Source organism: Phoca vitulina, unplaced genomic scaffold (assembly GCF_004348235.1).
Source record: "Phoca vitulina isolate PV1807 unplaced genomic scaffold, GSC_HSeal_1.0 scaffold32, whole genome shotgun sequence".
In the NCBI taxonomy this organism is placed as follows: Eukaryota; Metazoa; Chordata; class Mammalia; order Carnivora; family Phocidae; genus Phoca; species Phoca vitulina.
The window spans coordinates 7,699,590-7,770,365 of record NW_022589735.1 but is presented as its reverse complement, the minus strand read 5'-3'; the positions used below and the strand labels follow the sequence as shown (position 1 = coordinate 7,770,365).

The window sequence follows — 70,776 nt, the reverse complement described above, 5'->3', positions numbered from 1 at the left end:
AGCTCGCCTTCTTTTTGCTGAGGCCACGGAGAGGGTGAAAAAGTGGGGAAGCGGAGGGCTTCTGTTGTATCCTGTCTGGGAATGAGACCAGAGAGGCATGGAGCAGCTGGTGGGGCTGGAACACACAGCCTTGCCCTAGGCAGGTGGCAGATCTAGAGTTCTGTCTCCTTGCCCACAACGGCCACCATTCTGGTGCAGGGGCAAGTGCGGCAGTGGGGTCCTCTGCCATGCAGAGTGCCAGGCCTGGTCCTGGGTGGCTCTGGGCACAGAGTGCAGCCCCTCTTGGTCCTGGTCCCACTCATGGTAGACACAGTAAGCAGACCTATCTGACCGTCCTAATTCCTGTCACAGACCTGAAGGCAGGAGCTGGCCCGGTGCCCCAGAGGACAGCAAGGCTCAGACACAAAGGATCCACACTGACCCTGAGGCCCAGGTATGTATGGACACCACCGGGCCTGGCCTGATTCCGAGCAAGCCCAGGGCAGAGGGGCCAGGCCTGGTTCATGGGTTTAATTGCACTAGATGTCTTGCTGTCTGGCTTTTGGATGCCCAGGCCAGAGACTGAAGCAGCAGACTTCTCTGGTCCATGTCCATGCCCCATCCTGAGCTCCCCAGGTGATGAGCATCTGCTGGGGGCTCTGTCTGTACTCTAGGCAGTCCTAGATTCTGAGATAAAGGTACTTAGAGTGGGCAGGAACGGGGCTAGGCCTTGGCTCAGGTCTACCACCCGCCTGGCTAGGTTTCACTCTGGTGCCTAGTGATGCCAGACCAAGAGGAAGTCACCAGGCTTGGGGGCTGGCTGGGGGGAAACTGTAGGCTGTGGAGTGACCTCAGACTGTTTGGGTACTCTCTTCCTCACCTTAGCCATGGACACCCACCTGGCTAAAGCCAAACTTGGGCCTCAAGGCTGACCTTAGAATATAAGGCACTTCCTTGCTCTATCTAAGGCTGAAGTTTTCTCCTGGCCATCCTGTCATTGCACCCAGCAGACCTCAGGCCACAGTCACCTTGCCATGTATGACAGCAGTCACAACTATGATACTGTCCTCAAATGCGGGAGGGGGGCGGGAAGAAGCTGCTCTAGGGCCTCGTTTTGCCATGGACGTGAGGGGTAGCCAAGTGGGCAGGGCTGAAGTATCCAGAGCCATCTCAACATCTCTGGGCTAGAGAATTTGGACAAGGTGGAGATTGGACTGGTCTATGATGGAGCCAGAGCTGTGGGACTCAGCATGTGGGGCCATGGCCTTCTAGGCCTGCTTGTGTCTACTCTCTCACCATGGAGGCTTCACCGTATAGAAGGCCATCTCTCTCACCATTTATCCCAGTCCTCTTGTTCTGATATTTGTTCCCTACCTTGCTTTTGCTGGAATCTCGGAGGCCAGATGCTTACTACATGCCAGGGAGTGCCTGTTGTGAAAAGGAAGAGGCACTTAGCAACTCTGGAATGGCAGAAGCCAGGGGCCAAAGGAGTCCAGAGTAGGCACATGATTCACCTAAAGGTTCAGAGAGGGCTTCCTGGAGGAGGGAGAATCCAAGCCAAGACCTGCAGGACTAGGAAGAATAAGGCCAGCAAAGAGGCGTGGAGAAGGGAAGTGTGCAAGAAATCACATGCAAAGGCTCAGAAGTGAGATTGTGCATCATAGGTTCAGAAAAAAGAAAGCTCTGAGGGTGGGAGGGCAGAAGCAAGGGATGAGGTGATGGGGCAGAACCACAGACAGTCTCTTGGTTTCCACTGTCCAGGACCTCAGCTGTTCCTGCAGAGATTTGTGGCCACACTTGTGTCTCCAGACCTTGCCCTGGTCCAAGGGGCCAGGGGTGAGCAGGGGTTGACAAATCAGCCAGGCGGCAGGCAGCAGCCTTGTGCAGGCCCCAGCACCTATGTGAGGCCAGATGTCCCATGTGAGAGCAGGATGGACAGGGCACGAGCGCAGGAGTTTTGGAATTTGAATCTCAGCTCTATTCTGTCCTTCAGGAGAGGCTCAGGGCCAGGGCGCCTGGGGGCGGGGGGGCTGGAGAGCAGCGGCCCCTGCCCCCAACACCTTCCCTTACTGACCTCCTCAACAGCCAGGCTGCCAGTGGCTCAGGCTGGAGTCAGAGGGATTTTCTCTAAGCTGAGGGGGCTGCCCCTCAGCTGCCATCCCCCTCTTGTACTTAAAAGTCATGAACTCCATGGGTGGCGACAGAAACACCCCCACCCAGCCCCCGCAGGGCTGTGTCCTCAGGAACACAGACACAGGGCCCATTGTCCCCACTGTGCTCCCACCCTCCGCCTGCAGCGGCGAGTGGGTGGGCCCAGCCAGAGACATCAGAGGAGGAGAAAACCACAGTTGGCCCTAAGACCAGCACAAGGTACCCTGACATGCACCCCCGATGCAAATAGGTTCTGCAGGTCATGTAGGGTCATAGGAGACCCTTCTTCCCTCGGGCCTTACTCAGGTGGGAACACAAGAGGCATCTGGTCCAGCCCGGGGCAGAGGAAGGATGACGGTAACGGAAGGTTTCTTGGAGAGGATGGCATTTAAGCTGAGAATCAGGCGATGGGTTAAGGCAAACCAGGTAGAGCAGGCAGCCCTCGCACACTCAGCCTGTCCCCTCCAGACCTGCAGGGAGCTGGGGTTTGGCCTCCCGGAGGTACCACCCGCTCCTCTGGACTTAGTGCCCACCTCCATCCAAGCTGAGTGCCCAAGATGCTTTTTTTTTTTTTTTTAAGATTTTATTTATTCATTTGAGAGAGAGAGCGCGCGCAAGCGGGGAGGAGAGGGAGAAGCAGGCTCCCCGAGAGCAGGGAGCCCGATGCGGGGCTCGATCCCAGAACCCTGGGATCATGACCTGAGCCGAAGGCAGATACTTAACCAGCTAAGCCACCCAGGCGCCCCGAGTGTCCCAGATTCTGACCACAGTCACGTGGGAGCTGATGAACAAGCAGGCAGTTACCCCATTCTGCTGATTATCCCACTGAGGCTTCAACAACCAAATCAACAGCTGCAGATACTCAGAGAGGGGGGAGCACGTGACACCAGGTGCACTACCACACAGAGCGGGGGACATCCAGGACTAGGAATAGGAACTCAGGAATGCCCATGACAGCCCTTCATCCAACAAGCATCTCCTGTGGGCCAGGCACTATGCTAAGTGCTTTACACGCAACTGTCTCATTTTATCCCCACAAGGAACTTAGGATGTAGAGACCATTACAATCCCCATTCAACAGATGAAAAAACAGATTCAGGGAGGTGGTAGAGGTGGGACTCACCCGAGACTGAGGTCACCATGTGTATCCTAACCACTGAGTTCAGACCGAGAGAGGCGGCTGCATGGGTGGCCGTGGGAGGGGCAGTGGCTTTGATGACCCTGCTGGGTGAGTGAGGGCCTCATTCGCCAGGACCTTCTGACTCCCCTTCCTGTCCCAGCCTCCTCCGTACCAGGCCCAGCCCTGCCCCCACAGCCCATGGCCCATCTGGTCCCCATTACAGGCCAGGCCAGCCTTGCCTGCCTGTCTGCCCTGCAGACACATGTGCAAAAGTGATCGGGTTTCTCAGAGGCTTTTGTTCGGCCCAGTGGGGAAGAGGGCTTTCCTACTGCTATTGCCTCATTGATAGGGGCCCACCTGGGCAGCGGGAGACCCTCCCCTTTGTCTGTTGAGGTGGGGGAAATGGGGGCACCACCCCCACTCAGTGGCTGGTCCACCCTTTCCTCAAGCTCCCACCCAGCTCAGAGGCTGCAGAAAAAGCAGCGGCAGTCAGGACAAAGCTCTGCAGCCTCTGCTGTGCCCCAGTGCTGGAGGCTGCCTGAGTCCGATACAGGCTCTTTCCCTTTAGAGTAGATATCTTGTCCCCACCACCTAGTCTCCTCGTCCCCAGTGTAGAGCAGAGGGGAAATTTGCATGTCACCTCCCAGGCTGAGGCTGAGACCCACCTTCCTGTCCTGGACTCTTGTGCCTTATCCTAAAGTCAGGCTGCTCTGGCCACCAACCTCATCCCAGCCATGGAGGCTACTATTACAGTGGTCCCCAGGGTGACCAGCACTGGCTCTGAGTATATGAGACTGTGTATGTATGATTAGGTATATGTCAGTGGACTGGCTAGACCTTGTGTGTTGTCTTTGTGCATGTGTTTGTCTGTGAAAGTTCTTGTGAGAGTGTGCATGCCTGTGTGTGCCTGCAAGCTAGGGGCAGCATAGCCTTGGACTCTGCAGAGACAAAGATCCCCAGTCCCCATTCAGGTCCATACCCATGGAGATACCGCCCTTTTCTCCTGAGCTGAGGACACATGGTCAAGGCATTTCCCCAAATGTTTCAGCCAAGGGCACCAGGCTGGCCATGGAGTGGTAGGGTCGGGATCTTTAAGGCCTGGCCCAGCCGCTGCCCCTCATCTGCTTTGCCTGTAGAAGGGCCACGATATCGCCCTGCAGAGCATGAAATGGAGGCAAAGGTACAGGCCTGAAAGGGGCTGACCTCCCAATGACGCCTTTGAACCTCAGTCTGCCCCCCACCCCCATTGTGTGCTTTGGGCACAGTGATTAATGACTCTTCCTGGCTGCAGGACAGGGCTTTCTTTTTCATGTTCCCAGCTATGGGCCCCTACAATACCCAGCACAGTTCTGGCAGGTGAGAAGGCCTGGCACCAGGACCATCTCTGCAAGGAAGCCACACACTCTGCTCCAGTCACGCTGGCCTTAAAAGGCTACTTGGAATGGTCGTGCCCCAACACCATCCGTCACAGGCGCTGGTGGTCAGAACCACCACATGGCTCATGTGCCAAGGTTGAGTCTCAGGCACTTAGGTTTTTGTGTCTGACTTTCCACGGGCATTTCTCATTTCTTCTGGGGTTGAACCAGGCCCAAGTTTCAGCCCTTCCCTGGCTGGGCACCACAGCCCGGAGATGCCAGAGCAGGGGTAACCAGCCAACATCCAAGAAGGCCTGGCACACGGGGCAAGGATGGAATGTATAAGGAATGGCCAGAAGCCCTACCCCAGATGGTTTCTCAGTGCCTCAGGCCCCTCTCTCTCATAGGATGGCAGTCCAGCGACCAGCAGGAGGCCCTCAGCCACCGGGATTGGGCTAGAAGATGGCAGGCCAGGCCTGGGACCTCCTTATGGGCAGCCATCTCACCTCCCATTCCATCACAATGGCAGCAGCAATGAGGCTACCTTACTGACCCAAATGAGCACCCTGCATGTGTCTCCACTTCACAGGTAGTACCGAGAAGTGGCCTTTGAAGCCACACCCAGATCCCATCTTAATCCCAGATCTCTCAGATATCCCTGGGTCACATCTTGACCCCTGACACTTGATCTTTGGGTCTCAGCTGGTTTCATTCTGAAAACCTCACCAGACCCCTGTGCTGGCAGGGGGAAGGCTGGTACCACAACCGTGTCCCTTGGTGCATCTCTTTTGCCCAGCGCGGACACAGCCAGAGGCCTCCCACGGAGCCGTGACTGCGGCGTGGACCTGGGCTCAGAGGTGTACAGGATGCTGCGGGAGCCGGCCGAGCCCTCGGCTTCGGAGCCCAAGCAGTCAGGCTCCTTCCGCTACTTGCAGGGCATGCTAGAGGCCGGGGAGGGCGGTAAGACTCCCGCCACCTTGCCCCACCTGCCTAACCACTCCCTCGGGTGCCCTGGAGAGCCCCCCCCCCCCCCCCCCCCCTTGCCCCCCCCCCCCCCCCACGTCCTGCCTCCCAGCCATCTACCCCTGCCGCGTCTCCTCCGAGCGTTCCCACACCCCTCGCGGCGCCTCAGTGTCCCGATTCCCACTCCACCCCTGTCGCGGCCCCTCCCCCTCCAAACCTCGTCCCCAGTCGCAGTGCTGGTGGTCCTGGAAGCCGGGTCCATCCCACACCGCGCAGAAGTGAAGTTCCCTTTTCTGACCTCCGCACCGGGCTCATGCCGCTTGCGCTCCGGCTTTCAGGGGAGCGGCCTGGCTCCAGCGGCCCCCGCAACCTCAAGCCCACGGCCAGCAAGCTGGGCGCTCCGCTGAGTGGCCTGCAAGGACTGCCCGAGTGCACGCGCTGCGGCCACGGCATAGTGTGAGTACCCTCCCCTGCTTCCCCGACCCCGACCCCGGCCTTCCCCCGGCCCCGCCCGAGGCCCTGGATGGGAGCGTGCTCGCGAATCCGTCAGTCGCCGGAAGCAGTCCTCTCCTGGTCTCCCCATCAGGGGCACCATCGTCAAGGCGCGGGACAAGCTCTACCACCCTGAGTGCTTCATGTGCAGCGACTGCGGCCTGAACCTTAAGCAGCGCGGTTACTTCTTTCTGGACGAGCGGCTCTACTGCGAGAGCCACGCCAAGGCGCGCGTCAAGCCACCCGAGGGCTACGACGTGGTGGCGGTGTACCCCAATGCCAAGGTGGAACTCGTCTGAGCTGCTTCCGGAACCTCCCGTCCCCGCTTCTGCTTTTAATGCCCCGGCGCGGCCCATGTAAATATGTGTTTGCCCCCTGCCTCTCTAATAAATTCCCTCTGCTCGGCCTTGAACATGTCAGTGCCTCTGTTCGGGTGCCAAGCCTGTCCTAGGCACCGGGTGCACTGGTGAGCAACACAGGTGCTGTGCTGTCCTCAAGGAGGCCACAGCCTAGATGGACGGCAGATATAAACCACAAGGGGCAGTTATAGTAATAGGGAGGTGAGGTCTGGGGTGCCAGAAGTGATGTCACGCCAAGGGGTCGGACCTCGGTGGAGTCAGGGAAGGAGCCGAGAACTAAGGGGTGAGGAGGGAATTGCTCTTCAGGGTGAGGAACTGTGTGTGCACAGATATGACTAAGGTGAGCACAGACAGGAGAGGTCCCGCCTGGCCACCAGCAGAGCGAGGGCAGCCCCTAGCAGCTGCAGGAAGGATTGCGCAGCGTGGGAAGATCACCGGGACTGCCGTGGGGGGCGTTATCTGCCTCCTGGCCTTCTCGGCGGTGGAGTTCTCACGGGTTTCTCCCTCTCTCCTCTCCCGCCCCCTGCCCACTTAAAGTATTCTCGCCCCGAACCCTTTTTCTTTCCCCTTCCCCTTTCTCCCCAGCAGGGGGCGCGCTTAGAGAGTGTCGGGGAGGGGCAGTGGGAGATAAGAGAAGGCGAGGCGGGGAGGGGGGAGGGGAGAAAGGAAGAGGGCCCGGGGCCGCACCCTTTGCTTAGCTCCTATCGCCAAAGCCAAGGGTAAACACAACCCCTTCTCCGAGGCCTGGCGGTTACAGGGTGGTGGGGTGACCTGGAGCCTTTCACGGCTCGGTTGCACAAGCCTGCACAGACTCGCACTTATTAAAAATATAAATGGTATCAGAGTTGGTGAATTATAGCTGTTCACACGCAACAAACTGTCCCGGACTCCGGGTCACACGGCTCTGCGCTCTCCACAGCGCGCTGCGGGCCGGAAGCAGCCTCATTTACTCAGTCCCGGTTTATTTAGGGAGCCCCGACTAAAGAACGTTTGTGCTATTTTCAATTTTGTACTATCGCAAACCGCAAAAGACTTATCAGTTCACGCTCTTACCATCAGCACACGACAGTACCCTTTTCCTTCATGCTCTTGCCAACACAGGATATTATCTTTTTTTTTTTTTTTTTTTTTGGCAATCCGATAAGTAAAATAAGATATGTACTTGCTTTAACTTGCATTCCTCTGATTACCGGTGATGTGCATTCATTCGACTAATATTTCTTGTGTTTGCTCTTGGGCGCTGATTGAACAGTGGGGAACAGGACAGTCTTCTCCCTCCAAGAGTTCTTCTGGCGTGAATTGCCCTAAACCCTTCACTCATTTTCCAAGGCTTATTTAACTTCTTAGTGTTAGGACCTTCTCGTATTTTTTAAGAGTCTCTGTTACTGGACTCGATTCCACTGACATGATCGCATTGATTTAATTACTACTGTTGTAGAGTTTAATATGCCAACTTCTCCTTCTTGTTCTTCATTTACTAACTTGTCAAGGCTGTTCTTGTACATTTCCAACTGTCAAGATTTAGACTCAGTCATGTCAAGCTCTGGAAAAACAAACAAACAAACAAACCTTTTTGAACTGTGACCCTGTCTCTACACACTCCCTTGGTAAGAACTGCCCTGTCCTGAAGAATAATGTGATCCGTGCTTACTCTGCATTTTTTCAGGGGTTGTGTACATAATCTCGTAAATTTTTATTTCTGCTTGCTTCTCGTAGACATCGTGTTCCTGCTTTAAGTCGTTCTGAGAGGCGCCTTCCAAAGGCTCCTCCCGCCGCCTCCTCCCCTCCCTGAGGGCGCCCAGGCCCGGGCGGCGGGCAGGTGTCCCCTGAGAAGTGAGGCGAGGAGAGAGAGGGCTGGAATCCTGGGCCCGGGTCCTGCGGACGACCTCGGGCCCCGCCGCGCGCGTGTCTCCTTCTGCTCCGCGAGGGGTCAGACGGCGAGCAGGGAGGCCGAGTCTGGAGCGGACCGGGTGTCCGGGCTGCGGTGCCGCGCGCGCGCGTGCACACACACACGCACACACGGACACACGCACGCACGCACGCACGCACCCTCTCACTCTCGCCCCCTAAAGCCGCTCGGGAGTCGGGTGGGGCCGGTGGAGGCCCCTGCCCTTTCCTTCCCACCCCGCCTCGCCCCGCGGACCAGGTCCGGGCCCCACCCCGTCCTAGGCGGGCGCAGAAGGGATGACGGGCAGCCGGGGAAGCCATTAGGCGCAGGAGTAGGCGGAAAAATAAATACCCGAGCCATGGGGACGGGGCCCCCACCGCTCGGCCAGGCTCAAACTCGCAGACTCGGCTCCCCACTCCCACCCGCCGCTGTAGATCCACCAGCTACCTGTGCTAGCCTTAATCCCGGGATGCGCAGCGAGTGACTGCGTCACAGGTTTCTGTGACCCAGGGTCCCAGTTCTGAGACAGGACGGCCGACTCTCAGGAGGAGACACAGGTCCAGGATCCCCAATTCTGAGTGCCCCAGCCCACCGGGCCCGGACCCAGCGCTTATTACTGATCCCAAACCTGCCCCTCTCTCAGGTCCTTACCTCAGAGGCCTTCAAACCAGAGATTTGGCTATCATCTGTACCCTCACCCCAACCATCACATCCTACCCACCACTGTGTCTGGGGTTCTGCCTCCCAACCATTTCTGGGGTCTATTTCAGGGCAGCTGGAGCATTCTCCCACTCCCTTGTTTCATGGATCCCTTCATGGCCCCCAGAGCCCTCAGGATGGAGTCCCTGATCTATCAATTGTAGGCCTAGCATTTCAAGCCTCTCTGACTCATGTTGCTGACTGCTTGGTCTCACTTCCTCTGCTACACCATACCATCCCGTCTTTACATACCTCTCAGATCTTCTCTCAAACTCAAAATGCCTTTATTCTTTCTTGTCTATCCAGCAAACTCCTACTCACTCTTCAAGGCCCAACTCCACTGCCCCCATCTTCCCCTCCCTTAGAACAAAGCTTTGGCCCACACATCCCCAGGCAGAGTAATTCCCATCCACATGCCTTCTACCCCACCCCTTCCATTCCTACCCCATGCTTCTGGGCACAACCTATTATCTCCTTTGTCAGAGCCTGGCCCAGACCTATGTCTGTCCTACCCAGACCCTAGGCCACTAGGGGCAGCACCACGCACCCCTTCCCCTACACACACACACACACACACACACACACACACACACACACTAGGCCTCCCTGTCTCCCACCGTCTTCCTCCTCACCTTGCTGTACTGGTTTTTGCTGGCGTACTTCCTAAGCCCGCTGGGGAGGTAAGGCCCGGAGGGCAACTATATCCCTCATATATCCTCAGCCTACCTCCGGCATCCTCAACGCCAACTCATTCATTCAACTAATTATTTGCTAAGAATCTACTATGTTCCGGGAACATAGGGAATTGAAAAGGGAATTGAGAAAGATCTCACTTAAGGTACATTTAAGCAAAGACCTGAGCTGATAAGGGAGCATCTGTGTGGGTATCTAGGGAAATTGCATTGCAGGCAGTGGGAGCAGGAAATACAAAGGTGCTGTGTAGGGCACGGGGAGGAGGCGTGTGCTTGCCATGTTCTAAGAACAGTGAAGAAATGGCTGGAGTAGTGTAAGTGAAATGCTTAGGAGCAATAGATAAGGCCAGAGAGATGTGGGGGCAGTCAAGCTGACTCTGTTGGCCCTGTAAGCCACAGGAAGGACTTTGGCTCTTACTCTGAGGTGAGAAGCCAGAGGAGCGGCCTGACCTGGACTTTTATGTTTTAACCAGGATCATTCCGGCTGCTCTATGAAGGCAAGACTGTAAGGGGCAAAGGTGGAAGCAGGGAGACCAGTTAGTAGGCATGACTGCATTCATCCCTAATTAATCCCTAACTAGCCCATTTCCCTCTGCCTCCATAGCTCCAGCCCCGATCCAGGCCCCCACATTCTCTTGCCTGGGTGCTGTAATAGCCTCCTGCTTGACCTTTCTATCTTCTCTCTGGCCCCTCAATCCTTTCTCCACACAACAGCCAAGGGAGCTTTTTAAAATGCCATTCTGATTATGTCACTCCTGTCTATTAAAGCTTCCATAGCTCTCCATTGGTCTTAGGACAAAGCCTAAACTCCCAATCCCAGCCCACAAGCAGCCCCTGCTGATCCCTGCTGACAGCCCTGCCTCATGCCTTGACTGCAGTCGTGCTGACCTGTAAGTTTAATTCATCAAGCTCTCCTCCAGACTCCTGCAGCCTTCCTGGACCCTCCAAGGAGCTTGAAATGAAAATGGAGTTCTTCTTTTTAGTTCTCTGTGTCACAAGCTTTGTCTGCCCCACCTTTGTCCTTGAGATTCAAAGAAAAGGGTGAGGGCAGGAGGTCACTTCATGCCAGCCCTCCCTTCCAGGCCAAGGACCGAGCCACTCCAGAGGGCACAATAGTCTGGCGCTAAGCTCATAGCCAATGAACAACTGAGTTGGGGGATGTTGTGACCTGTACTGTGATGCCCAGATGACTAGGCTGTGAGCCCAGGGTCCCTCTGCCCACCTGGGGAGCGCCTTGCCACCTCCTTGGCCTCTGGCTCTCCCTGCCTAGCTTACCTGCACTCCAGCTCCATCTTGGACTGCTCTCTCTTATCCAGGGTAACAGCTTCTTGCCATTGGGCCCCAGCCAGCCCCTGACTTGTCTTCACAACTCCAGATAATTTCCTCATTTATCATTTTCCCACATAACATTCAGTATTTTTCCATACAATATTCCTCAGCACCCCAGACTGGAAGTAGAAGTCTAAAAAGGATTGAGGGTAATAAAGGGGTCTCTCTAACAAGCAAGGGCTGTCCTCCCATGCCACCTCTACCACAAGTGGGAAACTCTATTTGAGTCCCCACAGAAATCAAATTTCTTCTTTGCTCCTATCTAACAAATGATTTGCAACCACTTGTGGTTGAAGGCAGAGGCCAGAAATCCCAGGAGAGCCTGCCAGAAGCCTCACCTGTTCCTGCGGGGTCTGGGCCAGCTTTAGCCACGCAGGCTCAGAAACCTGACTGACCAGCCCTGTGAGGGGGGTCTGTCTCCCCAGTTGGAGCTGGTAGCCAAGCCCAGAGGCTGACGCACTGCTCCCCACACACATCTTCACCAAGAAAGGCAGCAGTAGAACAACACTCAGCTGCTGTCCAGGGCATTCTTGGCCTAAGGGCACGTTTTCATGGGCAGCTAGAGCACAGCCACAGACTTAGAGAAAGAAATGTGTGCTGGATAATAACTCTCACAAGAGCTGATGTGTCCCAGGCCTTCATCCCCGAGTCCTTGGTGAACTGATACTACTCTTTAATCCTCACTCACATCAACCCAAAAGGAAATTATTATCCACATTTCACGGATGAGCTCAGAAATGTTGAGAAACTTGCCAGTGTCACATTCTGGCTAGCTCATCTTGATGACAAGGGCACCTAGGGCAACCACAAGTATGCGTCTTCCCTGGAGAACATTGCCTGCCCTACTGATGATCTGGTGACTCCGACTAGGTCACTTCTGAAGGGTGCTAATCTGTCTCTGCTTGGCAAGGTCTCCAGAAGAGGCCGGAGTGCAGGCGTCGGACTCATCCTCTCCTCACACAGGGCTGAGCTTCCAACCCTCCATGGGGCATGGGATGGTAGAAGCTGGGCTGAACCAAGGTGACCCCTGAAGCTTTGGGTCTGCGTGTAGACGAGGCTGGTGTCCACAACATCTCATCATAAATTGTGGCATGCAGGAACCCACCCCCAGGCCTCTTTCTGGGGTCAGGTCACGATTCCTGCTAAACAGCTGTTGGCTGCTCACCAGCTTCTCAATGGTTCCTGGCGCTACTGAGATAGAGCTGGGAATGGCCCCCTCCAGCTTCCAGGGCCCTTGCTCTGACCACTGGAGCCTCCCTCATCACCCACAGAGAGGTTCCTGGGTGGGAGCAGTCTCTTGCCCCTCAGCCCCTCAGGCCGTGCTTTCTCATCCCATGTTCCTGCCCCTCTCCTGCCTGTCCCTGAGGCACCCGCTACCTCAAGACTCCAGCCCAACTCTTCCCGTCCTCTCCAGAAGCTCATTCTCTAGAATGGCTTGGGTTGTTTGGGCCATGTAATAGCTAGACCCCTTCCAAATTGCCCCTGCCATCCTTTTGTAGTCCCACCTCATCCACTGCATTTGGTCTGGGAGGACAGAGAACAAAGGACACCCTAGCCCAGGCAAGGTGGAGTTCTTTCTCTAGGCTCGATCTGAAAGCGACTGTCCTGCTTGGACTCCACTTAGGTTTGTTTACTTCCCAGCACCCAGAGCCGCCGCCATGGCAGATTTCTGCTTATCCCTACAAGCTGTCCAGCTTTCCCATCAATTCTCTGAGTCTGCTTGTGGCCAGGCACCCTGACTGGCTCCACTCCCTGCCGTCATGAACACTTCCAAATCTGTATCTCCAGCCCAGACCTCTGACTGATTGTGCATGTCTACCTGGGTGTCCCAAAGACACCTCAAACTCAAAGCATCCCACACCCAGCTCACCATCTTCTCTCAAACCTACTTTTACTCCTATGCTTCCATCTTAGACAAAGACAACACCCGAATCAGACATCTTCCCTGCCTCCTCTCCCTCCCTTTTGCCCACATCCAGCGGGTCATCAACACCTGTCCTGCCACCTCCTTAAGAGTTCCAGAATCCATCTCTTGCTTGGCCACCACCACCATCGCCCTCTCTGACACCTACAACAGTCTCCCTGGTGTCCCTGCTTCTGCCCTAGCTCCCTTCCCTGCATTCTCAATTTGGCCACCAGAGGGAACTTTCTAAAACACAAGTCTCAATAGGTTTTGCTGGGACTCTCCTTGGCCTCAAAATTAAATCTAACACCAAGTAACAAGAATGTTTAAGGTGAAGCACAGGATAGCCTCTGCCAACATTTCCAGCCTCATCCCTCTGCCTTCCTCCACTCCTGGTTTAGTGCTCACATGGGCAAGTGAGCTGGATCGGATTGTTCGGGGGCCCAGAGGTGGCCCACGGAGCCACATTTGTTGCCTGCAGACCCTCTTGGCCGGAATGAGCAGAAGAGGGAGTTCACCTTATTAGCGAGGCTGCCAGGGGCCCACCTCCCTCATGCTCCTGAGAAGCACCCAGTGGAAGGCCGCACAGGCTGCGTCCTCCCCGGTCATATACAACTAGGATGACTGAATATGGCACCTCCTCCTCGCTGCTTCAGACCCTCCAGGCCTCCTGCTTACTGCAGCCACTGTGTCCGACCTGGCCCAATCTCAGTGTGTGGCTCACTTCCCACTTGCTGCTCCTGGACGTCTCTGACACTGAGGCCTGGAACGCATACAGAAACCGGCTCAACACTCACACATGTGCCATCTGAAAGTGTGGGGGAGTTAACACCCAAAGCGGCACCCCTGAGCCAATGAGGGATAGAAACCTATGGATAAATAGGCCTGCCTACTTGCAAACCCAAGACGGACACTTCTGAGACACCATCCTCCAGTCTCCCACAACCGTGAACAACCCTAAGCTGTGCCCTTGGAGGAGCTTTTCTTCTCTGTTTCACTCTCTGCAGTCCCTTACTCCTGTTCCCTTAGGTCCATTCCCAGGTGGAAGGCAGACTTAGAAGGGAGGGATTCTGCAGTTGGAACACTCTCCTTTCAAACAGGGTTAAGGAGCCCATTACTGTTAGTAAGTAGGCCAGTAATGATGCCTGGCACCGGGTGATGAAACTCCCATCCATGCAAGATGAGAAAGAGACACAAGTAGAAAGTGGAACATTGGCTTGCGTCAGTGTTTTTGAACCAGGGGTGATATAAACCCCCCGCCTCAGTGGACATTTACTGATGCCTAGAGATATTTTTTTAAAAGGTTTTATTTATTTATTTGAGAGAGAGAGACAGAGACAGATCGAGAGAGAGCACAAGCAGAGAGAGGGGCAGAGGGAGAAGGAGAAGCAGACTCCCCGATAAGCAGGGAACCCAATGAGGGGCTCCATCCAAGGAGATCATGACCTGAGCCAAAGGCAGACGTTTCGCCAACTGAGCCACCCAGGTGCCCCCAAATAGCTGCTTTTTAAAAGACAAATAGCTCTCTGCTATAGAAAACATGACCTTGCTCTGGAACTCTAGAGATCTGTACTGAAATTCTTTTATTACAGCTTATCAGAGACTACCCAGCATTCTTATCACCACGAAGACCTCTAGCACCATTGATTTTGCTGGGTCATATGGACCAAGGGGCAGGGAACCTTGTACTATAGCTGGACTCACTGTAGAGCTCTCTCTGGCTCTGGGCTTCACTCACAACTGGGAGCCTTCCAAGGCACCCAGTAAATGGGTCAGAGTAGTATTCTCATGAAGCACTGTCGTTATTACTGGTCGAGGGTACAGGGTGTAGCAACTTGACCTTACCTTACAGGGGATCACCAGGCATGCTCCGTACTACCGGTTCTCTAATAACTTTACCAATTTGCTTCAAAATAATATAGGATGGATGAAGCAAGTGAGGATATAGATGAAATAAGATCGGCCATGATGGTGGGTCTAAGGGTACATTTTCTAGTTTGTCCATTTTTATATACATTTAACTCATTCCAGAACAAAAAGGTAAAGGAAAATGTCACCAGTGTGGAAGGCCCCGAATCTTCGTACCTTTTATTCCCCATATTCTGGCATGTGTGTGTCTTACTAGGGCATCTAGAGTACTTGTCTATTCTTGCTCATTAAGTCATATTAGCATTATGTCACCAATACAGTGGCTATCATGATGTTTTAGGGAATGTCAAGGTAGCCAAAGTCACTAAGTACTATATTGTGACAGAGAATAGAAGAATTGACATAACCCAGGGGCAAGATAGTGAATATGGGGTCGCCTGGGTGGCTCAGTCAGTTAAGCATCTGCCTTCGGCTCAGGTCATGATCCCAGGGTCCTGGGATCGAGCCCCGCATTGAGGGGGAGTCTGCTTCTTCCTCTGCCTCTGCTACTCCCCCTGCTTGTGCTCTCTCCCTCTCTCTCTCAAATAAATAAATAAAATCTTAAAAAAAAGAAAGTGAATATGTACTGCTATTCATCCCACAGAAAAGCAAATAGCTTTTGATTCTCTTTACTGAAGGATTTTGAAGAGAAAATCCACAAGATTGCTGCTAATTTTGTAATTCCTCCCAGGATGTGGTATTACTTCTGATTTAATAAATTGGTCAAAAATGTGGGCATGTTAGAGGCTTCTATTTGTCCCTACCTACCATAATGGCTCTTATTTAATAGGGCAGAGAGTAAATATTAGGGTCTGGCTGACTGCTAAGCCTAGCTATCCCAGCTGTGCACTTAGGGACCGGGAATACACTTAGGGACCACTACAGTATGGATCTTTACATCCATTAGACCTGTTTGAATAAGAACTCCATTTACCACCTGGCTTTCATGAGCCTCCAATCTAACTGGGGGACCATGATGGTGTTTCCCAACCCCTGGGATCAAGGCTAGCTCATACTCTGAATCCAACAGCCCTTGAAAGGTCTAGGACTTTCCCTTTTCTCAGGCCAGAGTTGCTCTGGTAAAAGATCATTGCTATGGACTGAACTGTGTCTCCCCTAAATTCATACTGAAAGCCCTAACCCTCAACCATATTTGAAGATGGGGCCTTTGGGGACTAATTATGTTTAGATGAGATCATGAGAGTGGGGCCCTTATGATGGGATTAGTGCCTTTAGAAAAATACACACCAGGGAGCTCGTAAGAAGGTGGCCATCTACAAGCCAGGAAGAAGACTCTCATGAGAAACTGAATCTGCCAGCACCTTGATCTTGGACTTTCCAGCCTCCAGAACCATGGGCAATAAATTTCTGTTGTTTAAGTCTACCAGTCTGTGGTATTTTGTTATGGCAGCTTGAGCAGACTAAGATAGCCACAGATCCCTTGTGGGAAGAGATTAGAGAAATAATTATCATATATACTTTTGGCAGTGTAGGCGGTTTTTTCCTTAAAGAGACTTGGCCTCCTTATCAATCAATAGGCTCTGAGCCTGTGAACTGGCCTAGATCTGTGAAATTAATGAGAAAATATTATTTCCCATTGTGGCAGCGTCCATCAGCCTTCTGCTTACTAGCTCTTATTTTGGAGGTGAGGTTGTTATACAAGTCAAGTAATACCTGGTCATCTGCCCATTTACTTAACTCCTAGGAACACCATGGTCGATTAGCCATCACCACATGGCTGCAACCAGCATAAGCATGCTGGTTGCTACTTGAGTCTTGTCATGACCTCCAGCCTGCCTCTGTTGATTGTGTCACCATCCAGCCTCTGCTATTCTAGAATCTTATCCTCACTGACACTAGGAATCCTCACCTGTGCATTTTGTATTGCCATAGAGAAGGGAGTGTCCTCAGGACTTGCCTTGGGAATGCAATCTGGTGATAGGTTCTCTGGTCTCGCATGATAAATACAATCTAACACTCTCACCCTCCCTGAGCCTTCTGACTCCTTTCGTACTCTGTCAAGGAAGTTCTGGCATCTCCAGCTTATATCAATAGGCCATAACTGTGTCCAAGTTTCAAAGAGCCATCTCAGAAGCAAATGGATATGTTTTTCTGTATCCTTGCTTCGATGTTAAACCCAGCATTACAACAGAGTGCTCCAAGGTTAATAAAGTCCCACATGTTACCCCTGTTCCCACCAAAACATAGGGCCTGTTTTTTTGTTTTGTTTTTTTTTTTCCCCCTAATGAGTATGCCATTTCCTTGTGGATCAGGGTCTGTACTTCCCCACCTAGGCTGTGCTGAGACTTCCCCCTAGTTGTTGGTCTGGAGGCAGTGGTGGGGGGTGGGCAGGGGAGGATCTTGAGGAAGATAAGCATCATCTTAGGAGCCCCTTGCCTCTAGAGGAGTCTTGAGGAGGGATTCCTATCAAGGAGAGGTTGCTCTCATTCAGGAAGGAGAAGAGAGCTGCTGCTGCTGCACTGGAAGGTTTAGGGAATCCAGGAATTCAAAATTCTCACATTAATTTACCAAACGTTTCTGTTCCATCTTTCAGGATTCTATGCATTTCCTTTTAGGGCTATGACTTTGTCATAGAACACCTATCAGAGCCGTGCATGCAGCGGCGCCTGGGTGGCTCAGTTGGTTAAGCAACCAACTCTTGATTTCTGCTCAGGTCGTGATCTCAGGGTCATGAGATCCAGCGAACCCCACACTGGGCTCCTCACCTGGTGTGGAGCCTGCTTAAGATTCTCCCTCTCCCTTTCCTCTGCCCCTCCCGCCCTCCTGGCTCATGAGCAGGTACACGCTGTCATGCTCTCAAGCTCTCCCTCTTAAAAAAAAAAAAGCTGTGCATGCAGCCTTTTTATGAAGCTGTCCTACTCTTTCAATTAAATCAGTTAAATCCTGGGTTTGATTTCCAGCACCATCTTCCCTGAGGCTGCAGGAAATGAGGGTCTCTTTAAGAGCTGCCATGGAGGTTTCCTGGCTTATAGAGTGTGCCTTGAGTTTATAGATGGCTGACCCAGGCCTATCATTTTCTTTGTTTTTTTTTTTAAAGCTTTTATTTATTTATTTATTTATTTATTTATTTATTTAAGAGAGAGAGAGAGAGAAAATGCATGTGAGAGAGAGAGAGGGAGAGCAGGGGAAGGGGCAGAGAGAGAGGGAGAGAAAGAATCCCGAGGTCGTGATCCCACGACCCTGAGATTATGACCTGAGCTGAAGCCAAGAGTGGGTCACTTAACCAACTGAGCCACCCGGGCACCCTGGGCCTATCATTTTCTTTTTTCAAGGCTCTAAAGCACTTAGCAAAAGCCTTTCAACTCCATGATCCTTATAATCACTATACATTCTATGTGCCATAATTGGGGTTTCTCGACTTTGGCACTATTTTGGGCCAGATAATTGTTGTTTGTTTTGAGGGACTGTCCTATGCATTTTAGGATGTTTAGCAGCATCTCTTGCCTCTACCTACTGGATGCCAGTAACACTTTTCCTTAGTTGTGATAAAAAAAAAAAGAAAAAAAGTATCTCTAGGGGCACCTCGGTGGCTCAGTCGGTTAAACGTCTGCCTTCAGCTCAGGTCATGATTTCAGGGTCCTGAAAATCCATAGGTCCATATAAAAATCCATGATCAACAATACCAGAATTTTAAGTAAAGATAGGATCAATATTATTCAGTTTTTCCTTTGGCTTTAGGATCCAATATATTTCAGCATAGCATAATCACTGACCCAGGTGCCAATAACCTGCTCAGTTACACAGTCTTTGCTGCCCTTACCTTCTCCCCTGTTCATTCTTCCTAGCCTCTCACTCCTTTTCCTGGGATCACTACTCAAAATTAGCTATCTCCACATAAGTTTTTCTCTCAGGCTTTGCTTTTCTATTGGTGGAAAAGGGAAAGATGAAAGTCAAGCTAAGTAAGACAATGACTACATAAAATATTGTTTAAAGGATACTTTTTTGGTAAGATTTATTTTTTTATTGGGGGGGTTGGGGGGTGGGGAAGAGGCAGAGGGAGAGAAAATTCCAAAGCAAACTCCCCACTGAATGTGAAGCCCACGGGGGTGGGGGTGTCCTAGTGCGATCCCACCACCCTGAGATCATGACCTGAGCTGAAATCAAGAGTTGTCTACCCAACCAACTGTGGCACCCAGGCGCCCCAAGGATACTTTTGAAAGTAAAGAGATGTGCTATTAATAATTTCACAGGACTAACAGGCATAAATCAGACCTGTCCTGGCACAGAAGGACATATGGTCTTATCACAGAAAAGGAAAGAGGTTCCAAGGGAGTGAGAAGCCAGCTTAAGAGGAGGGGTCAGACTGCAAACTACGAAAGAAAACCGAGGCAGAAATGTCCCTCAGCCTCTTAGCAGGGGCCTGGAGAAGCAGACACGCTTGTACACAATCTCCTGTCAATCTCCTGTACACAAACACCTGTCAATCTCATCTGATTGCCTCATGAACTCCAGCACTCAGACCGCAGTCTCCAGCTAGCTCACGCAACAGCAGAGGGCCCTACGCCTGGGCACTGAGCAGTCTGTGGTCCCTGCTCTGGTTTCCCTGCCAGATCGGGCCGAACTAGACCTTCTCCTCCTCCCTCCCCCAGTTCCCAGAGTGGGGGTGGTGCCTTTTGCAACCCAGAGGCCTTCCAGTCCAAGAAGGCTGTGGTGGTCAGTCCCAGTAAAGAACCCTGGGGCATGAGGAGAATGAAGGGATCCAAATCAGACCCTGGAAGTGGTGACAGGAGCGCCTCCATGACTGCGCTCTCACAAAGGGCCAGGCTCCGTGTGGAAGTCTTCTGTAGAGGCCCCAGCGGGATCCTGGGACGACCCGATAGCCCCTGCCCCCCACCTCCCTTCGTCAGAGCCTATCACTGACGCAGCGTGACCTTGTTCATCCCTTCCCGACTCTCGGCCCGGTTCCCCCTCTTCTAAAGGTGAGGCTCCGGGCTGCCCCGAAGACGCTTTCCCGAGCGGCGCCGGCTGGTGACCGAGTCCAGCCCTCCTGGGACGGGTGGGGAGTGAGCGCCCTGGCGCCCGGTGCCAGCCACTTGCGCCCGCGTGCGTGCCAGCGCAGACGTCGCACTCCCGTCACCCCTGCGCCCGCAGAGGCTTCCCCAGAGCACCGACTCCACGGACTCGCACGCCGGCGCTCCGCCCGAGGCCGCCTGTACTCAGACTCGGGATTGGGAGGGCCAGGGAGAGACCCCCGTCCCGGGCGAGGCCTGGGGCGGCGCTCTCCCCTGTGGGACACCACACCGCGGCTTCCGGCTGGGAGCCCAGCATCTGGAGTCGCGGGCGACGCGGCGTGCGCGGGAGCGGAGCTTTCTCTCCCGCGGGCGGGCGACACCCGGAGCCGGGTAAGGCTCTGCCGCGGGGTCGCGGGGGCAGGGAGGCGGAGCACGAGGAGGAGCCGGCCGGGAGCCCCACCCCGGCCGCGCGGCCGCCCTCCCCGCCCCAGCCGGGCTAGGGGTGCGGTCCCGAGTGCCTACTGTGGCTTCTTCCCCCTTTGCGACCCGCTCCCGGGAGCGTTCCAACGCCCACAGCCTGCTTCCCGGGAACGCTTACCCGACCGTGCGCCCCAATTTCCCGCAGGTTGCCTGGCCGCCGAGAACGTTCTGACGCCTTCGGGGAACGCCCTCGACCACGCGACTCTGGCCTGGGACCGCTCTCAGCCCCCGGTGTTGCAGCCGCGGAGCCGCGGTGAGTAGCATGCGGGACTACGACGAGGTGACCACGTTCCTGGGCGAGTGGGGGCCCTTCCAGCGCCTCATCTTCTTCCTGCTCAGCGCCAGCATCATCCCCAACGGCTTCAATGGAATGTCAGTCGTGTTCCTGGCCGCCACCCCGGAGCACCGCTGCCGGGTGCCGGACACGGCGAACCTGAGCGGCGCGTGGCGCAACCACAGTATCCCGCTGCGGCTGCAGGACGGCCGCGAGGTGCCTCACAGCTGCCGGCGCTACCGGCTCGCGGCGATCGCCAACTTCTCGGCGCTCGGGCTGGAGCCGGGGCGCGATGTGGACCTGGAGCAGCTGGAGCAGGAGGGCTGCGTGGACGGCTGGGAGTTCAGCCGGGACATCTACCTGTCCACCATCGTGACCGAGGTGGGTGTGGGAATGACCCTCCATCTGCTTCAGACCCCTCGAGACGCCCTGGCAGTCCCTGGGTGAGCGTCCCGCGCCCCGCGTCAAACCCGGGTGGCCAGCAGCTTGGGTTGTGCGTCTAACACGTGTGGGCCACCCAAGAGAGCAGGACTTCTGGGAGGCCTATTCGTGATGGGTTCTGCCTAGTATCGAGGGCATGGAGCAGGGACTGTCAACAACTGTCTTTTCCTTTAGGAGTTTCACAACACATGAAATTGTTTCCCAAGAGGCCCGTCCCAGGCTGCTCAGAGGAACAGTCTGAGTCAAGTTCCTGCTACCCGCCGGAGGAGGGGTGTGGGATCTCTGCTGAGCCCAAGTGCAGACACAGGGAAGAGCCTTGCTGCCCCGTGGGCCGTAGGCAGGTCTGACCTGTTCCCTGGCCACAGACTTCTGAAGCAGCAGGGGGTCTACTGCTCTGCCATCCACCTTTTCCTGAGGCTTGAGGTTCTGTCTTGAGGCTCCAATTTCCCTGAAAAGGAGCAGAAGGCCTCCTGATGCTGACTGGGTGCAGGGGACCATAGAAGCCATAGCCCTGGCCCCAATGTACTGATGAAGAGACCAACTCACACAGACCCCTTTGAGCATAGGATCCAGTGGTGGACAGGGGTTCCAGCTTATGCCATTAGCCCCTCAGGATCCTAAGTGGTTCGGTGGCAGATTTTCTAAGTTTCAGGAGTCAGGCTACACACATACTTTGTCCCCTATACTTCTTGCTTTGCATCTGGTAAGGGCCATGAGATGTTAGGTCCATCTGAGGAGGGTATACCTAGACTAGTTTTCTGCTGTACATCAGGCAGGTAGGATCTCCCGGCTTCTGGCCCATCCCCCACTCTATCTTCGTCCCAAGAAAAACCTGAGTGTGACCCCTGCTAGTCCTTAATTCTCTTCCCTCAGCGTAATGTGGCAATCATCAAAACCACGAGTGGCCTTGTGCTGGACACTAGGCTGTAGACATCTGAGGTTTGGGGCCTGCTCTCAAAGCTCAGATGCCCATGGGGCACACTGCCATGTTACAGAGAGGGCTAACATCAGCCCTGGTTACTAGTAGAGTTCTGGAGCCTGAATTCAAATTCTGGCTGGCTTGCTGTGTGACCTGGGACAATATATTACCCTCTCTGTAGGGATAACAGGGTGAGGAAATACTCCAAGAAGAGGTGATAAAATTTGACCTGAGTCTGGAAATATGAGTAGACCTTGTCCAAGCAAAGAATATGGCAGATTCTGTGGATGGAAATCCCATAGATCCAGGTAGCTGGTGTTCAGGGAATGGCAGGTGTGGCTAGAAATGCCTACAAAGATAATTTCACAGTGGGCATTGTAGGAATGTTGAGGAATTGACTTCATTCTGAGGACAGCGAGGAAATAAGGAAATAATAAAGGTTATAAGCAAGGGGTAACATGGCCATATTTGGCGGAGGCTTACTCTAGCTGCTGTGAAAAGCAAGACCAGTGAGGAATCCGCAGGAGTTTCCTTGGCAAGAGCCTGGTGGCCAGCTAGGGGTGGTGACTACATAGTCTATAGAACCTGTGAAGAGTGGGCTCAGCCTGTGGACCACCTCTGGATCCCCCCAGCTTTGGCACCACACCTTCCTTGGGCACTGAGTTGACTGTAATTCTCTGGCATTGATCCCTTAGCTGGGGCTCCTGGTGTGTGCCCATCCCTTGCCCATAGCCTGTTCCTGGGGCATCTAATAGTGGGGATCAGCTCCCTCCAACTCAGTTCCTGGAAGTATCATCAGAGCTTGAACTGGAGCTGGCCCCAGTAGGCACAGTACCCCCCAACAACTGGTCTGACATGTCTCTTTTCCCTTCCTTGCTGGTGTCATTCACCTCAGGGTGAAGAGTGGGTAGCTGTTGGCCTCCAAGGCCATAGCTCCCCCTGTTGTGCCCTGCTCATAGCATCCTGTGGGCACCTCTGGGGACTCACATCATCACATGCTCACACTCATGCAAAAGGGTTTGCTTTTTTCAGCAGCCTTTCCCTTCCTTGCTTCTTTTTTGGGTTGTGGAGTAAAGTAAGACAAATGGGTGCTGGTGTTGGGAGGAAGGAGGAGAGAAGCACAAGGGTGAGTAGGGGGAGGCGGCTCTCCCCAAAGAGATGGGGGCCCAAGGAGAAGTTCTGGAGTCAGCCTGGAGGGCGAGTTCTGACCCCACCCCCAGCCACTTGGCTCACTTCAGCAGGTTACATCACTGCTCAAAGCCTCAGTTTCCTTAACTGTAAGAGGGGATACAAGTGTATGAAAACAGGCTCAACATTACTAATCATTAAGAAAATGTAAATCAAAACCACAATGAGATATCACCTCATATCCATTAGGATGACTGCTATAAGAAAAATACAGAAAATAACAAGTGTTGGCAAGGAGGTGGAGAAATGGGAATCCCTCTGTGCACTGTTGGTAGGAATGTAAAAAGGTGTAGCCAGTATGAAAAACAGTATGGCAGTTCCTTAAAAAATTAAAAGTAGAATTGCCATTGAATCCAGCAATATCACTTATGGGCATAGATACACAAGAATTGAAAGCAGGGTCTCAAAGAAATATTTGTACACTTATGTTCATAGCAACATCATACACAACAGCCTAAAGGTAAAAGCATCCCAAATGTCCATCAATGGATTAATGGATAAAGAAAGTGTGACATATAGATACAATGGAATATTATTCAGCCTTAAAAAGGAAGGAAATTCTGACGCATGCTACAATACAGATGAACTTTGAGGACATTATGCTAAGTGAAATAAGCCAGTCACAAAAAGACAAAAAAACGTGTGATTTTGCTTGTACGAGATATGAAGAGTACTCAAACTCATAGAAACAGAAAGAAGTAGTAGGGGCTAGGGCAGAGGGGGAATGGGGAGTTATTGGTAAACGGGTATAGAGCTTCTCTGAGTTGTTGGGAGGACTCATGGGCATCATCGGCTGGTGGGTGAGGAGAGGTAGGGCAGGACCTCATCACCTCTGGCTATACACATGGGCATCATGGGAGCCGTGCCAAGGTCCAAGTTACAGCCAGTATAATGGGTGATGAGACTTGCTGGAGGCTGAATTCCTTTTCCCCGGGGAAGTTCCAGGACCCACAGAATAAGACATAGGTCCAACCCCACACTGATTTGGCCAGTGCCCATGGGAGAAATGGTCCCAGTTCAACCATAAGGTCAAGCCCAAGGGCCCTGAACAGGTTCTCTGCGTCCCACCTGGCATGATACAGGTAGAGGGACTGTTATCAAATTGTTTCTGCCTTACACCTCTGTGCAGGATCTCCCAGTGGGCATACTCTCTGGGACAGCTGAACCAACACCTGACCCCCACAAGGATGGCAAGTTCAGCCAGGAACCCAAGGATGGCATGTCCTGCTATGGAAATGCCTTTCATAGAATGCTGGGAGGCAGGAGTCTGGTGTTTGAGCTGGGACTTGCTTGAGTACATCTATCTGTCTGTGTATATGTGCTTAAGGTAGTTTCCTTCCTCAGGGGTTGTTTGTGAAGTCCCATTTACTATTCTTGTGTACTCATTAAGAATTACATTTTTAAAAACTTCATTTTGAATTAATTTTTGACTTAGAGAAAAGTGGTGAAATAGTACAGAGAATTCACATATACCTTTCAACCAGCTTCCCTTAGTGTTAATAATTTACATAACTATAATTCATGTATCAAAACCAGGAAATTAATGTTGGTTGCACTACAATTAACTAAACTACAGACAGTATTTGAATTTCGCTGGTTTTTCTAGCAATATTCTTTTCCTGTGTTTGGATCCAATCCAGAAGCCTACATTGTATTTAGTTGGCATGTCTCCTTAGTCTCCTCCAATCTGTGACAGTGCCCCAGTCTTGCCTTATCCTTCATGACCTTGACGCTTTTTATGAGTCTATCAGTTATTTGTTTTTTGTTTTTAAAGATTTTATTTATTTATTTGACAGAGAGAGACACAGCAAGAGAGGGAATACAAGCAGGGGGAGTGGGAGAGGGAGAAGCAGGCCTCCCGCAGAGCAGGGAGCCCGATGCAGGGCTCGATCCCAGGACCCTGGGATCATGACCTGAGCCGAAGGCAGACGCTTAATGACTGAGCCACCCAGGTGCCCCAAGTCTATCAGTTATTTGGATGAATGTCCCTTGGTATGGATTTGTGTGATTTCTCTCATGATAAGATTGAGTTCGTGTACTTTTTGGTCAGAATATCATAGAAGCAATATGTCCTCGGAATATCATACCAGTGGGTATATGATGTCAATACAGCTTCTTCTTGTTGTTGTTTTTTAAGATTTTATTTATTTATTTGACAGAGGGAGACACAGTGAGAGAGGGAACACAAGCAGGGGGAGTGGGAGAGGGAGAAGCAGGCTCCTTGCTGAGCAGGGAGCCCGATGTGGGGCTCGATCCCAGGACCCTGGACTCATGACCTGAGCCAAAGGCAGACACTTAACCCACAGAGCCACCCAGGCATCCCTAGATACTGCTTGTTAATGGCAATGTTAACCTTGATCAGTTGGTTAAGTTGGTGTCAGCTGGGTTTCTCCACCCTGGAGTCACTATTTTCCCCATTAATAATTGATAAATATCTTGGGGGAGAGACTTTGAGACTCTACAGATATCCTGTTTATCCTCAAACATTTACCCACTGATTTTGGCATCCATCTGAGGACCTTCGTAGAAACAACTATTACTGTGGTGTTTGCCTAGTGGTGATCTTGTGTCTCCCACATTCCTTCTACATTACTTCCAATTTATTAATTGGAATTCTTCTCTGCATAAGAGCTTCTCCCTCATTCCCATGTATTTATTTATGCAACTATTACTTTATTTAAGTACTTTATATTATACTAGCAATATTTATGCAATATATTACTTTATATGCATACTTACTTGATTCCACGAGTTACCATCTAATACTATCCTTATTTATTTTGTTGCTCCAGCTGGTTCAGTTTGACCCAAGTTATTTTTCACTTCAAGGATAGAGACGGTAAAAATCCAGGAAAAGGTCCTTCAATTTTCCCTTGCAGGGTGGAGTGCCAGACACCTCTTAGCTATGTTACCTGCAGCCTGCCAGCACAGGAATGGGAACAGGGACTGGTGAGATCTGGCCCCACGGATTGGGACTGAAAATTCTGTTGAGGAAAGAAGGGACCCCAAGCATCCCCAGGCATATCTGTCTGATATGGAGTCCTTGTTGCTGAGACCTACTGTAGTGGCGAGACCAGTCTTAAGGAGCATGGCTTTCCATACAGCCCTTTGGCGCCATAGACCCCAAAGAGAAAGAGACTACATGCGAGAAAACGCAAAGGCCTCCTGCCCTAAGGCTGAAGGAACAGAGAGGGCAGCAAACGTCCTGCCTAGATTTATCAGAAGGGCTGCAGGGCAAGCAGTAGGGGTGAGCCTAGCTCATGGCCAGGATGTAAGCATGGGCTCTCCTTCCCCTCAAACATGCCCACTTTTCTCCTGGAACATCATTAGGTAGACTTGACCCCCTTTAGTCCATAGGCTGGGCAAACGAGGCGGTCACTTCTGAGCTGAGTACCGCTTCTCCTAGGCCCCATGCTCCAGAGACCCTGTGAGAGCCTTTTTGTTAAGGACCAGCTTTCTGTGGCAGGCTCCCAGTGGCCCGAGGCAGGCATGTTGCTTCATCGTATGGGCTTCTGTCCTCTCCTGCAGTTGGCTGCATTCTTTAGAAACCCATGGGTGGAGCTGCTGGTGGGTATGCCCTTGAACATGATACAGCCTCCAGCAAAGGGTCTGAACCTCTAGAGGCCCTAGCCTTGTGCCATCTTTCCTGGGACCTGGGGTCAGGGCATGGACAGAGCAGGACACACTGATTCTCCACCCATAGCCCAAAGGTATGAGGTAGGAACATGGGGGCCTCCTCCTCTGTTATCAGGGCACCTATGGGAGGCATTGGGAGTAGGAAAGGAGGGATGATGAGACAGACTAAAGCTGGTATCTAGTTGGTCACCACATGGACTGCATATGGCAGCTCCCAGAGATGTGACTCCTCTGAGGCCTGGGTGGGCTCTGGAAAGGTAAAAACTTTGAGCAATAGGCAGGCTTAGGCTGTGTTCTTTCTATCAGGCCTACAAGCTACCAGGGAACACTGCTGGCTAGCATGGGGACTGGCAACTCAGCTGTCAGGACAGCCTGAATATTAACCAAGTTCATGTTCAGACTAGCTCTCTGTCAGATTCCAAAGGGGAGAAGGTGTCAGACCTCCGCCTCCAGCCAACACCAGTGAGATTTTCAGAAAGGTCTTTCCAGTAAACAAATAAAGAAAACTCAAGGGTTTTCCCTAGCTCTGGTTTGAATGCACTTCCCTGTTTGTTTATCATCTGCATTGCCCCAAACTGTTTGCCTGTTCCCTCTCAGCTGTGTTCCTCGGACAAAGGCAACCAGGATCTGGGTGTGCTTTTGTCTGGAGGCTGCTTCACCCACATCTCCTGCCAAGTTTCTGGATAAACAGCCTTTGTCCACCCCTCCTGGTGGGCAGCAGAACCCTCACACAGAGTCCAAGAGGTAGGATGGCATATTGACAAAAACAAAGTTTTGGCAGGGTGGGTCAGAGGAGCTGCAGGTGCCTCAGGCCTATGCATGGACAGTAATTTACGGCTGGCTAAATTCAGTTTATGTTCAAGGCTAATGTAGGGCTGCCGTGTTATCTGAGACCCTGGTCTAGTTTTAAGCATGCCTCTGGAGCCCAAAAGAAAAGCAAGGATCCCCATTTGGAGTATAGTGACGGTGAAGAGAGAATGGAGGCTCTTGGGAAAGGCTAGGTTGAGCCACACACCCTGGCAATGGGCACAGATCGCCCAAGCCTGCCGGCTTTTGCTGCGTATTTGTAGGACTGGAGGGCAGATTCACAGCGGCACTTTCCAGAGCTTCCCCTCCATGTTGAGGGGGCTGACATAGACCCCATGCCATTTACTTATGTTCCCAGAGTGGAGCTAGTAGACCTGTGGTGGATCCAGTGCTGGGATGCAAGGGGGAGAGCCCGGTCTCTGAGTAGCCCCTTCTCCTTCCCTCAGGTCCCTCCAGTCCCATCCTCACCATCCCACTCAAACCCCTTGGGTCTTTTGCTTTGGTTCAGCCTCCAGTGACCACAGAGCTCTCCACCGAGGCCTCCCCACCTATGGTTGCTTTCTCTTTACCTCCAATCTGAGAAGAAAGGATACTGAAAACATTTTAAGGTTTAGCCCCCCTCGATCCTGTGAGCTCTGAGCTGTAGAGGCTTGATTCCTGGTGAGTATATCCAAGAGATTGAGGAGTCCCATCCTCTACTCGGCCCCTACTCATACAGTGGCAGCTCGACCCCAGATGCCACAGGCTGAGAATACTGGGGCTCTGGTTCTGGTTGTCCCCGATTGTTTGTAAGGTAGATGTTCCATCCAGGAGAGGCAAGCCGAAAAGACAGAGGTTACCACCCTCACCCAGTATCCAATTCATAAAGCAGGGTGTCACTCTGAGGGCTGCTTTACCTGCCACCAGCTCTGGGGCAAGGGCTCAGAGATTTTTGTCCAGGGGGACGGGAAGTCCATAAAAACAGAGAGCTCTGAAGCTGTCCCCACAGGAAATAACTTCATTTGAAAGAAGTTGAAGAAGAAAAACACTAATCTGTACGACTCAGAAACTCAATGAATTTCAAGTAGAAGAAACAAAAAGAGTTCCACACACAGACACATTATGGTAAAACTGCTGAGAGCCAGAGACAAAAGGAAAGTTTTGAAAGCAGCAAAAAAATATGACTTGTCACGTACAAGGGAACTCTAATAAGTTTTACATCTGACTTCTCATTGGAAACAATGGAGGCCAGAAGGCAGTGGAATAACGTATTCAAAATGCTGAAAGATAAAAAGATGTCAACCCAGAATCTTATTTCTAGCAAAATTATCTTTCAAAAATGAAGTAAAGACATTCCCAGATACAAAAACAAACAAACAAAAAATGTGGGGAGAAATTTGGGTAGCCCTGCTGCCTTACAAGAAATACTTAAAGAAGTTCTTCAGGAGTTAAATTTTTTTTTTTAATGCATGACTTAAGCTCTGAAAACTAGAAAACATCTTTGAAAGAAATTAAAGGAGACCTAAACAAGTGGAAAGACATGTCATGTTCTGTTCATGAAGCAGAAGGCATAATATTGTTAAGATGACAGCACTCCTCAAATTGATCTGTAGATTCAACACAAAAGGAGTTCAGCAGCATTAGTCATTAGGGAAATGAAAATTGAAACCACCATGAGACACTCCTTAACACCCACTGGGATGGTTAAAATTAAAATGACATACAATAACAACTATGGGTAGGAATATGGGAAATTGAAACACTCACTCGGTACTGCGGGGATTACAAAACTGTGCAGCCACTTTAGAAAACAGGGCATTTCTCGAAACTTAGCAGTTCCACTCCTGTGGATATACCAAAGAAAAATGAAAACATACATCCATGCAAAATCTTGTACACAAAAGTTCATAGCATCATTATGCATAAGAGCTGAAAAGTAGAAACAACCCCATTGTCTAGCAACTGATGACTGGCTAAGTACGATGTGGTCTACCCATACAATGATATATTATTCAACCGTAAAAATCAGGGAAGTAGTGATACATGCTAAAACTAGATGAATGAACCTTGGAAACATTATGCTAAGTGAAAGAAGCCAATCACAACATACTACATATTGTATATGTTCCCTTCTATTAAATGTCCAGAATAGGCAAATCCTTAGAGACGGCAAATATATTAGTGGTTGCCAGGGGCTGGGGGAAAAGAGTGGGAAGGAACTGCTCATAGGTATGGGGTTTATTTCAGAGGTGCTGAAAATGTTCTAAAATTAGATAGTGCTGATGGTTGCACAACTCTTTGAATATACTGAAAACTACTGAATTGTACACATTACAAGAGTGAATTTTAAGGCATGTAAATTGTATTTCAACGAAGCTATTATAAACAAAAAGAATAAAAATGCCAGCTTCCCCCTCCCCACTCATCCCCCTGCCTGCCCTACCACCACAGTGGCCAGGCAATGTCTTGCTTGGTCACAACAAAGTTACGAAAAAGAAATTGGGGTGGATGTGTGTTCTATTATTAACTACTCCCTAGTGTTCCCCTGGAAAGAAAAAAAAGTGTAAGAGACACAACAGAAACTTATTTTTCATTCTTAAATAGACTATCGCTAACTTTTCCTTCACAGTCATCTCTGAGATTGATATTTATTTATAAAAGGAGTTTACACTTTGTGTCAAAAGCTTTTTCCGTTTTTTTGTCTTTGACCAGGAAGTTCTTATTTCTAAGAATTGCTGTTGCCTGGTCAGGTTTAAGTGTAACCTGCTTCCCTTACTTATTCATGCTGTTTGTTCTAAGTCATGGTTTTGCTATGAGGACAAAGGCATGAACTCCTTGGAAAGGGGACTACCATTTCATGAGGCCTGAAATGTGTTAGACGCTGTGTCAAACACTCCACTTATATTTCCTGTCCTGTGCTCACAACCCCAGGAGGGGCTTTTTTTTAAAAGATTTTATTTATTTATTTGACAGAGAGAGAGAGCGCACAAGCAGGGGGAGCGGCAGGCAGAGGGAGAGGGAGAAGCAGGCTCCCCGTGGAGCAGGAAGCCCAAAGCGGGGCTCAATCCCAGGACCCCAGGATCATGACCTGAGCCACCAAGCCACCCAGGCACCCCACCCAGGAGGGGGTCTTATTGTCCCATCTTTGAAGATGAAAAAGGAGGCCGATTCGGGTGGATGAGTGCCTAAAGTCACACGGCCAGAAAGTGGCAGAGCCCAAAAGAACCTCTGTTCTTTATTCAACAACAGGCTGCCTTCTGGAGGTCTCAGTTCTACGGAGATCACAGGGATGATCTTATCGTTATGGTCCTTCGATGGCTTTGGTAAAGGCTAAAACTGCTAGACTGGCTACTTGGAGAGTTCAAGGTTGAGGGTGATTTTCAAAGGACAGTATGTGATACCTCGCATTTCCCAAACTCATTTTCCATTACACCTAATCGTTCAGCATTCAGCGCTCCTGCATGAACAATTTGTGAAAAATCTACCACGTGCCTAGCCTTGTGCAAGCATTAGTTATCTAAAATGAGTTCAGGTTTTAGAATTCTGTCCATGTGGAGGAGGATGAGGAGGGGGTGCCTCTTTTCCTCTCTAGCCAGAGAGCAAGGGCACAGTGGCCTAGAACAGAGCCCGCCCCGCCCAGGACAGCTGGGCTCATGCATGCACATATGCACACCTGATCTGTCCTGTAAAGTATGCTTGACCTTGAGCTTCGTAGAGGTAGCAACCATGTCTGTTTTGTGCCCCACACAGAGTCTGGCCCAGAGCAGGTGCTCAATGACGGTTGAATAAATAAGCATTCCTTTTACCAATCCACTAGAACTTGGGCTGGTTGCTTCATTTCCTCATTTGTAAAATAGGGATAAAGAGAGTACCCATTTCACGTGGCAACCTTGAGATCCCATGAGATAATACAAGGCACACAGTGAGCCCCCAACATTCTGTAGTTATCATTTCTGTTATTACTGCTAAGTGGCATGAGATGCATTCTCTTCTGTGCTGAGGGTGACCTCCCCATCTTCTATTACCTTGTGACCTGGGTTTTTGTTTCTTAAAGCAAAGCCGAAGGCCAGATGGCCCTTGTGCAATTTTTGTTGCACAAAGAGCTCACTCTGCTGTGTTATGGAATGTTGGTCTAAGACCCTGAGGATAAGACAGACACAGTAACCCTGGGAAGGCATATCCAGTGCTCCCACCCTGCACAGCTTGGGGCCAGTTAGTTCCCACAATCCACTCTCCCAGTGTGTGTGTCGGGGGCGGGGAGGATGAGGTTTCAGAAATGTTAGCACTTGACCTGAAAACACAGCTGCAGAGCAATACCAGCCAGCTCCTCACCAGACTGCCCACCACAAGCCTCTGAGCAGGCCACATGCACGGATGTTTGTGTGTACATGTGTGTATGCGTATGTGCAGAGACCCAAGGGACACTTCTGTCTTATAGAAAAGACTGTCTTCTACCGGGTCTACAATGTCATTGTGAGCCACAGGGAGTTCTCTGGGCTCTGGCTAGTGGGGCCCCAAGACACACCCCTCACATCCTAAGGGGCAGGTCACAGGTGGGGCCTGGCCTTCACTAGAATAACCCCATGGAGGAAAGGGCCCTTCTTCAGGCTGGCAGCTGATTTATCAGACTCCAGTCCCATGAATTACAGCTGGAATTTTGTCTGCCAATCCTGTGTCCTATTCCTAGGTCCTTTGCAGCTTTCCAACAAGATTCTTTGCGCACAGTAATTCCTCAAGAGAGGGCCCAACCTTTGGAACCAACCATGGGTAGCCATGACGTCAGCTGCCTTCCGTTGTTGGGTATGAGCAGGATTTCCAAAACCGGACAGCACCCTACATGGGCCTGGGATAGGTGACTTCACATGGCTATCTCCTGTGCCACATGATGCTGATAGGGGCCTTCTGGGGCCCACTTCAGGGAGGAAGAGGGACATAGAGCCATGGGTGCATAGGCTCCAGCAGGGGAGCGATGGGGAGCTGGCCCACACCTCATCCTTCCCAGCATCCCGCTTCAGAACTTGCCCTGCTCCATTCTCCAAAGACACCATGCTCGAGCCACTACAGGGCCATCTTTATGGGAATGCAAACTGTGCAGTCACACAGGCCCTCACACTTGGGTTGTAATGCTCTGCTATTGATGTCCTGAAATTCTTCATAATTTTTGAACGAGGGGTCTTGCATTTTCACATTGCACTGGGCCTGCAAATTAAGTAGCCAGTCCTGCTCACTACCCTTGCCATGTAATCCCTGCCTCCACATCTGACAGTCTTCCTCTATACTTTCTGTCTTTAAGTCTTATTTATCCTACCCTAAGGCAAAATCCTGACAGAAAAAATACTCAAAAAACCACAAAGGAAAACACATTCTCTTTGAAAGAGCTTTTCTGCTTGACTGCAGATAGAATGGTGATAGTGGATAACGGACACATGGATACCCCTACCACGTGTGAGATTTTCTCAGCTCTGTCCAGTGCTAAAGGCTGTGGAAAAGGTTTCTCACCCCTAGTCCTAGCATCTTCCTTGTAGCAGATGGTATTTAATAAGCTCATTTGTCTGACTTTTAGAGTTCTTGCCCAAAGCATAACATGGGTAAAGATTGAGTTCTGAGGCCTGAGTTGGTACCTAGCAAGGCTATGTACTTGCTATGACTTCAGACAAACACTAGTCTCAGAGCCTCAGTTTACTCTTTTTTTTTTTAAGATTTATTTATTTATTTGAGAGAGAACGTGAGCGCGGGGGGAGGGGCAGAGGGAGAGGGAGAGGGAGAGAGAATCCCAAGCAGGCTCCATGCCCAGCACAGAGCCCAACGCAGGGCTCCAGTCCCACAACCCTGAGATCATGACCTGAGCCAAAACCAAGAGTCCAATGCTCAATCAACTGAGCCGCCCAAGTGCCTGAGCCTCAGTTTACTCATACAAAACAGGCAAAACAACATGTTATGAGGCTTTGGAGTCTCAGTTGCTAATCTCTGTGTGCTGGGGCAGATTCCAAGCTCTTTTCTGACACTTTGGCCAGTGATTTTTGGAAGTGGGCGTGGCCATTAGTTCAGGTGCATGTCGTTCTGACCCATGCGCGGCAGGGCACGTGAATCCCGGCATACAGTTTTGGAGGGTTTGTGCCCTTTCCCCCGAAGGCCATTCAGGAACCCCAGTTGAAGCAACCGTACTCCGGGCATGGTCTCAGATGCATCCTGATTGTGTCTGAGGAGCAGAGAGCCGAGTTCCTGGCCGGCTTCGTTTTTCCCCCGCAGAGCTGTGCTTCAGCATTCTGCCTGTAGGCAGCATTGTGGGCGTCAGGAGAGACGGCCTCATGAATCTTGTTACTGTCTTTCAGACGGGGGTGTTCTCAAGGACATTATCCTCAACATCACGGCATGACCCCTTTGTGGAAGGAAGTATGCAGGAGAGACTTCTCTCAGGTCCGAGTACTTAGAAAAACTAGCTTCTGCAGAACAGTTTAACACTTTGCATGAAACAGGGATGGTGCGAGCTGAGCCGCTGGAAACCTGGGAGCCTGGCAAGCAGGCAGGCCCCTGGGCAGGACGACTGGTTGTCAGTCTTACCCTTGGCTCGCTTATTTTGCAATCCCTCCTCCCCAGTGCTGTTTGCCCTCATTCCTTAGCGTTTTGTTTTATACTCTTCTCTGGTCTGTGTCCTTACAAACACCTCTCTCTGTGAGAGAGTGAGGTGTGATATGAACATGCGAATTCATTTTTAAATCTATTTCAGGGAAGTTGTGAGGATTAAGGACTGAATTGCTTCATAAATGTTACAGAAGCAGCACCACCGCTCAGTGCAGGTGGGACTGGGCAGAAGGCGGGAGCTTTTTCCTCTAGACTGGATCATCTCGCTACACACAGCAATCTCCTGATCCGCAGCCCCCAGAATACTTATTGGTACCTGTATATATATATATATATATTACATACATATATATATATATAATACATACCTGCATATATTATATATATATATAATGAAAGCTCACTGAACACACTTTGAAATTTTTGCAACCTCCCTTGAGATTTTGCTGACTTGACTTAATTGAAGAGCTGAGAACTGAAGTTCTTGCTGAAGCTCGCATTTTATGGATCCACCAGCAGGGACTTGTTAGGGCCACCACAACCCACAGGCCTTGGGAGACAGGAGGAACCACCCTTCTAGGAAGGCTGGGTGGGAAGGAGTGTGGAGGGAGATAAAGAGCGCTGGAGAGGTCTAGATAGCCCACCCCCGCCACACAGTGGGCCCTGTATTCAGGTCCCAGGCTTGGCCTACGGTGTGAATAGAGCAGGGAGAAGAGGTTTTTCTGGAGGCGTCTGCTCAGAAGATATCATCACAGACCACTTGCACTTTTCACCAAGGCAGAGGAAACTTCTACACTTGGACCAAGTGACCAGGCCTCCTGCCCTGCCCCTGGGGAGTTTCAAACACCTTCCCTCCATGCTCGGGTGCCTTCTGAAGCAGAAATACTACCTTGGCTCATACTGCTTCACAGCTGAGGGGTCACCAGTCACAGCCATGGCCCCAGCTAGCTTCTCGATATGTGACGCAAGCAGAGAGCTGAGGTATTACTCTCTCTTTCCCTCAGAAGAGGAGGGTGGGTCTCAGGGAGGACAGTGACTTGCCCGAGTAAGTGGCAGAGTGAGGAGCCAACGCCAGGGCTGTGAGGTCTATGCTCTTAGCACCAAGTCAACAGCCTGTCACAGGAAGGAGAGAGCCTGTTCCAGCTGCCATGCAAATACTCCCTCAGCGCTGGCCTGGGGCTGGGCCTGCTGGAGGGCTGGGCTCACACTTCATGTTGTCTTCTCTGGCAGTGGAATCTAGTGTGTGAGGATGATTGGAAGACGCCCCTCACCTCCTCCCTGTTCTTCGTGGGCGTGCTCCTCGGCTCCTTCGTGTCTGGGCAGCTATCTGACAGGTAAGGAGGCTGGGAGGGAGAAGAGGTGCAACAGGGCCCCCTGTCAATTCACTGCCTATCTTGGGGTTGGACTGAATTGAAGGTATTTCTACCCAGAGAAAGAGAGGCCCCTCATACCAACAAGTCAGTGAAAGGAGGAGCCATGATGTCTCATGGTTTCTGTTCCCTCGACCCCTTGCTGGAACCCTCTTTTGTTCCGTTATCCCAGCCTTGCACTGTCAGGGCTTAGGCGGAGGGTCAGGGGGCAGGCTATGGCCCCACTGGAAACTGGTCCTTATAGCACCAAATCTCTCAAAAAAACATCACCACTGCCTCCCCATCCTACCCCCTAACTCTTAGATGACAGGGGATCTGTCCACAAACAGCCATCAGACAGAGTAAGGGCCAGACAGCGAGCGCCCACGTCGCGGCTGGGGGTCAGGCCCCTGGCCGGGCACCAGGGCCACAGAGCTGACCCACGTTGGTTGTGGGCCTCCTAGAATGCAGAGTCTCTAGAGGAGACAGCACCACAGCTCCAGGAGAAGTGCCCTTCTGGCCCCCGAATGTTCTAAGGGGACCAGAGCAGAAAGGTGGGAGTGCTAAATAGCAGTGTTAGGAAGGCTTCCCAGAGGAGTGCCTGTCCCTCCTCCCGTTACAAAGTCCCAAGGGACCGCAAGCCCAACAGCCTGAGACCTGATTTTGGAAAATGAGGTAGGAGACTGTTCTGCTCACCCCTGTGCTCCATTCTACCCACTGGTCACTATCAGAAAGTGAAATGAAGTCTTAGGCCAACTGCCATGTCATGGGTACTACGTAGAGCTACACTTCCTATAGAGGACTCGCTTGCAATTTTGGTTGCATGTTAGACTCACCTGGGAAAACTGTATAAATCCCATTACCCAAACTGCATCCGAGAAAATGAGAATCTCAGGAGGTGGGGTGCTGGCCCCAGCATTTTTTGGCACCAGGGGATTTTAAGCGCAGCTAAGGTTGAATACCACTGCCACAGAGGGGATCTTCATTCTGGATTGACAGAATTCCCATATTGCTGATATTAGATGTCTGTGCAATCTGTACTTACCCATTTTCCAGAAATGTGGTGGCACCTTCTACCTGTGGCTTGTTCTAAGGAGCAGGTTTCTATGGGGACCTTGCATGAGCTGCTTTGTGCTTTCGAGATATGGGTCCTCTACAGAAGTTTTAGAATCTCAAAAGGCACCCCCTGGGCCGATGGACGTCTGAGACATCACTAAGGAAGAGCTCAGGAGGATGAGACAGGGAGAAAAGTCTGTCACAGCCCTGAAAACAGAATAAAACAAAGAAAGTCTGCAGTGATGCATGACTCAGGGCTTGCCACGTGCCCTGAGTTACAGCTGCTGTGGCCTGCGCGTGCCATGTGTTGTGCTATATTCTACAGGTTTGGCAGGAAGAGCATCCTCTTCGCAACCATGGCTGTGCAGACTGGCTTCAGCTTCCTGCAGATTTTCTCCATCAACTGGGAGATGTTTACTGTATTATTTGTCATCGTCGGCATGGGCCAGATCTCCAACTATGTGGTGGCCTTCATTCTAGGTAGGAATGGTCTCTGACCCTCAGAGCTTCTCCTTCCAACCCTCTGAGAGGCCCAGAAAGAGGGGGCCCCTGAAGAGGGCCTAGGGAGTGCTCTTCACACGGAAGGAAACACCACAACCCTCAGGCTGTGCTTCTAAAACAGGGTCAGCCTCAGATATACCTGTGTGGGGGAGGGGACTGTGATCTCTGGTTCTTTGATTTGCTCACAGGGAGCCCATTCTGTGCTGGGCTCGGAAGTGTGGTGGTGAAGAGAAGCTGGAGCTGATCGGAACCACCCACACGATAACTGAGACACATTTCAGGATCCCAGGGCTTGGGAAAGGCACAAAGTTGGGGTGTCAGGGAAGGAACCACCTAGATAGCTCTTTGATCTGAGTTGTGAAAGGCTGGGACATCGGCCTGGGCCTGGACAGGTGTTCCTGACAGCCGTGCATGGCCCATGGAGGGATTCAGGGCAGCTGGTGTGGCCGGTACACAGGTGGAGGAGGCAGGTGCTGACAGGAGTTCAGTGCCGGGTCCACCATCACCGGGCAGGGCCGGCCTCACCCTGAGTCACAGTGCACCCCAGAGCCTATCAGCTGTGTGCAGGACAACGTGCTCTGTTGGTAGGGGTTCCTGTCTCCTAGCTGCAGCCTTGCTTCTGGAGGATCAGGCAGCATGAAGGGGACGCACAAGTTAAAGGTCATGAGGAGGCCCCCAGGGCCCTCACCAGCGCTTCCTGGGAGGAAGTGAGGTGAGCTCCAAGCAGGGGTCACCCACGGGAGCAAGCGTCCCCAGCATGCTCTCTGACCAGCTTGGGGGGTGGGGGGAATGAGGCAGCAGACACCAGTTCCCATAATCTCTCGTGTGATGGTATATCCCTGTTGGCTCAGTGCTGGCCTAGTCTGTCCCTATTGTCACAGTGTAATTATTAATAGTGTCCTTTTATTGTCAGTCTAACAATTCTTCCTGTCTCAGAAGCCTAAATCTGTTAAGATGGATTCTGATTGCTTTTAGAATTTGGAATGACTCACTAGCTTTGGAGATGCTGTGTTCTCTTAGCTGAGGAGGTCTACACTCTCTGTGAGGTTGCCAACATGGGATTGCTCACATTCCACTCCTTTAATCATTTGTGAAGAGCTCCTTGCCACAGCCAAGGTGTCTGCAGGGGGTGGGGGGAGGGGAGAGCATGCTGAAGCCACAGGGGCGCGGCAGTTAGCACCCTCTTTAGCTGGCCCCAACAGGAAGGTGGCCTCTCTCCTCCCTGCAGGGAAGGAGGGGAGCCAGATGTTCTTAAAGAAGGTCCTTTGTGTATACGACACAGAGCTTCAGGCCAGTGGTGTGAGAAACTAGGGATTAGAAGAATTTAGGATGGAAACTGCAAACTCCTCATGCCTGATGGCCCCAAGGACACAGGGCTCTTGACTAGAGCCTATTTGTTCTCATGGGCAAAATCTCCCAGAATCCATCTTCCTAGTGGTAATCCTCCCTAAACCCCAAAAGTCTAATCTGTGGCTCTGCTTGGGACAGACACATACCAACATACAGACACATAGAGACTGAACTGTTTTGAGGAGGCCTGTTCAGGATTCTGCCTGAGGCTGGCAGACCCCTTTAAGGAGGACCTCAAGGACCATCTGAAATGGAAGGGCAGAAAATCATAGAGAAGCCCCATCATTAGGATTGGAAGCCAGAAGGGGTTTGTGCCAGGCATGGCATCCCCCAGGTTCTACTGAATGGCCAGGATTGAGCCTTTACTTTCCAGGGGCACAGGATACTTCCGGGGCCTTGGAACCTCCCGTCTGGGAGAGCCCACCCCAGGCCTCCTGCAGGGAGGTCCTGCCCCGCTGGCGCTGACACTACAACCTGCCCCCCCCCCCCCACTGCTCCTCATGCCAAGAAGAATGATAGGGCCAAGGGGAAAGTAAGATCTTGTAAGATCCGTCAGAGCCCAGATTTACAAGCCAGCCATCAGTGAGCTGGATGCTGGGTGCATCAGCCAGGGTCCCGGAGCCTCCCTGGCTGTCGTTTCACTCCACTGTGCTCTAGGAAACTGCTGACTTTTATGTCCTTGTATGAGACTCTGTGTTGGGTTCTCAGGTTTGGACATTTAAGAATGTCACTGAAAACCTATCCGCCCCCCGCCCCGAGCGGCGGACTCTGGAGTCACGGCCGGGGACGGGGCCGCAACGTGCGAGCGCTGGGCGGGCGCGGCGCGGGGCGGGGCGGGCGCAGCGCGGCGCGGGGCGGGGCGGGGCCGCAACATGCGAGCGCTGGGCGGGGCGGGGCGGGGCGGGGCGGGGCCGCAACGTGCGAGCGCCGAGCTGGGCTGGGCGGGGCGGGGCGGGGCGGGGCCGCAACGTGCGAATGCTGCCCGGTTTCTCCGCAGCGCCGTAGCGCTCTCTGGCGTCCCAGGGCTAAAATAGTGAATTCTGGTTTCTGAGTAAAATAAACGAAAGCTTGGGGTCTAGGCCTTCTCTTTTGCCCTCTGGCTCTAGAGAAGGGTTGGCAAGACTCTGTGATAATAATCTCATTTTAAGGGACTTCTCATTAATTCGGGAAGCTGAATTACTCCCATTCTCAAAACGACACAGAAACGGATCCTTTCCTTGTTCTCCTTTTTAAAAATTGTAAAGCTTGCCATAGGCATAGGAGATAGAAAAAGGGAGCGAAGCAACAGTGCTAACCAAAGGAACATAAAGTGGATTCACCTGGTAGTGAGGACCCTGCCAAAAAGATGCTGGTTTAGGAGGAAATGACCACTCAGGACCAATGACACTGACCCTGTCTGTACTCCAGCTCCCCCTCACCATCTCCTACTGTTTCCCAGGAATAGTGCCTCCAAGCTGTCCACCGCCTTCTGGTAAGATGCCAGGGACTCCTTCTTTATCCCTCGTAACTACCTGGTCAAATTTATTTTGCACTGTTAACTGCCTTCTTGTCTTGACCCATCCACTAATTCAGTATTTTCCTAGTACTCCTAACATCAACCTCCTGTGCAGTATTTGTGCCAACATGCTGACCTGTTTAAAACTTCTGCTTCCTCTGGTGTCTAGATGTGTGCTTTCTTTCCAGAAGTATGCAACTGATGGCATCCTCCTTTATAATTCTGGCTACCAGAAGAAGACTCAGGCAAAATTGAAATTTAACTCTGTCAATCGTGCATTCTTTATCAGCCACATATTTTTAAAGTGTTTTTAAATTGAGATACAATTGGGACGCCTGGGTAGCTCAGTTGGTTAAGCGTCTGCCTTCGGCTCAGGTCATGATCCCAGGGTCCTGGGATCGAGTCCCGCATCGGGCTCCCTGCTCTGCAGGGAGCCTGCTTCTCCCTCTGCCTCTGTCTCTCTCTCTCTGTCTCTCATGAATAAATAAATAAATAAATCTTTTTAAAAAAATTGAGATACAATTTGCATACCATACTATACACTCTTTTAAAATGTGTAGTTTAGTGGTTATTAGTATATTTGCAAAGTTGTACAAACATCAACCCTTTGTAACTGCAGAACATTTCCATCACCTCCCCGAAAACCTGGTACCCGTTAGCAGTGCCTCTCCGTTTTCTTCTTTTCCTAACCCCTGGGAACCACTAATCTACTTTCTGTCTGTATGGTTTTATCTATTCTGGACATTTCAGATAAGTGGAAACATACAAGCTGTGGCCTTGTGACTGACTTCCTTCACTTGATGTTTTCAAGGTTGGTCCATGCTACAGTGTGAATCACTATTCCACTGAATGGATTTACTACATCTTCCTCATCCATACATCCGTTGATGGACATCTGGGTTGTGCCCACTTTCGGGCTATCAAAAATAATGCTACTATCAGCATTTGAGGACAGGTGTTTTGTGGATATGTGTTTTCAGGTCTCTTGGATATGTACCTAGGAGTGGAATTGCCGGGTCATATGGTAATTTTATATTTAACCATTTAAGGAACTGCCATACTGTTTTTCAAGGGGATCAGTTGCATATTTTTTGTTCTTTCCTCCAAGGCAGAACTTTTGCCTTTCTTTGTATTTTACTTTAATGTTACCGTTATCTTATTGTGTTCAAATTATAAGGTACCTCAAAGACTTCAAGGGATGAGATGGAATATAAATACATTAAGAGAATGCAGACATTTACTGGCACCCCATGTTTGCACTGTACTGTGTGAAGAAAGACATTTTGGGATATATGTAGAGATAGCGAGGGTTACTTTTAACTAGAATGATCTCTTTAGGTTCATGAGAGGAGAGAGGAAGGCCTGAGTAGGGGAATATCTGTTAATTTGGAGAGAGTTCTGAGTATTTCCAGGGAGCAAAGAGAGGTTCTACTGTCTTCCATTGGGTCTTTTGGTCAAAGGCACTGTACTTTCTTCATTCCTCTGACATTCAGCACATTTCAACTGTTTGACCAGGATAAGAGAATTAGCTCTTCCTGAGCACCTACCACATGCCAGATGCTCTACTAGGCTCTTTCCATATGGTATCTCAGTCCTCATAATAAAGACCTCCATGAAGTAGGACTTACCAAATGAGTGTCGAGGAGCCCAGGCTCTCTGCAGACGCCTCTTTGCACATGGCCTCACTACTCACAACCCAGGGGGCCCTGGGTCCTATCCCATAGCCTGGCAACTGTACCATCTTCTTATTTCTTGAGCTGGGGTCTGCTGGGGTCTGCTGCAGGCTTCTGTTGGTCATTCATGGAGGAGCAGATCCTGCCTTCAATGTGGAATGGATTCAGTGGGTCCTGGGATGATGACCAGAGAAGGGCGTTGATCATTGTGGAAGTGAGCCTAGCCCTCTCTGAGTCACTCCCTCTTGGAGAGAGTACTTGGATTGGGGTGGTAGTGACAGGCAATGAACAAACACTGTTGATCAGGACATTCCGTCTGGCTTAGATGACAGAGTTCACTCCCAAGAGACACTCTGCGGCCCAACCAGACCAAGACCAACTAGGAGCAAAACCCTAGAGGGTAAACTAGCCCAGGACAGGCATCCCCAGTCAGCAGAGCCAGAATTCACTGCTGTCATCTGTTCGGCAGCGGCATACCATGGAAGGTTTGCAGGAATCAGGACTCCTCTTCTAGTGCTCCTCAGAGATGGCTGGTCGGCTATCAGCTGGTTCAAATACCAGCCCAGGAAGGGAACAGGGAAATCCTCACTTCTTGAAAGGAGGGCATGTCCTGACCCATCTCCCATCAGTGTCTCCCTTAGGAATCTCAGTTGAAGAACTGCTTATAAGGCCCAGGTTTTGTCTCCAGGTGATTTTTTTTCTGATGGTATCCATAGTTCAAACAGATCAGGCTTAAATCCTTGCTGCCCCACCTACTACCTATGTGTGAATTGAGGCAATTTGCTTCACTCTTTAAGTCTCAGCTGATTACGCGTGAAACAGAAGTAATATTCATTCTTTTTTTTGTTTTTTAAGATTCATTTATTTATTTTAGAGAGAGAGAGAGAGAGCAAGGGGGAGAGCAGAGGGAGAGAGAGAAACTCAAGCAGACTCCCCAATGAGCACAGAGCCCAACGTGGGGCTCCATCTCACGACACTGAGATCATGACCTGAGCCGAAAACCAAGAGTAAGACGCTTAGCCAATTGTGCCACCCAGGTGCCCCGGAAGTAATACTAGTTCTTGCATAATTACTGTGAAGCTTCCAAGAGATCATGTATGTAAATACTTAGTCTAGGACCTGGCTCGAAGTGCCCGCTCAAAAACGAATGTTAGCTAGGAAGACGATGATAATGATGTGCCAGGAGGGGTGGCTGTCTAAAAGTCAGAGGGCAGGAAGTCGTGCTAACAAGGAACTCTTCAGGGTTGTGCCATCCATGTTGCTCCCCGGAAAGGCAGAGGGATAGATTTAAAACTCTCTGTCCCCCATGGGTACTGTGCAAAGTCAGAACAACTCTGTTCTGGCCTGAGACCCGAGCTTAGAGACAGAGGTTATCCAGGAATCCAGTGGTGTCTCTTCTCTCTCTTCTCTTATCAGGGTCACGGAAGCATGGGGGAGCCCCCTTGGCCTCACGATTCTACAAGATTCTCACTTAGTCCTGTGCACTTGCTCTTTTCTGCAACCAAATCCTCTGCTGCTTCACTTCTGAAACTCTGCTTAGGAACAAAGTGCCCCCTATTTATTCCCACATCATGATAATGACAGCCAAAGTGTTTAGAAACGTGGCATGGTGAGTCTGCCTATGGAGTGGTAGGAGGGTCATTACTGAGGTAAGAAAAGATTTGGAACTAACACTCGTGATCCTCAAAGAAGTCAGGCCCTGTGTTTGGAAATTAGTGGAGAGGCTGAAAAGTGCCCTAGGTGGTTAGGCCTATTGCCCACAGTCTGAAATGAGAGAAGCACACATCATTATTGGCCATTTCTATCAGTCTGGTTTTTAGAAATGGCTGTTCAAGAGGAAACCACTGAGGCACAACTCTCAGTTATGTTGAGTGAGGAAGAAATGGGCTGGGGATAAGGAACAAGTAGGCAGTGAGAATGGGAAACTAGCCAAATATAACTGACCCATGAACAATGGGGGGTTGGGGCACTGACCACCCTTCACCCACACAGTCGTAATCCACATACAACTTTTGACTCCCCCAGAACTTAACTACTAATATAACCTACTGTTGATCAGAAGCCTTACTGATAATGATGTGGGAAACAAAGGCAGAAAAAAATTATTAAATTCCCTTACTACCTACAGCCCACTGACAAGTCCTTGGAACAGGCAGAGTGACATTCCTCTAGGGACTCAACTGCCTCCATGTTAGTACTTTGCTAAGGGCAAAAGACAATCCTAGCCCGACCACCCCCACCCCTAGCCGCCCCCTCCCCCCCGCCAGGATCCTGTAAGTCTACTTTAACATATAAAAATTCCTTTAGAAATTTCCTTTATCTCTAAACCCCCCAAGATATGTGTTGGTAATCATCCCTCAAGCAGATGGCCCACAGGGTCTCATGACTAAGGTTTTATTAGACGGTAATAAATGACCCTTTCCCAATAATAGCTAGCCCCCTCAAGGTCCAGGAAACCTTGCTTCCCACTTCCTTAGAGATTTACACTATCCCTAACCCCCTCGCAACTTGAAAGTATATAATGGGCCGCTCCTCATGAACCTGGTGCGGCTCTTTCTGCCCGTGGGTCCTGTCCAAGTGCTTGAATAAAATCACCTTTTTGCACCAAAGACCTCTCAAGAATTCTTTCTTGGCCATCAGCTTCGAACCCTAACGTTCTTTCATACATCAACAACATACACAGTAGATGAACACATATTTTGTATGTTATATGTATTCTATACTGTATTTTTAAAATAAAGTAAGCTAGAGAAAAGAAAATGTTATTATGAAAACCATAAGGGAGAGAAACACATTTACAGTACCGTACTGTATTTATTGAAAAAAAATCCTTGCAGATGTGGACCCTGTAGTTATCATACTGCTCCTCTGGAATTAGCTCTTAATTCCTTAGCCTGTGCTCAGGGCATACAAATACAACTGAGAAAATATCTCCTGAAAGACAAGCCTGAATGGTCCTTTGAATGCTCTGTTTTGTGTTTCCTGGGCTACTCTTCTGTAGCGGTGGGCAGATCCCAAACAAAAAGCAGAGCTGTTGCCATTGGCCAGATCTCTGCCTCAGGGGCAGAGGACCAAGAGCGGATTCTGGAAAGGGCCTGGAGCTCTGTGCCAACAGAGGAGCTTGTTCTTGGACGCCCCCATTGCAACCGGGAGCTCTAAGAGGCAGGCATATCTCTAGAAGACTTGGGGCACTGAGCAGAGCAAGAGCCAACAGCCACCTGTGTGTCCTCTCCCAAAACAGGGCCCAACACCAGGCAGTCTTGGGCCTTTGCGGTGTTCTGGGAAAGCTCTGTGAAGTTCCCTGAGTGTGTGGCCAACTCGAGAGCTGCCACCTGCTGGGCCAGCCAAATGGCTCCTTCTTTCTTCCCTTGGTCTGAATAGACTGTGTCTGCCTGGGGCTGATCCCTGAGTACAATGTGGCTGCAGGGAATTCAGCTCTGGGTGTCTGGGTGGGGGTGGGGTGGGGTAGGGGGCTGCTCTGTGTACCTCCGGAGTCAGCTGGATCCTATTTATCAGCTCTCAGGGCTCAAGGGTGGCTAATGGTGTCCTAATACGATTCTGTTAACTCTGAATTGTCCACTGTTTCCTGAGACCCCGTGTCTGTTTGTTTATAGTGGGGAAATGTGGGAAAGGCTACATGCATCGTGACCCCACAGAGCCCTTCAGAAGAGCCTCCACTGTCTCCCGGGAAACCCTGTCTGCTCCTCACCTTGGGCGCTTATTTTGGAAACGGGGCATTCTCAGAAGAGATGACCTCTCGGGGCTGGGCATGAGACAGCCATAAAAAGATAAATCTGTGGCTCCTTTAAAATCTCATGAAAACTCATCCTTCTCTAAGGCGACAAGTCTTGGGTCGCTTCCCACTTTCCTTCACGCTGATCACGCCTCCTCTGGGCCATAAGGCAAACGCCTTTTCCCTTTTCCCGGTAATTGTAGCTCGAACTCCAACTGCCAGGTAATGATGTAAAACGGCAAATATTAAAGTGAGTTAAAATGCTAATACTCCTCCCTTGTTTTGAACAGGAACAGAAATTCTTGGCAAGTCAGTTCGTATTCTATTCTCCACGTTAGGAGTGTGCACATTTTTTGCAGTTGGCTACATGCTGCTGCCGCTGTTTGCTTACTTCATCCGAGACTGGCGGATGCTGCTGCTGGCGCTCACGGCGCCCGGGGTGCTGTGCGTCCCGCTGTGGTGGTGAGTGTGGTTCGGTCCCAGACAGCCCCCCGCCGCGGCCCGGCATGCCTGGTGCTGACCCTCGCGCGGGCTGCGTGGTCCCCGTGGAGCTGGCCTTCGAAGCCCGGGGCGTGTTGGCCTCGCTGCGGGTGGGCCTGTGTACCCCGGTCTGATTCTCCACGGTCCCACAGAGCCCCGCTCTCAGGAAACCCAGCCCTTCTGAGCCCTCCCCGCCCCCGTCCGCTGTCGGTTGTTGATCTTGTTTTTGGACATGGTACCCATGGGTTGTGCTGTTTCCAATTCTGCCCCACCCTGCTCTGTTGACACCTTTCTCTCTCCAGGAAATCTCTTTCTCCTTCTGGATTCAATTCATGTAATTTCCTCAAGCTTCCCTATCACGGGGTGATTAACATCTAGGATGTGCCTGTTTATCTGCTCTGTCTTTTTTTTTTTTTTTAAGACTTTATTTATTTCTCAGAGAGAGAGAGAGAGAGAGCACAAGCAGGGGGAGCGGCAGGCAGAGGGAGAGGGAGAAGCAGGCTCCCCGCTGAGCAGGGAGCCCGATGCGGGGCTCGATCCCAGGACCCTGGGACCATGACCTGAGCCCAAGGCAGACACTTCATGACTGAGCCACCCAGGCACCCCGAGTGACCCAGATTCTGACCATAACTTAACTGAGCCACCCAGGCATCCCTCTGCTTTGTCTTGAAGGGCGAGAGAATTCTTTTCATTTAATGAGTTGTTAGAGAAATGTTCTCTCCTTCCTCGATCCTGCCACCCAATTTTGACAAATCAGTGTGGGATTAACCAAGTTTGGAGATACTGGCCCCAGTTTCACCCAATATGATTATGTGGGAAATTTCAGGTGAGAGAAGAGATTAGAATAATGGAATAAGGTCCCAGCTGCACCTTCTTTTTGGGGATTCCCCATTTCTTTTGTTTTGGGTTTTTTTTCTCCCTTATTTAAGCAAGAAGAAAGGGGATTTCTTCTATTGGTGGGTCTCTCTCTCTCTCTCTTTTTCTCTCTCTCATTAAGTCTTCTTGATTTGGTTTCATGATATCAATATCAAATCTCCCAACAGTATAGGTTTTACCAAACTGCTTGATCTCTACCTGCTTACACACAATGAAAGTTTCTTTGACCATTGTTTAAAAACTCATGGTTTAGACTAGTCCTCGTGGTTCCCTGTCCTTTGCACACAGCCTAGGAATTTGCCAGAAGGTCCTTTATCTTGCTGCAACTGTTAGGCAGCCTTAGAGGCCGACAGGTAGCACATTTTGTCCTTGTTGGACCAGTTAGCTTGGGTTGGACCACTCCCAGTTACTGTCTTTTTATCACATCTAAGACTGCTATCGTTTTTCAGTGTAAATTCTTGGCATGGATGTGCCTGAGAGGAGAAAGCAATTTTTCCCTCAGTTGCCTGGAATTTGAGAGACAGTGTGTTAAAGGTTAGATAACTATTCTGATTTGGAGATCTCCTCTGCAACCCAGTCTGAGGGTCAGGAAAACTTATGGTAAATAAGGACAGGCCACTAACTACAGAGCTCTGTCTCCAAGGAAGCACCCCAGATTTACAAGAGCAGGGCAATTTTCTGGAATGAGAGCCATCATGATCATCATCATAATCACCAACATCAGCTTTGTCACATCTTCTGACCCTCTTTCCACAATTCCCTTGCTGACTGAATTTATTGTGAAAGATGTTCGTGACCAGAGGTTCTCTCAAGACACAAGACAAGACTATTCAAAGGTTATTTTCTGCCTCCTCAGATGAATGATGTTAATTAATAATCTGTGATCCCTGGCTCTAGCTGCCATTTTGGACTAAGAGACCAGTACTTCTAAAATATGTTATAAGGAACCTTATTACTGTGTGATTCTATCAGACGGAGGGAAAGAGACAAGGAGAATAAAAATAAAAGGGCCCTGACTGACTATGAGATTAGTAGGGATTTTAATTTCTAGGGCTTGGACCTTTGCTTCAGGTCCCAATATTGCAGCAAGGAACAACCCTGATAGGTCAGCCCCTGTGGTTTCCAGTAGAGACAGTCCATCCCATGAGGAGCTGCCTTACCCTTGCCCTAAGGAGAGTTCTTCCTTCTGTTGCCCCCGAGCTGGCTCGTGAGCGCTCCGGGCTGTGGGCACGCTGTACCAGGGACAGGACTGCCCCAGACAGAGGACAGCCCCGGAACCAGCACACAAAGCCGTGTGCTCGTCCTAAAAGTTTAACGACAGTCTTACCATTTTCCTATAAAACAAAATCGCTTTCTTACGAACACCTCATTCTTGAGGGTGGGACTTCCTGAAGCCATGCTCGTCAGTCTAGGTGGGCTGGGGTCATGCAGGGTTGGCTTGGGGCTGCTGGGCTCCCTGCTGCCTCCTCAGTGTGTGATAGAGACTCTCCAGCAATGCCCTTCCCCCTGTTCTATTTGAATTCGATCTACAAAGAGGCTATAGTGTACAACCTCGTTTGGTGCTCCCCTAGCTTCTGCAGCGATCAGCTAGACTTGATACTCCGTGCAGCACAAAAGCCATGGCCGAAGGAGAGATCGCAGCACCCTGAGCATCGCGGGCGGCAACTGGGAGTAAACCAGAGCCCTGCAGGTGGTTTGGGGATTTTTTTTATATCTCAACTTCCCTTATAAGGTTTGGCAAGAACGGACCACAAGTATGAATGGGGTAACTGTGTAGGGGGTGGGGAGGGAGCCCATAGACGCAACATGGGGGAAGCTTTGCAATATCTAGCCGACTAGACATTAAGGTCCACGAGGGCCCTTAAAGCCTGTGGGAAGAAAGGTTGGGTATTTCTAAGAACAACCTTGTGGGGCAAAGGCATCGCCCAGAATTAGAAGGGGGTATACATGTACATAGGCATGAAGCATACAGTGGCTGGGAAGTAGGAGCCCTAATTCTGCACTTTCGCAGTAGCCTCTAGGCACACGCACATACTTAAATAAATGAAACGTTCATTTGCTCGTTCACGCCAGTTACACGGGCTCAATAGCCACACGCCGTTATCGACTACGATACGGCTACAGAGCAGTGCAGAAAGCTTTCTGGACCAGTGCAGCTCTACTTAGTGAAGGTCAGTGACCCGACATCATCAGAGTTACCACAGGGACCAGCTAACGGCATCTTCCAAGATGACAGAAACTGGGTTCACATTTCAACCCATGTGCTAGTCGGCTGGGGAAGGGAGCTGAGGCTTGACCATTTGATAAGTTGTGTTTTGCTCTGAGGTTAATTGCTGTTGAGGCTTTGGAGGGGCCCATTTAATGATAGGAGGCCTCTGTATCTGCTACATGTAGTGTATTTTCTAGGATCACTGAGCACTGACCGATAGGTAAGGAAAGAAAGAGCTGGCAGAAGAATGGCTAAGAGATACCGAGAAATAAAAAGTAGGAAAGAATAGAAAAATATAAATAAATGTAAGTATGAGAAAAAGAAATAAGAATAGAAAAAATAAACAAATTAGGAAAGAATAGAAGTGAACTGTATGTAATAAAAAAAATTAAGTTTCTAGACATTAAAAAAAAAAAAAAGACAACGTTGTCTCCCAAAGCCTCGTTTGGTTACTCACTGCCCTGGGAATCTGAGAGCCACAGGAACAGCCCACAGTGGGGTGTCCATGTATCCACCTTCTCCTCTGACCACAAGAAAAGCCCAAAGAGCACGGATGTCTTGGCCACCTTTACCTGGTAAACTTCTGACCATCGTCAGCTGGGACACTAGGAATTCTCTAAGGGATGGATGCACTGAAAAGATACTAGATTGTGTTTCTTTAAGAGCCACAATGGTTATTAAGTTTGAAATGACTTTCTCCCACTGCCTGGCTTATAGTACCCCTTATGGTCTGGTCCTGCCTTCAAGTACAACTGATGATCAATCAGCCCTGTGATTTAATCAGAACTTTGAAACTTGGAGGTGCTTTTATTTATTCCTATTATCAATGGAAATTTTATGAGGCCTCCTTCCTGATTTTTTTTAAATAGACAAATTATAATCTTACAAAATAAAAATTATTTGGGGGCAACTTACGGTGAATAGTATTAAACCTCACTATTGTGAAAAATTATAAACCATGAAAAATTTATTCCAGGTTTATTCCCGAATCTCCCCGGTGGTTAATATCCCAGAGAAGATTTAGAGAGGCTGAAGGTATCATCCAAAAAGCTGCAAAAATGAACAACGTAGCTGCCCCGATGGTGATTTTTGATCCTGTGGAGGTAAGCATTTGCAGATGTGTCCTCTTAAGGTCAGCTATTCATTCTTGACTTAATTTAATCCAACGTGTGCCCACTATGTACCAGGCTCTGTGTGAGTCCTTGAGACACCGTGATGATTAAGTGCTGAGGTGAAATCCACCTCAGAGGGCTGCGTCGGAATTAGGTGCAATCATATGTGTAAACTGCTTAGCCTATAGCAAGTGTTGATTAAATACTAGTCCCCCTTGCCTTCGGCAAGTTTTATCTGCAACTCTTTATTGGTATTTCACCATACCACTGGTGCAGTTACATACCAGTGATCTTTGAAGGTCCAGATGAAGTGGAAAAAATGTGGTTGGGCGTATTCCATCCATGGATTTCCCCCACTGTACTCTGAATCAGGCCACAACTGCTGAGGAAGCTGTGTATGCCTCTAGTCTTGCTGTGTCGTGTCTACAACCTAAAGGCGTGAAGGCACAGGCTCGAGGGGTCACCCCTGAAGGCAGGAGGCCACAAGGGAAAGATGATATTCTGTGGAAGCAGCCCTACTTCCTGACAGTCAGTGAGGACCTCAGTGTCCCCGTCCATGCCCTGTGCTGGGTCCTAGAGAAGATAAGAAAAGTTAGATACAGTTCCTATGCTTAGGGAGCATAGCGTGTAGCTAAGAGGGTCAAGAGGATTAGATGTAACATAAATGATGCCAGGAGGGAGGAAGTGCTAAGTATCCAAGGTGTGGATGCTGTGTACCAGCAGAGAAAGGGAACGGATGGACTCTGGGCTGAAGAGGCAGGTCCAAACCAGGGGGTGGGGGCTTAGATGAATGGAGAGGATGGGGGCAGGGCATTCCTGGCTAGGAGAAGGGTAAGGGACTGCTCAGGATAGCCCAAGAAGATGGGGACAGCTGCAGAGACAGTATGCCTGCCCCGCACTCAAGTCTGCACAGACTCAAGTCTGGCTCCCCCAGAAAGCAGGACTCTGCGGAGGGTGGTGGGCATTCCTCGGCTCCATCCCCGGCCTTTGGGACCTCTGACAGAAGCAGATTTCCTGGCAATAGCCGAAGGATTAATTACAGGGCCGTGAACCCAAGTTCTCAGAGGGCTGCCAGGGCAAATATCTCTTAATCCTTTGCTCTTCAGATCAAGAATTCCATTCCCAGCCTTAGATAATTTATTGGACATCAGGAGTGTCCAGTGGACTCTTCTGCATCTCAGGGTGGTGCTGCTTGTTGATTGATGTTTATTGCGTCTGTGATCTGATTCCTGTCTTTCAGGAACTTACAGTTTAGTAGTGGAGATCAGACCTACATGGTTGAAAGCAGTCATAAAACATAGAAGACATAGTTATCGGCAAATAAGAGTAAAGTTCAGTGTCAAAACACATGCTTCTGAAAGCACCTCGTTTCTTCCTACCATCAGGTACATGGAGCCTGAACTGGACGAGCCCGCTGAAGGAAAGGGAGCTTGTGCTCATCTCTGATGCTCACCTCCTGGCAAGGCGGGGTGGGGAGGGGGGTCCTCTTCAGGACAATCCACAGAGCCCTGTGCTAGCACACACAGCCTGCTCAGAACGACAATGGAGAGTCTACCAGATGTCAGGCACAGTGTTGAGCTTATTTGATGTTCACACAAGCCATAGGTACTCTAGGCCCTTTTTTTTCAGGAGAGGAAATCGAAGTACAGAGAAGTTAAGGAATTTGCCCACAATCCCATAGCTAGAAATCTCACTAGGTCTCTCTGGTGCCAAAGTACATGTGCTTAACAGCATGTGATTTCTTATCTCATGTTAGAGGCAGTGGGCAGAAAAAAATATAGAGTAGTGTCATCTTGGAAAGCTGTCTTGGGCTTCTCTGGCTTTCCTTCTGAAGCACCTTTAGCCTGCTCATGGCGTCTGGTCCAAAGGTATTTTGGTGACTCCATACATCCACAAGTACTGGATACAAGACTATTCTTATCCTGAGTTTTCTAAAACTGGCTGTTATCAAAATCACCCAAGGGGGAAATAAATCACCCAAGTAACTTTAAAAATATGAAGTTGTAGGCTTCAGGGCCCCAGGAAAGATTCAAATTCAGCCGGCCCCAGGTGGGACCTGGCAAGCTGCATTTTCATAAGGGCCCCGTGGAAGCACCAAGTGATGCACAGGTCCTATCCGTGCACGGCACCACTTCCAGAACCCTCCATGAAGACTTCTAGTTCCCACTAGTTTATTCAGGGGCTTTACTTTGGTTGTGATAATAGGGTTATGCTGCCAGGGGCATGTTCTGGGGCTGTACACTCCAAATCATGTAGAAGAAGAAAGGTAATGTGTCTGTGAGCAGCAAGAGGGAGTGTCTGGTTATCCTTAGAAAGAAGGAGGCTCATATCTGGGGGGCACCTGCTACAAAGGCAGGTCCATCAGTCTCATTCCTTCACAGTAGACACTCCTTCCTAAGCCTCTTAGTGCACACACACCATATCCCAGAGAGATTCCACACCTCAGAGCCTTGTAATTTTTTTTTTACAAGTTCCAATAAGCTTGGTTATCTAGATTCCTACCACATGGCAAGTTAAATTTAGTAAATTAAAAGTAAAGGAGGGAAGCCCATTGACAGCAGTAAGAAACTGCCACTAGCCAGATAGTTAGCATATTTTCCTCAATGGTGCAGTCATAGTAATAATTATAGTTAAAACGGGATTGGGCATCTACCATGGTTCGAGTACTATGCTAAGTTTTATATATATATATATGATCTCATTTAATCTTCTCAACTCCCAATTATTATACCTTTTTAACAGAGAAGTAAACTGATGCTCAGACCTCTTACCCAAGGTCCCTCAGTGAACCCAAAACTGTTCTGACACTGAGACAACAACAAGAAAAATACAAAACCAGACATGGACCTCAAGGCAGTTGGGCTGTTTGGCCCTACCCACTCCATGGGTCCTAAGGGTCACAGCTCAGTGTGATTTGAGTCACCACAGTGATGACCATGAGTCAAGAAAAGGCTGTTAGCCATCAGGCTTTATATAAAGAGGCACTGAAGCCCATTCTAAGGCTCTGTCTAAAATGGGCCACAAGTATTTTAAAGTGTTAGAATAAGCATCATATACGTGGATGCCCTTATTCCCCTCAAATTCCAGACTTCTGAGCATATTCAAGGTGAAGGAGCGTTATATGCATAATAGGTCTTTCCCACATTGCCATGGTTGAAGATACCTCCTCATTACCTCTGAATCTCATGGTTGTTTGCATTATTTTAGCTACAGGAACTAAAACTCCCAAGTCAGCAGAAAGTTTTCATTCTGGACCTATTCAGGACTCGGAATATTTCCACAATAACCATCATGTCCTTGCTGCTCTGGTAAGTAATAAGTGATCTATGCATGTGACACATAGCACCTAAGTATACAACTGATTTTCTCTAATTCACAGCAACGTCAGGGCAAGGACTGAGTCTTCCTGAAACAAAATCAAAATTATAGAATTCTAAGTTATTTGGAAATGCCTCCATTCAATTCATGGAACATGGATGCTGAAAAAAAAAGTCACAGGGAACAATATTTAAGCCTGCAGTACTGTGGCCCACAGGGAAAGGGTCCCTCCCCTCCTAAAGTAATTGGGATTAATAGTAATAATGTTGCTGGTGGCTGAAACTGACAGGCTAATTCAACTCCTGCTTCCTGACGCTGTATTAGCAATAGAACAGTGACATAGAACAACAATGTTCCTGAAAACATTTTCTAGATATCCTCTGCTTTTTGGTCATGTTAATCATAGGCAAATTTCTGCACAAAGGAGCCTGCAAGATGCAGTTATTTTTATACAGAAGAGCTTTGTGGTTCTGTGGAAGTTGACTGTAAGGACAGGATATGCAGTGTGTACTCTGTGATACTTTGAGCCACTATGGGACTTTCATTCTCTCCCCGAAAGTGAGTTTTAATAAATCGATTGGAATTCACCGAAAGTGAATCCCACAGTATTGACTATGTGTCCTTGTTTTTCTTTTCGGTAAGAATAAAACCTGGATTTTGTGTGCACGGACATGACTGACGGTTTTTCTTCAAATAATAGTTGTAAGGGAATGAGGATGTACAAACTGTTCAGGAAATATTGAAATCTGAAATTAACTAGACCAGGGTAGGTGTTGTTGAATGTTGGTATAGCCGGACTACTGCTGTCCAAGAGAACTCTCCACAACAATGAAAATGTGTTATGTCTGAGCTGTCCAAGTAGTAGCCACTAGCCACATGCGGTTATCAAGCAGGTGAAGTGTGGCTAGTGTGACTAAAGAACTGAATTTTTAATTTAATTTCATTTAAATTGATTTACTTTTAAAAGGCCATATGTGACTAGCGGCTACTTACAGGACAGAAAGATGGAGACAATTTCTTGACCATCATGGAATTATGGAGTGGTTCAAGCTATCCTCTCGTCATTTTTGCCTTTTTTCTTTTGTCTTTCAGGATGCTAACCTCAGTGGGTTACTTTGCTCTGTCTCTCGATGCTCCTAATTTACACGGAGATGCCTATCTGAACTGTTTCCTTTCTGCCTTGATCGAAGTTCCAGCTTACATCACAGCCTGGTTGTTGCTTCGAACCCTGCCTCGGCGTTACATCATAGCCGGAGTACTGTTCTTGGGAGGAGGCGTGCTTCTCTTAATTCAGTTCGTACCTGCAGGTAAGAAGTTAACCAATATTAACAGCTTACCAGAAAAGATCCACACCTTGACTGGACTAATCATTAGTCACTGCACCCTGTTTGTGATGCCCTTACATCATAAGCTCTTCGTAAGTCCACCGGACAAACGACAGCTAACTACATAATTTCCTGTGTTCATAACAACTCCCCTGAAATGGGGGTCAGCCTCAGAGCATCAGACATCACTGCCTGAGAGGAAGACAAACGCCATCAGTCATCCCCTTGGTGCTTTCAGACCTCTTCCCTGAGGAGCATTTTCCAGTTTGCAGTGCGTAGGACATGCCAGTTCCAATATAAGTCAGTGATTTTTAGGGTCTGTGATCCTGAAGTAGTTAAAGAGCACACTGAATACATTTGCTTCTTTTTTCTCCTTATGCCTAAGTTTCTCATATTATTAAAATGTTGTCAATAGATCATTGATAACATAGTATTAGACATAGAAACATATATTTCTTTAATAAGAATAAACAGGATAGAAAGGATTGGTCCTTCTCTTTGAAGATTAAACTTAACTATATTAACATGCTAACAATTTACCATGAAACTGTTGTAACAAAAGTGGACAAAGGTGACTGACTGCCTAAATGATCTAGAGTAACAGTTGAGCAAAACAGAAAGCAACCCCCCACTCTCCATCTTTGCTTATGTCCGATTATTAAGATATTTGAAGAGAAAGTGTTACTTGGGAATATCTTTCTTTCTTTCTTTCTTTCTTTTTTAAGAAAGAGAGAGGGGGGAAGGAGAATGGCAGAGGGAAAGGGAGAGAGAGAATCTTAAGCAGGTTCCACACTCAGCGCAGAGCTGGCGCGCAGGGTTTGATCGTATGATCCTGAGATCATGACCTGAGCTGAAATCAAGAGTCGGAAGCTTAACCAACTGAGTCATCCAGGTGCTCCAGGAATATGTTTATATTATAAAAACATTGCTGTACAGGCAAAAAGGACAATGAAAGAACTGAGTTACAAAGTCTTACTTCTAAAAGCACCTCTGTTTACGCTGGGTCTCTTTTCCAGATTACAACTTCTTGTCCATTGGTCTGGTGATGTTAGGAAAGTTCGGGATCACCTCTGCTTTCTCCATGCTGTATGTCTTCACTGCAGAGCTTTACCCCACCCTGGTCAGGAACATGGCTGTGGGGGTCACATCCATGGCCTCCAGAGTGGGCAGCATCATTGCTCCCTACTTTGTTTACCTCGGTGAGATGCATCTTGTCAATTTGTTCTTTTTTTAAATATAAAGGAATAGATTTTTCATTGTGAAAAATGCAAACAGCACAGAAAGTACTGGAAAAATTACAAGTTCACCTCTTCTCTCCCGGCTCCCCAGACTGCAGCCCTAGAAGTAGCTAATATTAACATTTTGGTGAGTAGCCCTTCAGACATTTTGTTTTGCAAAACATATATATACACAATAAAATTAAACACATAAACAAAATTATATATATTGTTTCACAACTTTCTTAACATTGTATCATATATCACTTTTACCTTCTTTTTAGTTAGTATATATTCTTCCAATGTATGTATATACATAGTTTGTTTAACTAGGCTCAATGGATGGACATTTAGGCCATTTCCAGGTTTTTGTTATTACACATAACACTGCAATGAACATTCCTCTATCCCCCTAAGACCCTTTGTTCATTTAATTACATACACTTGGATTCATGGATTGTTGGAGCAATTTAAAATTTTCATAGATATTGCCAAACTGACCTCTAAGTATTGTACTAATTTACAATCCAACTACCAATATATGAGAGTGCCTATTTCTCCGTATCCTAACAATGGAGATGATCCAATTTTTTAATCATTGGTAATCTGTTATCTGAAAAATGGGTATCATTATTGCTTTCATTTCTAATTCTTTAAATAAAATTGAGCATTTTTTTAAGATTTATTTATTTATTTGCGAGACAGAGGGAGTGCAAGAGCACATGCTCATGTGAGCTGGGGGAGGGATAGAGGGAGAGAATCTTCAAGCAGAAGCCCTGCTGAACGCAGAGTCTGATGCGGGGCTCGATCTCAAAACCCATGAGATCATGACCTGAGCTGAAATCAAGAGTCAGACACTTAACCGACTGAGCCGCCCAGGTGCCCCTGATTTGTGAGAGTTCTTTGTAATCGAAAGAAACTAGCCCTTTGCATATATGTTGTAAATATTTTTCCTAGTTCATCATTTACTTTAGATTTTATGATATTTTAGGAAGTTTTAGTTTTTATATAGTCAGATTTCTCAATCTGGAATAACACCACAGGGGGGCTTCAGTGGGTTGCTCAATGGATGTGGGATCTCACACTCCAAGCCTAAGCCCCATTAAGGACTCTGCCGGTGAGAGATGCTGATAACGTGTCCTTATTCTTCCTAGTCATCCGTTGGTTCAAACACGCTGGTTCTGATTGGTTCAAACACGCACACAAACAAATACTCTTATCTAAATCCTCAGCAAAGGTACACCCTAATCTTTGCAGATAAAGTGAAACATTTTCTTATCTTAAACATACTCTGCACGGCTACCCTGAATAAGCCCTAAGAAAACACATTATAATATAGAATGGTGTTGTTTTCCCTTTGTTCCTCCCTCTACTTTCAAGCCACGCTCACTTGGTCTAAGGTGGACCATTGGGTACGGAAGGAATGGAAGAGTCTGAGACAGATCTTTCTGTTCCACAACAGCTACTCCTGTTAGTGACATAGACGCCTCAGAGAAGCTTCCAGATTAATGTTTTCTGACAAGTAAAATCCTTGGGTGTGCTATTCCTCTGTAATCTGTTTGCAGAAAGGAAGCAAAATGAGGCTCTATTATTCTCCTGTCCAAGTAACACCAGACAGTGAAGAGGTGGAATGGTTCTTGCAATTACATTACAAAACCAAGACACGTAAATGTTGCAAAAAGAAACCAAATCCAGGTATAGTGCATTCACTGTTCCTGACATTTAGTGATTGAAATTGGATTGAACATATTACTTAGGTTTTTTTTTATTTTTTTAAGAGTATCATGGATCTTTGGACCTAGCAGTCCACTGCAGCCTACTTACTAGTTCAGGCAAAAGCAATGGTCACACCAGTCATCATGGCCATTACCTGTCCCTGCGATATCCTTTTTCTCCTTGATGTCCGCTCATCCCCCATCTCTAATGACTTCCACCTTGAGAGGGAAAAGTTGGTAGGCGAAGACTTCCATCAAAGGAACATCTGTCACACATGGTTAAAGAGTGGCTTGGAGAATGCCAACCGGCATGGAAGACCTTGTGATAATGCAAAATCATGTAGGGAAATGATTATGGGAATCTCAGAGGTAATGGCTTCTACCAAAAAGAAACTGTGATCTTTTGCATACCTTTTTCCTTCTGACAATGTTCAGGTTTAAAACTGCTCTCAAATACTGTTTGCCACCATTACAAAATAATTCCCAGGGACATCTGGAGAATCCCCGTATCTAATTGATGTTCTTGTGCCTTCCAGGTGCTTACAACAGAGTTCTGCCCTACATCGTCATGGGTAGCCTGACTGTCTTCATTGGAATCATCACCCTTTTCTTCCCGGAAAGTTTTGGAATGACTCTACCAGAGACCTTAGAACAGATGCAGAAAGTGAAAGGGTAAGTGGAACTTTAAAAACTGGTAGCAAAATTCCTCAAAATTCCTCAGAATAAACATGCAAGAATAGCCAGGAAATTTCTGAAAAAGCAGAGTAGTAAGTAGAGAGTAGCTCTATCAGATAATAAAGCGTATTACTAAGCAGAGGTAATTAAAACCATTATGATAAGGGTGTAGGAATCAAAATCACTGGAATAGAATAGAGTTCAGAATTAAATCCAAGAAACTATGAGAACTCAGTCTATGCTAAAAAGTTGCAATTCAAAATCAGTGAGAAAAATTAGATTATTCAGTAAAGGGTGTTAGAGAATTCAGCTAGCCACATTGGTTAAATAGAAAACTTGCACCCTTCTCCAGAATAAATACATCAAGATAAATTACAGGGCGCCTGGGTGGCTCAGTTGGTTAAGTGACTGCCTTCGGCTCAGGTCATGATCCTGGAGTCCCTGGATCGAGTCCCACATCGGGCTCCCTGCTCAGCAGGGAGTCTGCTTCTCCCTCTGACCCTCCCCCCTCTCATGTGCTCTCTCTCATTCTCTCTGTCTCAAATAAATAAATAAAATCTTTAAAAAAAAAAAAAAAAAAAAAAGATAAATTACAGAGTGATTAAAAATTGAGGCCTAAAAATGTAAAATCATAAATGTACCAGAAGAAAACATATGTTATTTTTGTAACCTCAGAGAAGGCCTTTCTGAGCGTGATATGAAAAGGAAAAGATTGCTACATCTGATTATGAAACTTTAGAAGTTCTTGGCACAGCAAGAAAGGAAACCATAAATAAAAACAAAGGTCAAAAAGCCAGGGGAGAAAATATTTGCAACACACAATGTACACCTGGGGCTAATACAGCTAATATACACGAAACTCTCAGCAGTCAGTGGGAAAAAGACAGACAACTCAGTAGGAAAACTGGCAAAGGTCATCAACAAGCGGTTAACAGAAAAGGATGTTTCAGTGGCAGGTATATACACGAAAAACAATATTTGTCCACATTAATAAAGAAATACGAAATAAAACAACTTAATCTTTTTTTTCTTTTTGGCCTATGAGATTATATGAGAGTTTTCCCTCCTGATACCCACCACTTCTGACACCAACTAGGTGCCTTACAATTTCATTCAATTCCAACATTAACCACCAGAGTTTGCATCAGAATCCGTAGGTTTTAGAGCTTAGTCCCACAAGACTGCCCTCCCTTCAGATGTCAGTGGTAAATATCAGGTCCCCAGGTTATCCACACTTCTATCCAACGTGGTTTCAAAGTCTGGTGTTTCCACAACCCCCTTCCCCCACTCAAGTTCAGTAATTTGCCGGAATAACTCACAGAACTCGGATAACACTTTCCTTACCATTTCAGGTTTATTATAAAGGATACATACGAACAGCCAGATGAAGAGATACAAAGGCTGAGGTCCAGAAGGGTCCAGAGTGCAGGAGCTTCTGTCCCTGTGCAGTTGGGGAACACCACCATCCTCACACATGGATGTGTTCACCAGTTCAGAAGCTCTCTGAACCTTAGTGTTCAGGGGGTTTTATGGAGGTTTTATCACGTAGGCATGATCAATAACTAATCCAACCTCTAGCCCCTCACCCCTCCTTGGAGGTTGGAAGGTGGGGCTGAAAGTTCCAGGCTTCTAATCAAGGCCTGATCTTTCTGGTGACCAGCCTCCATCCTGAAGCTATCCAGGGGCCCCCCAAGAGTTGCCTCATTAGAATAAAGGACAAGATGATCCCTATCACTCAGGAAATGACAAAGAATTTAGGAGCTCTGAGTCAGGAACCAGGGACAAAAATCGAATATCTTTCTACAGTATCATAGATTGGCAAACAATTAAAGATGAGTGAATTTGTAGGAGAAGTTGAGATTCTAGAGTGAAACTGCCTGGCTTCAAATCCCAAATCTAGTGAATGAATTTGGGAAAATTGCTTAATTTTCACTAAACCTCGGGATTCACATCTGGGAATAGTTCCTATGGGGAAACAGTTCATATGGCTATCATGAGGTTGTGTAAGATAATGGGTCTTTAGTGCCTGGCCATGAAGAACATACATCTATATATGAGTGGATGATTCTGATCCCTGACAGAACATGTATAGCAAAGCGTGTGCCAAAAGTCGTGTTCTTCTAATGATAGGACTACTTCAATATCAACTTTAGCTTGCTGAGAGCTTCATGTTTACCGCTCCATCCTTTCCTCAGGGAAACTGTAGAATTAGAGAATACAAGCTCTAGACTCCTGAGCTATTATTAGAGTTATAGTCATTGACTGGTTAAGTGTTTTCCAATGTCAGTCTAGCATTCTGAGGAGGAGAGTCTTGAATATTTAATTTTGTTTAGCACTTACTTTATTTTCAGGTTCAGGTTTGGGAAAAAACCAAGAGATTCAGTAGAGAAGGAAGAAAACCCCAAAGTTCTAATAACTTCATTCTGATAAGATCTCCACCCCATTTGGTGACCTGAAAACCAGCTGCATCAGACTCTACGAGGAAACCAAAGCCTTTCCTGAGGAACTGGACCAAGCCTGACGATGAACACTAAGATGACTCTGCTATTGAGAAATGCTTGTCATAGAGCACATTCCAGATAATCTCCTTAATTTTAATAAAAAACCATTTCTAGAGAGTCCACCTTCTTAACGAATTCGATGAAATGGGTTCATACGATTTTTTGAAAATGTGTGGGTCAAGGACCAGTAAATCCATACAAAGATTAACACTCATTTCCAAACATACAAACTCTATTCAAATAAAAAGAATGTCATTGTATTAACACAACTATCAGGTGACAACAGTATGTGTGTGTATGTGTGTAAGTGAACCAGCACATTCAAAATTACAGTCGTGTTTGAAGTGAACTCATATACTGCTGTAACTAAATGATTAGATGCAGTATTCCTATCCAGAAAATTTTATACAATCCTTTGAGGTGAATTGATGGCAGATATTAATAGTGTTTTACAAGTGAAATGCCGCAGGAGATCAAGTAGCCTGGGTCATATGACCTGCTGGCCTTTAAGAAGGGAACCCAGGCAGTTCCCTGCTACGATTTCAGCGGCTATGACTCAAGGCCTTTTGAAGGGTCCGCAGTTGTTGGGATCTTTTTGAGCACGTGTTTAAACTTTGTTTCTTTAGAGCGGCTGAAGAGATATTTTGCTAGTAAACAGAGAATCAGGAGAGCCACAAACCAGTTAGGTCGGTAAAGATGGGTTTGTATGCCCTGCAGCCAAGAGCTACCGGCCCCCAGGAAGGAGGCTGTCCACGCCAACAATCTGGAGAGACTTTTTAAACAGTTCTTTCCATTAATAGATTCCTTCCTAAGCACGGTCTGCAGCTGCTGATCTCTCCAACCAGGGGTGCATCTGGTTTCAGTTCCACAAGTGAGCAGGGGGAAAAAATAAAGGCCACCGCTGGGGTCAGGTGTTATCATAAGCTCAGGAGAGACATGTCAGGTCTCTGTCTCAGCACGTAGGCATGCTGAGATGGCAACAGAGCAGGAGGTTACTCCTGGACACCTGGGCGACATGCTTTCACTGGAAGTGGCCTCTGAGCACAGCACAGTCGTAAGCTCCGGACCCTTCCCTATACCCAGCGCTATGCTGTGCGCGTGGAAACAGGTAGCCACTGGTCTTCATACCATACTTGATGGCATCAGCTCCGAAAAACAATTATCCCCAAATGTAAATTTTCACTAACTGTTTTTTAGAGGAAACTTGAATGTAACATTTTTGATAAGTAGTCCTTATTATTTCAAGTTCCTTATCTTGAACTTTTCTGATTAACCCCCAATTTTTTTCTCTCTATTGCCATATTTCTAACACATATTTTATATCCTCCTGACTCGCTGATGCTCCCTTTTGATTGTTACTTTAAAATCCACCAGAGGGGCGCCTGGGTGGCTCAGTCGGTTAAGCATCTCTCTTCAGCTCAGGTCATGATCCCAGGGTTCTGGGATCGAGTCCCGCATCTGGCTCCTTGCTCAGCAGGGAGCCTGTTTCTCCCCTGCCTGCCACTCCCCCTGCTTGTGCTTGCTCCCTCTCTCTCTCTCAAATAAATAAAATTTAAAAAAATAAATAAATAAAGGGGTGCCTGGGTGGCTCAGTCGGTTGAGCGACTGACTTCGGCTCGAGTCATGATCTCAGGGTCCTGGGATTGAGCCTCACATCGGGCTCCCTGCTCAGCAGAAGGCCTGCTTCTCCCTCTACCACTCCCCCTGCTTGTGTTCCCTCTCTCGCTGTCTCTCTCTCTGTCAAATAAATAAATAAATAAAATCTTTAAAAAAAATTTAAAAAATATTAAATAAATAAATAAATAAATAAATAAATAAAATCCACCAGACTATCCTAGAATAATTTATGTTTTGTCATTGGAGACACAAGTGCATAGCTTCATCCACCCAGTGCTTTTATCTCCCCCATGGATACAGCCTGTCTGGATCACCTTTCCATCGACCTTGCTAAGCACTGGGCAGCCTGTCCCACAGACAGCAAGTCATGCTGCCTCCCAACAAGCTCTTCTCGAACTTCCTTCCCACCGGCAGTGGCTGTTCCCTCTGTGTTCTTCAGGTTCTTGTTAACCCTCACTGAGCTGGGCTCCTGTCTTGTTGCCCCCACACCCCCCTAAGTTCTGGGAAGCTAGGTACCTTACCTTGTTTCTCTTTTTATCCTCTATAGATCTGTTCAGCATAGTGCTTTCTTGCATTTAACAAGCATTGATAAATATTTTTTAGTTAAGAAACCTTGTAACTCCAGTTTGGTGAAAATGATTGTTTGATACATAGACACTAAAATTTTTAAATTCCTATATGCAAAATGCTCTTAAAGCTTTTTCTAAATATAAAAAGTAAAGATGTGATAATTACCTTTCACTGCTGTTTGTACTGGCACTTTATATTTTAAAATATTAAGAGATGACTTTTTAAAATCTGTTTCTGTAAAGATAACAAGTACACAGATGATTATCTCTTTGGTAGTTCAAAGACCAAGTATCAACGCATGTCAAAAGAGCATTTGATTAAATTCAAGATACATTCCTGAGTTTTAAAAACTGCTTTTAAAGTTAGGTCAACAAGGCAACATCCTGCACTCGCTTAAGAATAGCAGTCTCCGACTGGCAGCCAATCTGACACTGCACGTTCTAGAATCTAGTGTCTTGCGTGGATTCTGTTAGCTTCTGAACCAGTCCCTCCTCCTAATTCGGCTCCTTCCCCGCCCTGAGTCTATCCTCAGCACAGCAGCCTGGTTATCTAAATGAGACCATGTCACTTTTCCACTCAAAACCTTCCAATAGCTCCCCATCTCAGGTGTGCTTCTTCCCCCCTTTCTGGTCCCACAGCATGTGCTTTTATTTACATGCGTTTCATCCCACTTCAGTCAGGTTTTTGAAAAGTTAAAGTCTTTACAATAGTCTCTACATAGGATGATCACATGTCCCAGTTTTCCCAGAACAGTCACAGTTTCTATCTATGAGCCTAGGGTGATTATTAATCCCCCCCAACAACTTTTCACTCTAAAAATGTCCCAATTTGGATGACGAGTTATATATGTTCACCAATTATAGGGTCCTGCTCTGTGTGTCCCCAAATGTCCTTGCTCAAATGTCACCTGCTTGATAAATACTTACCTGACCACCCAATTTTAAATTGTATCTTGTTCTCTCTGTCCTAAACTCACCTGTCCCTGGTTCATTTTTCTCCATAGTTTTTATTACCCTCTAACATCCTAACTAATTTACCTCTTCATTTCTTTTTTTTTTTAATGTCCTTCTTCCTCATGGAGTTTACATTCCATCCCCAGCAGTTAGAAGTGTGTTTGGCACATAGTCGATACTTGATAAATATTTGTTTAAAAATGGATAAATATATTATTATAATCATTATTATAGTTAAATTTGCAAAAGTAATTATTAGTTTTCAAACAAGAAAACATTGGCCAATAAACATACCAAAAAAGCGTTCTGGGTCACCTGGGTGGCTCAATTGGTTAAGTGTCCAACTCTTCTTTTTTTTTTTTTATTTTAGAGAGAGAGAGTGCACACAACTGGGGGGACAGACAGAGGGAGAAAATCTTCAAGCCGACTCCCTGCTGAGCAGGGAGCTTGATGCAGGCTCGATCTGAGGACCCCTGAGATCATGACTTGAGCTGAAAGCAAGAGTCAAAAGCTTAACTGATTGAGCCACCCAGGGGCCCCAAGTGTCCGATTCTTGGTCTCAGCTCAGGTCTTGATCTCAGGGTCGTAAGTTCAAGCCCCACGTTGGGCTCCAAGCTAGGTGTGGAGCCTACTTTAAAAAAAAAAAAAAAAAATGTTCTGCTTCACAAGCAATTGAAAAAAATACTAATTGGTGTGACAATGTGATGTCATTTTCCAATTAACACATTAGCAAAGATTACAAAATGATGGTATTCAGTAATAATGAGAGTATGATGAGACACATTTTCATATTCTTCTGGTGGGAGTGTAAATTGGATTATTTTTTCTGGAAAAGAAAATGGCAGTGTTTCCAAGGCCTTAAAATGCTTGGATATTTTTTTCTTTTTTCTTTTCTCTTTTCTTTCTTTCTATCTTTTTTTTTTAGAGAGAGAGAGACAGTGTGCATGTGCGAGCAGGAGTGGGGATGGGGTAGGGAGGAGGGGTAGAGGGAGAGGAAGAGAGAGATTCAGCAGGCTCCATGCCCAGCACAGAGCCTGATGCAGGGCTCAGTCTCACAGCTCTGAGAACATGACCTGAGCTGAAATCCAGAGTCGGACGCTTAACTGACTGAGTCATCCAGGTGCTCCACAAATAGTCTGATTTAAAAATGGGCAAAAGGGGGGTCCTGGGTGGCTCAGTCGGTTAAGCGGCTGCCTTCAGCTCGGGTCATGATCCCAGGGTCCTGGGATTGATCCCCATGTCGGGCTCCCTGCTCAGCCAAGAGCCTCCCTCTCCTTCTGCCTGCCACTCTGCCTGCTTGTGCTTTCTCTCTCTCTCTGTCAAATAAATAAATAAAACCTTTTAAAAAATAAATAAATAAAAATAAATAAAAATGGGCAAAAGATTTGAATAGAAAGTTCTCCGAAGAAGATATACAAATGGCCAGCAAGCATATGAAATGATGCTCAACATCACTAATCATTAGAGAAGCTCAAACCAAAACCATGAGACACCACCTCACACCCATTAGGATGGCTGCTATAAAAAGAGCAGAAAACAAGTGTTGACAAGGATGTGGAGAAATAGGAATACTTATGCACTGTTGGTGGGTATGTGAAATGGTGCAGTCACTATGGAAAACAATATGGAGGTTCCTCAAAAAAAATTAAAAATAGAATTACAGTATGATTCAGCAGTCCCACTTCTGGGTATATATCCAAAATAGTTCAAAGCAGTATCTCAAAGAGCTATTTGCACACTCATGTTCATCACAGCATTATTACTAATAGCTAAGAGCTGTAAACAACCCAAATGTTCATCAACAGATGAATGGATAAAGAAAACATGTACATGTACAATGTACAATGCAACATTATGTAGCCTTAAAAAAAAAAAAAAAGAAATCCTGTTGCATGTTCTAACATGGATGAGCCTCAAGGACACTATGCTAAGTGAAATAAGCCAGTCACAAAAGGACAAACACTGTATGATTCCACTCACATGAAGTATTTAAAATTAGTGTGGTTAGTGGGTTTCAGTTTTACAAGATGAAGAAGTTCTAGAGATCTGTGCATAGCAATGTGAATACTACTGAATAATACATCACATTATTAAACTGTACACTTCCAAGTGGTTAAGATGGCAAAATTCAATGTTATGTGTTTTTTTTACCACATTAAAAAAAAAGCTGTGTGGAAATAGTTAAATAAAAAATAGTGTGCTCTTCTGAAGGAATATTATTCAGCCTTTAAAAATGGTATTTAAGGGGGCGCCTGGGTGGCTCAGTTGGTTAAGCGACTGCCTTCGGCTCAGGTCATGATCCTGGAGTCCCGGGATCGAGTCCCACATCGGGCTCCCTGCTCGTCAGGGAGTCTGCTTCTCCCTCTGACCCTCCTCCCTCTCATGCTCTCTGTCTCTCATTCTCTCTCTCTCAAATAAATAAATAAAATCTTAAAAAAAAAAAAAAATAAAAATAAAAATGGTATTTAAGAATTTTTTTTTTAAGTTTTATTTTTTTTAAGTAATCTCTACACCCAGTATGGGGCTCGAACTCATGACCTCGAAATCAAGAGTCATATGCTCTCCCAACTGAGCCAGCCAGGTGCTCCTAACAATTATTTTTAATAACATGATAAAATACTTATGATATAATGCAAGTATTAAAAAACAGTATATAATAGTATTAACTAAATAATGAATGCATGCCTGAATAAACTATGTTTGAAACATATGAAAAAACAACTAGAAGGAAAGATCTCAAGGTATGTTTGGATGGGGGATGATGGATAACTTCTGTTTTAGGTCCTTTTTTGTAGTTTTCCATACTTCACAAATGTTTCCCAAAATATATTACTTTTATAATCGTAAAGAAGTTTAAAAAATAAAAACTTTTAGGGATGCCTGGGTGGCTCAGTCGGTTAAGCGTCTGCCTTCGGCTCAGGTCATGATCCCGGGGTCCTGGGATCGAGTCCCGCATCGGGCTCCCTGCTCCGCGGGGAGCCTGCTTCTCCCTCTGCCTCTGCCTCTCTCTCTCTCTGTCTCTCACGAATAAATAAATAAAATCTTTTAAAAAAATAAATAAATAAATAAATAATAAAAAAATAAAATAAAATAAAAACTTTTATTAAGTGTCAACTAAGTGTGGGGTCTCAGGAAGCAAAGATGAAGACCATGAAGAATGCAAAATTCTTGCTTGCAAGCAGGCTCGGTGTAGCCAGATGATAAATTCCTGTCTGTGTGGCCTCGGCAGCGAGCCCAGTGCCCTGACCTGGCGTTGAGCTCCGTGGAGCTGAAACGCCGCCGGTCAAAGTCATTTTCTCCCATCCAGACCCGGGCATTTTCAGATCTCTCCTCTCTGCTTAAGCACGAGTCACGTCTCCCCTGACTTGGTTTTACCACGCAACACTCACTCTTCTGAAGCAAATTACCTTATCACAGAGGTTCTATTTAACAGATTATAAAAATGGATTATAAAAAATTATGAGGCTTTGCAAAAAAAAAATTATGAGGATTTGAACTATTCATGCTGTTATGTTGGCACAGAAAAGTCTTTTTTTTTTTTTTTTAAGATTTTATTTATTTGACAGAGACACAACGAGAGCGGGAACACAAGCAGGGGGAGTGGGAGAAGGAGAAGCAGGCTTCCCGCGGAGCAGGGAGTCCGATGTGGGGCTCGATCCCAGGACCCTGGGATCATGACCTGAGCCGAAGGCAGACGCTTAACGACTGAGCCACCCAGGTGCCCCTGGCATAGAAAAGTCTTAAACCTGAGTTTGAGAACCCTGACAACTCCTTTATCAAACACTGCCAATTTGACCCTCCTTGTCACTCTGATTCTAGCTTCCCTCTGTGCTCCCTGTCCCTGCAGAGCCCACCACCTCACCCTCCCACTGTTGTGTTCCACTGCGGACAAACACCTGTCGTCCTTCAAGTCTATCCCTGGGTGCTTTTTCCACATCTCTCCTGGCAGAGCCCAGGCTGCCCCCTGAGCACCCCCACTTTCCTCCTGGTGCCTGTCTCAAATGGAGGCTATTTACTTCCCCCTTCCTGTGAACTTCAGAGCCACGGACGTCTCAGCATTTCCCTAGTTGCCCACTGCCAGTTCCAAACCTCAATTCCTTCACCTTCACCGACATGAAATACTTCCTTCAAGCTTTGGGCTGTACCCTTCCAGTTGCTGTTTCCAACAATCTGCCCAGTTGCTTATCCACATTCTATGAGCTGGAACCCAGCCACAGGTATTGATGACTTTTATGCTCAGGAGCATGAGTAATCCTACACCTCCATCTCAGAGCACTTGACCCTTTACCTGTACTTCAGTTCCTCCTTGCCAGCGACACACTCTGGACCCTGTCTACCTCATTCCAGTCCCTTTTGTGTTCCTCACAACCCTTCAGCTCTGACCTAGACACAGTTGGTTCCTTTTCCTTCTAGTTTATACTTTGTGATCCCCTCAATTCACTCACCCACTACCCTGGTCCTTTTGTTTATTCATCTTGCAAAATCTAAACCCCAAATAAGTCAAACTACATTCCTCTTCACTCTCAATCCAAGCTGCTGCAGTAAGATCTAGGAGAGGGGAGGTCATTCATGGGCTGGAGGAACATGTGGGTTGAGAAAGGGACAAGCGGGTTGAGGGTCTAGCTGTGGTTGGAAATGTCAGCGTGTAGAGATCCCGATTCACATGGTTGTGTGATTTTCTCCAGGGTCCTCGAGTAGGAATACAATGCTTGCATGGTTGGATCTGGGGGTGGCAATACCGGGGAACAGAATGACAAGACAGTAGAAGAACTGAGATTGACTAAAGCAAAGGACCATAGTATTTAGATTGAAGAGGAAAGGGAATGAAACATGGCAACTTCTGTTGTCCTAGTAAGCTGTGTCCATCTACTTTTTTTTTCTTTATTTGGGGTATTTGAGAACCAGGCACTGTGTTAAGATCCAGAGTGTTCAAAGGAAGAGACTGCAGATCAGCCAAGGTAGCAGAACCTGCCCCATCTCTCTTGGACTTGAATAGTCCAAGAGTGAAAAGACACGATCAACAGAGTGAAAAGGCCACCATGGAATGGGAGAAAAGATTTGGAAGTCATATATCCAAGGACATGACTGTGTTGATATGAAACCTGAGGAGACTGAAGGCAGTTACTCGGCAGGGGCCAAGGGCTAGATTTCATTTTGTAGCCTAATGAGATATAACATTAATAATTAAGAGTGTAGGCTTGGAGGCAGACTGAGCAGAGTTCTACTTTGGACCTGCCACATACTAAATATAGCAACCGGGCAAAGTAACTTCTCTTCAGTTTCTTTGTCTGTAAAGTGAGGACAATAAGAATATCTATCTCATAGAGCAGTTGTGAGGACTAAATGATGTCATGGGCTATTGTTAACTAGTACTGTTGTAATAATACAATAGCCGAGAGGATGGATGCTTGACCAGGACTAATTTCTACCCTAACCTGGCATCTAGCTCAGAAGATTAAGATCATCAGTAACTTAGATTATCCAAATCTATCGAACTCAGCCAAAGCCTCCTGATATCTTCCTATGGAATCTTACTCCAATATGACAGATAGCCCATCATATCTCATAAGGAGATCTATATGTTCCCATGTGTCTTTTCTCTTGGGTGATCTCGTCCAGACCTGTGGCTTTAAATACCAACCATATGCAGATAACTCTCTAATTTATATCTCATTCTAACCTCTCCTATGGACTTCATACTTACATATACAGATGTCTCCAAACTTGTACTGAAATATAAGTTAAGAATATTAATATACTTAAATATAAATTCATTTTTATATTTAAAATAAAACTCTTGTATAGGAAACAAAAGAAAAATAGATAAATTGGGCTACACCAAAATTTAATACTCTTGTGCATAAAAGGACATGATCAACAAAGTGAAAAGGCAACCATGGAATGGGAGAAAAGATTTGGAAGTCATATATCTGATAAGCAGTTAATATCCAGAATATAGAAAGAACTCCTACAACTCAACAACAACAAAAACAAACAGCGCAATATAAAAATGGGCAAAGGACTTCATAGACATTTCTCCAAAGAAAAGACGCAAATGGCCAATAAGCACATAACATGATGCCCAACAACACTAATCATCAAGTAAATACAAATCATAACCACAATAAGATATCATCTTGTACCCATTAGGATGGCTACGACTTTAGAAAAAATAGAAAATAACAAGTGTTGGTGAGGATGTGTAAACACTGGCACTTTCGTGTGCCGTTGATGGGAATGTAAAATGCTGCAGTCCCTATAGAAAACAGCATGACGTTTCCTCAAACAATTAAAAATCACATTGCCATATGATCCACGCAATCCCGCTTCTTGGTATATACGTAATGGAATTGAAATTAGGGACTCGAAGAGATATTTATGTACTCATGTTCATATAACAACATAATTCATGGTAGCTGAAAGATGGAAGCGACCCACGTGTCTATTGACAGATGAATGAAAGAACAAACTGTGGTATCTACATACAGTGGACTGTTATTCATCCTTAAACAGAAAGAAAATTCTGACACGTGCTCCGGCACAGGTGAACCTTGAGGATAGTATGCTTAATGAAACAAGCCGGTCACAAAAGGACAAATACTGTATGATTTCAGTTAAATGAGGTACCTGGAGGGGTCCAATTCGTAGAGACAGACAGTAGAAGGATGGTTGCTAGGTGCTGGGGGGAGGGGGGATGTGGGCAGTTATTGTTTAATGGGGACCGAGATTCAGTTTTGCAACATCAAAAGAGTTCTGGAGACGGATGGTGGTGACGGTTATACAATGATATGAATATACTTAATGACACTCACCTGCACTCCTAAAGATGGTTAGGATGATAAATTTTAGGTCATGTGTATTTTACCACAATAAAAAATTTTAAATTAAAATGAAGTAGAACTCTTAATTTTCTTTGCCCCCACCCTACCCAATT

The 70,776-nt window shown here is 47.9% G+C and overlaps 2 protein-coding genes across 6 annotated transcripts in view; both read left to right on the top strand.

The window, feature by feature from the left end:
* The window catches only part of PDLIM4 (PDZ and LIM domain 4), a 14,895-nt gene extending 8,423 nt beyond the window's left edge, over positions 1 to 6,472 (top strand). The window contains exons 3-7 of one of the 2 annotated variants that reach the window (XM_032425443.1): positions 352 to 433; positions 5,013 to 5,194; positions 5,402 to 5,565; positions 5,907 to 6,024; positions 6,155 to 6,472. In XM_032425443.1, coding sequence (XP_032281334.1) covers positions 352 to 433; positions 5,013 to 5,194; positions 5,402 to 5,565; positions 5,907 to 6,024; positions 6,155 to 6,359 — 751 coding nt within the window. In that variant the 3' untranslated portion in view covers positions 6,360 to 6,472. The remainder of the gene's footprint in view (positions 1 to 351; positions 434 to 5,012; positions 5,195 to 5,401; positions 5,566 to 5,906; positions 6,025 to 6,154) is intronic. The other variant, XM_032425444.1, reaches the window with a different exon arrangement.
* Positions 6,473 to 19,963: 13,491 nt separating this feature from the next.
* Positions 19,964 to 60,819, top strand: SLC22A4 (solute carrier family 22 member 4). Of its 4 annotated transcripts, XM_032425292.1 has the most exons (11): positions 19,964 to 20,201; positions 20,437 to 20,946; positions 35,348 to 35,451; positions 36,848 to 37,002; positions 45,565 to 45,736; positions 49,816 to 49,942; positions 53,159 to 53,259; positions 54,362 to 54,576; positions 55,611 to 55,793; positions 58,063 to 58,198; positions 60,553 to 60,819. In XM_032425292.1, exons 2-11 carry the CDS (start codon positions 20,554 to 20,556, stop codon positions 60,626 to 60,628), a joined length of 1,662 nt encoding a protein of 553 aa, XP_032281183.1. In that variant the 5' UTR covers positions 19,964 to 20,201; positions 20,437 to 20,553; the 3' UTR covers positions 60,629 to 60,819. The 4 variants fall into 4 exon arrangements, with proteins under 4 accessions (XP_032281183.1, XP_032281184.1, XP_032281182.1 ...); XM_032425293.1 differs by lacking the exon at positions 19,964 to 20,201 and having other exon boundaries at positions 20,306 to 20,946; positions 45,634 to 45,736; XM_032425291.1 differs by lacking the exon at positions 19,964 to 20,201 and having other exon boundaries at positions 20,306 to 20,946.
* Positions 60,820 to 70,776: the final 9,957 nt, after the last annotated feature.

Coding starts and splice junctions, on each gene's coding strand:
- SLC22A4 (XM_032425292.1), top strand. CDS start 20,554: ATGCGGGACTACGACGAGGTGACCACGTTCCTGGGCGAGTGGGGGCCC. Junction 53,260..54,361: donor ATCATGTCCTTGCTGCTCTG/GTAAGTAATAAG, acceptor TTTGTCTTTCAG/GATGCTAACCTCAGTGGGTT. Junction 55,794..58,062: donor TCCCTACTTTGTTTACCTCG/GTGAGATGCATC, acceptor TGTGCCTTCCAG/GTGCTTACAACAGAGTTCTG.